At 38.6% G+C, this 72,089-nt stretch overlaps 2 protein-coding genes across 3 annotated transcripts; one reads left to right on the top strand and one right to left on the bottom strand.

Annotated features, from left to right (window-relative positions):
• Positions 1-11,636: 11,636 nt before the first annotated feature.
• Positions 11,637-24,245, bottom strand: LOC135152148 (uncharacterized). Its single transcript, XM_064091980.1, has 7 exons — positions 24,063-24,245; positions 20,916-21,005; positions 16,592-17,072; positions 15,865-16,084; positions 14,324-15,741; positions 13,730-14,107; positions 11,637-13,621 (listed from the first exon to the last, which is right to left on the bottom strand). The coding sequence occupies exons 1-7, from the start codon at positions 24,243-24,245 to the stop codon at positions 11,637-11,639; spliced, it is 4,755 nt and encodes a 1,584-aa protein (XP_063948050.1).
• Positions 24,246-30,160: 5,915 nt separating this feature from the next.
• Positions 30,161-34,425, top strand: LOC135152440 (uncharacterized). 2 transcript variants are annotated; one of them, XM_064092759.1, is made up of 5 exons: positions 30,161-30,579; positions 32,304-32,403; positions 32,483-32,585; positions 32,987-33,176; positions 34,046-34,425. In XM_064092759.1, exons 2-5 carry the CDS (start codon positions 32,326-32,328, stop codon positions 34,083-34,085), a joined length of 411 nt encoding a protein of 136 aa, XP_063948829.1. In that variant the 5' UTR covers positions 30,161-30,579; positions 32,304-32,325; the 3' UTR covers positions 34,086-34,425. The 2 variants fall into 2 exon arrangements, with proteins under 2 accessions (XP_063948829.1, XP_063948828.1); XM_064092758.1 differs by having other exon boundaries at positions 32,267-32,403; positions 34,046-34,422.
• Positions 34,426-72,089: the final 37,664 nt, after the last annotated feature.

The following is a 72,089-nucleotide window of genomic DNA, read 5'->3' on the forward strand; positions in this document are numbered from 1 at the left end:
ACAACTTGAGCCTTGTCAGAGGTTGTAGGCTTCTTCTTATTCAATCCTTTCTCAAGGTGTTCATCTACTTTGCTTTTTCCCTTGGATGTGTACTCATCTTCAGAGTATACCTTTTTGACTGGTAAACTCTGATCAGCAACAGTAGCTTCCTTGATCAATATCTCTTTTTCTTTTGGTTTGGTAGTTGATTTTGCAGGTTTTTGGATCTTTCCAGAGTTTATAGCTTCAACATGTTCTTTCTTCAGCTCAGCTTCCTCTGCAGCAATCAACTCCAAATCCAATTTGGCTTCTGGATTTTCTTGTTCAAAAATCAATCTGGCAAGCTCTTCATCAGTCAATGGTTTATCTGCTCCAGCCACTGGTCTTTGCTTTGACCCAGATGTGACATTATGTGTTGGCACTGGAACAGACGTTTGCTTAGATTTTGAACTGTCAGAGTTTGAAACTCTTCCACCAGTTCCTGCTTGAAATCTCTTGTGCTTTGTGAAGTCATCCACATCATCATCATAATCCTTCTTCTTTCTCTTCAGAGTTTGAGAAGTAGTCTTGCATTTGACTTTAGCTACTCTCTCCCCCTTTTTGACATCATCCTCATCAGGAATCAGAATTGATGTGATCAGAGAAAGTGAAGATTGGATGGCTTCCAGCTGCTTGGACATTTTCTCTTGAGTAGACTCAATGGTAGTCATCCTCTTTTCCAGAGATTCATTGGCAGACACCAGCTTCTTAACATCATCTTTCAGAGGTAGTAGTGTCCTTTTCTTCTCCATAGTCTGAGTTTCCTTGAGACTGGCTACCTCTGTTCTAAGACCATCTATAGACTTAGATGTCTGAGCTTGAGCAGGATGAAATGTATTTAGATAAAGAACTGTAGCCTTGAGGCTTGACATGACATCAGAGTTTGAGATTTTATTCTCTGCCATAGATAAGAATTCTTCAGCTTTAGTTGGCTCCAGAGAATGTTGATGGCTCAGCCAGAGTTTATCTCATACCTCATTTGGTGGATCAACTTGAAGATCCCTGGGAAGTGGCTCAGAGTTTGTGTCCAGAGTTTGCAGCCTGGCATTATATTGGCTGGTAGACTCCCACTTTTGTTGTAGATGTGACAGAAGGACTTCATCATCATTTTTATCATTGTCATCATCTGAACTGTCATCATCCTCATCATTATCAGATGCAGGATTAGCAACTTTCTCAACAGGATCTTGAACAGATTTTTCTTGAGCTTCAGAGTTTGTTTTACTGGGCTCTGCACCAGCCTTAGCAAGAGACTGTAGTGCTTCCACTGCTACCTTATCAGGTTCTTCAACTACAACATCTGACTTGTAGTTTTCTGGAGCTGTATCATGAACAATGGCACCCTCAGGAATTTTCATTGGAGAAAGAGGAATTGGAGTGGAAGGTCCATGATCAGATACTGGGATTTGAGAATCAGACACAGTAGTCTCAGCTTCAGCTGTAGCTTGCTCCTTGCATATAATCTCCTCATCTACTTCAGATGAAGTAGAAGATGCTGTAGCAGTTGAGAGTGGAACAGCCTGAAGAGGATGCACCATCAGAGCTTGAGAAGATTCTGGAAGTGTAGTAGATGGTGCTTGCTCTTCCTCAAGAGTAAAATCTGTGATCTCTTTTATGGGTACCTTTGCCCTCGCAGGCTTTTTAGCCCTTCTTTTGAATCTAGCTGGCTTTTGTTGAGGACTGGTCTGAACAGGTTCAGAGTTTGTTGTAGGAGAAGGTTCAGAGTTTACAGCATGTGCAGGTTCAAGATCATCATAATCATAGGCTGCAACCAGTCTCCTTCTTTTCTGCTTTTGAGGAAAAGCAGCTTCAGAGTTTAAAGGATCAGTGTTTACAGCATCAGAGTTTACTGGTCTATCAGACTTTGTCTTCAGAACTTGTGTAGCAACAGAGGTTCTGGTCTGCTTAGTAGAAGGGTTTTCATCAGACTTTGTAGCCTTTTTAGATCTGGATGCAGAAGTTCTGGGTTGTTTGGGGATTGTAGGAGAGACTGGAGGTTGAGGCTGTTGTGGTTGTGGTTGTTGTTGTTGTTGTTGTACTGGGGGCATATCCATCCTAGCTCTAACTTGAGCTGGAATTAGAAGAGGTCTCTGAATTGGATACTTCTCATCCTTGGAGATGAGGTCCTTAAACACTCTTTTATGAAGCCTGAATGGCTTGATGTCATCATCAACATCAAAATCTACCTCACCAACAGTAGTATTACACAATAATTGACAGAATCTTGAGAAATATATGACTTGTCTATTCTCATGCATTCTTTCACCAATATTTCTAAGAACTAATCTACCAAAATCAAAATTAGTAGAGTAGATCAGAGAATACCCAATCTGCAGCATGTCCATTGGTATTGCATCCCAGTTTGTAGACTTCTTTTGAAAGGCCCTGGTGATGCAGTCGAAGAAGAAACTCCATTCCCTTCTGAGCCCTGGACGCTTCAGTTGTCCCAATTTTTCAAGTGATTCACTGTAGCCCAAATCAGTCATCATTGTTCTCAGATTTGCATCTCCATTAGTGATATAAGCAATATGCTCTGGCAGGTTGAACGCCTGACGAACTGTGGCTGGAGTAACAGAATACTCCTCCCCCTCATATGAAAACACAATTGATGGTGATCCATCTGCACCACCATTGTCATATTTACCCGTCCTCCAGAAATTGATGATTTGGCTTCCTGAGAGTCTGGCAGGAGCGGTAAGGGCGTTAGCAAGGGCACTCTGTGCCAAAAATTGCTGGATGGGATAATAATCCCTTGGAGCGTCGGCAGTGTTGAGAATGGCAGCATGGTTGTTTGGAACGAATTCCACACCTGCAAAGGTAAAAGCTGTAGTGGCCATTAGAACAGAGTTTGTGAATGAAGGTGTTTGAGAAGGTGTGTAGGAGAAGATTTGAATTTCAGAGAGAAGAGCGTAAGAGTTTGTTGAGAGAGTGTGTGTAAAGATTAAGTGTATAAGTGAAGAATAAGCAATAAAATCTGATGATAAACTCTTCAGATTTTGTTTAGCTGTACACGCTTGGGCTCTTTTGTTCACTTGGACACCTGTCAGATTTTAACTGGTAGATGAATGTTAGTGGCATGGAGAAAAGAAAGTAATAATCATGAGCGCAGTAAAACATGTGCAGTTATAAATGCTGATTACACGTTCTCCTATTAAAATGTTTTTCATGTAAACCCACTAATAATACATCCGTTTGGAATACTCTCTTCACATTCTCTGAATATTTGAACTCCTGAAATGTACAAGATTTAAAAAAATCAAGATCAAATCTCTCGAATTTTAAACTCTGAGATTTAAATCAAAGAAAATTAATTCTTAATACCTCAGAATAAAGACATAATTTATAGAAAATTCATCGAAAAATCAGAGTTTGTCATAAAATCCATAGCTCAATAATGTGCTTGTGAAATAATGTGTGTGATTTAACATATTAAATCAGAGACTAGATAATTTCACAATTTCGTAATTATAAGGTAGACAAAAGTAATTTATTTAAACTCTCAAGACATAGACAACAGACATACTCTGATGGAGAAATATATAAAATAAACTAACCCCCCCCCCCCCTTTTTTTTCAAGGACGCTTTTCAGTGTAAATGAATCACGACCTTTAAATAAATTTTTGCAACAGTATTTCTCCAGTAATCAGAGATTGTGACTGGTCACCATAGATTATAAAATCTTGGCAATTACTTAATACCAGTAAATGTTTGGGTCTTCCCAGTCACTGTCATATAGACATCTAAGATCTCAAAGGAGTACCATGCTTATTTGCAGGGGTGTGTATAGGTAACAAAAACATCAGAGTTTATAATTACTGTCTAATTGATGAGAGAAAATTCAAATTAATCAGTCTCACTTATAATTAAGATATGTGAAGTAATAGAGTCTCAATGACATTAACATGCATATAGTGTCAAATTGTAGCACAAAATTGAGATCAGGATTAAGGAACTTAACTAAGATTCATGATTACTAATTCAGATCATGCTTCATAGTATCTTCACAGGTTGTTTGTCTCAGAGAAAAAAATGAGATCATTTATCAAGATTCAGAGTTTACAAACATCAGAGAATATCGTCAGAAAATGACGTCAGAGTATGTCAATCAGAGTATAGCAAACAGAGTATATCATCAGAGAATGTCATCAGAGTTTAATAATCAGAGTATATCATAGCAGATGTGTGAGCAATACATATGGTAATTTGACAATTTAAATTTGAAAGATCTGACCATTATGTTTACTCAGTTCCTGATATCATTCCTAGCTCATTTACCAGCCTAGTGAAGGTTGCTTCACTTAATGGTTTGGTGAAAATGTCTGCTAGCTGCTGTTCAGTAGGGACAAAGTGAAGTTCAATGGTTCCTTCCTCCACATGCTCCCTTATAAAATGATATCGTATACTGATGTGCTTTGTCAGAGAATGTTGAACTGGGTTTCCTGTCATAGCAATAGCACTTTGGTTATCACAATAAATAGGAATTTTAGAAAAGGATAACCCATAGTCCAACAGTTGATTCTTCATCCAAAGAATTTGAGCACAGCAGCTGCCTGCAGCTATATACTCTGACTCTGCTGTTGATGTGGAAATGGACTTCTGCTTCTTGCTGTACCAAGAAACAAGTCTTCCACCCAGAAATTGACAACTCCCACTTGTGCTTTTCCTGTCAATTTTGCAACCTGCAAAATCTGCATCAGAGTATCCAATTAGACTAAAATCTGATTCTCTAGGATACCATAATCCCAATGATGTGGTTCCCTTGAGATATCTGAATATCCTCTTTACTGCAATCAGATGAGGCTCTCTTGGATCTGCCTGAAATCTTGCACATAGACATGTGGCATACATGATGTCTGGTCTACTTGCAGTCAGATAAAGCAAAGATCCAATCATTCCTCTATACTTTGTGATATCCACTGATGCACCAGTATCTTTGTCTAGTTTGGTTGCTGTTGCCATAGGAGTAGTTGCAGCTGAACTGTCTTGCATACCAAATTTCTTCAAAAGATTTCTGGTATACTTGGCTTGATTTATAAAAATCCCATCTTCAGTCTGTTTAACTTGTAAACCCAGAAAATAACTGAGTTCCCCCATCATGCTCATTTGGTACCTAGACTGCATGAGCTTGGCAAATCTTTGACAGAGTTTAGCATTAGTGGAGCCAAAAATAATGTCATCAACATAGATTTGGACTAAAAGCAGATCATTACCATGATTCAAATAGAACAGGGTTTTATCTATGGTACCTCTAGTAAATCCACTTTCAAGAAGAAATTGAGCCAGAGTTTCATACCATGCCCTTGGAGCCTGCTTTAGTCCATAAAGTGCCTTGTCCAATCTATAGACATAGTCTGGATGCTTTGGATCCACAAAGCCTGGAGGTTGTTCAACATATACCTCCTCATCCAGTTTCCCATTTAGAAAAGCACTTTTGACATCCATCTGAAATACCTTGAATTTCTTTTGAGCAGCATAGGCCAGAAAGATTCTAATTGCCTCCAATCTTGCAACTGGAGCAAATGTCTCATCATAATCAATACCTTCCTGTTGTGAATACCCTTTTGCCACAAGTCTTGCTTTATTCCTTGTTATGACACCCTCACTGTCAGTTTTGTTTCTGAAAACCCATTTTGTACCAACTATGGATCTATCTTTAGGTCTTGGTACTAGGGTCCACACTTTGTTTCTCTCAAACTCATTTAGCTCCTCTTGCATTGCTTGAATCCAGTCAGCATCTTGAAGAGCTTCCTCCACCTTTTTAGGTTCTGTTTGTGACAGAAAGCAATGATGTAAACACTCATTTGCTGTAGCTGTCCTTGTTTGCACACCTGCTTCTGGATTTCCAATTATTAAATCAGGTGTGTGTGATTTTGTCCACTTCCTAGCATGTGGAAGTTGACTATTTTCATCATTGGATCCTCCCCCTTGATCCATGCTCTCCTGATTCTGTTGATTATTCTCTGTAGCTCCCCCTGCATTTGTGCTATCAGAGTTTGAATCAGTATTCTCTGATGAGTTTGAGTTAGCATTCTCTGATGAGTCTTGGGTAGAGTCTGAAACATTCTGATGCTCCCCCTCAGCAAGTGCTTCATCATCATGAACTTGTAAATTTTCATCAGAGTTTGCTGTATTTTGTTCACAGTCAGAGTTTGACTGTTCACCAGAGTTTGTCGAATCAGAGAATATTTCTTCATTTTCAAAATGCAGTTCTTCATGATCATCCATATCTGCTAAGCCCATAATTCTTTTGTCATCAAATGACACATGTATGGATTCCATGATCACCTTGGTTCTTAGATTGTAGACTCTGAAGGCCTTTGTTATCAGAGGATAACCTACAAAGATGCCTTCATCAGCTTTTAAATCAAACTTGGTAAGCTGTTCTGGATGAGTCTTCAATACAAAGCATTTGCACCCAAATATATGAAAGTACTTCAGATTTGGCTTCTTTTTCTTCACCATCTCATATGGGGTCTTGCCATGCTTATTAATTAGTGTTGCATTTTGAGTGAAACAAGCTGTTTGAACAGCTTCTGCCCAGAAATAAGTAGGCAATTTAGCCTCATCAAGCATAGTTCTGGCAGCTTCTATAAGAGTCCTGTTTTTCCTCTCAACTACACCATTTTGCTGTGGTGTACCAGGTGCAGAAAATTGTTGCACTACACCTCTTTCTTTGCAGAACTCTTCCATTGTTGAATTTCTGAACTCAGTTCCATTATCACTTCTAATGATTTTCACTTTGTCTTCAGATCCATGATCCAGTTGCTTCACATGATCCATCAGATGCAAGGCTGTTTCATCTTTAGAGTGAAGAAAATATACCCAAGTGTGTTATGGATCAAAAATCGAGGGGTGAGCTTCGTGCTTTTTGACTGATCTCGCGAGTCGGAACTCAGACGGGTCCTCACGAGGTGCCTACGTATCTTCAGCGGGGTGAAGAATCAAGTCAAAAAACGTAGTTCTATTTTGGAGGGGTAGAGCCCTTTATATAGATGTCTCAGGGTTAGAGACTGATTAGAAGTAGGATCCCTGGTGTTAGAGTCCTTGTAGAAATAGGTATTTGAGTCAGAGATAGGATAGGACTGATCTCTGATCCTTATCTTGAGCTACTGGAGGTTATCTAGGACTCTAGATAGTTATCCACGAAACTCAGAGTTCTTGTAGGACTCTCGGAGTCCTGGACTCGTTAGTCAGACTCCTAGTAGGACTAGGATTCGAGTTCTGGGCCCTAACCGGGCTGGGGGCTCGTGCCTTGAGTTTGGGCAGCCCATGTTTCTCAAACATGGATGCCCAACGGGCTTTTTATAACCTCAATCTGCTAGCCACGAATTTTGGGTGATAAACCCAGAATCCGGGCCTTATATTCTGGCCTATAATCAAACCAGGGCTCAAAATAACCCAATAATTTTTAGGGCCAATTTCAGACCCATATCATTTGCCCCCCAACTTTGGATAAGTTTCGTAGAAACTTTTCTAAAGTTTTAGAGCATTTTCAATCACTTCTCGAGCCTATTCTGAGTAAGGTCAGCCATCTAGGCCGATTCTGGACTTCCCTTGGTCGATCCGAGGCATTTTGGGGGTACATCAAGTGTTCTGGGGCGCTTTTCGAGCGTTTTCCGGGCGCTTCCAGGGCGCTAGACCTCGCCCAGGTCGATTTAGGGCGCTCAGGGCGTCCAGGTTGACGCTGGCGCGCAACTCGGGCGCTCCTCGGGCGCTCAGGGGCGCTCGACCTCGCCCAGGTCGATTTAGGGCGGATTGGACGCCCAGGTCGATGCTGGCGCGCAGCTCGGGCGCTCATGGGCGCTCATGGGCGCCCAGGTCGACGCTCGCGCGCACCGTGGGCGCACCTTGGGCGCTTATGGGCGCTCACGGGCGTTAGGTGTTTTTTGTCACCCAAGTCAGTTGTCGACCTCACCCAGGTCGATTTAGGGCATCCTTGGTGCCCAGGTCGACGCTGGTGAGGTCCTCAGGCGCACCTCGGGCGCTTTGGCGCTCCTGGGGCGCTCATAGGGCGCTCCCAGGGCGCTTCTCGGGCGCTATCGGGCGTTAGGTGTTTTTTACACCTAAGTCGATTGTCGACCTCACCCAGGTCGATTTAGGGCATTTTAGGTGCCCAGGTCGACGGTGGTGAGGTCCTCAGGCGCACCTCGGGCGCTCAGGCGCACCTCGGGCGCTCTTGGCGCTACTAGGGCGCTCATAGGGCGCTTCCAGGGCGCTTCTTGGGCGCTCTCGGGCGTTAGGTGTTCTTTAACACCTAAGTCGATTGTCGACCTCACCCAGGTCGATTTAGGGCATTTTAGGTGCCCAGGTCGACGGTGGTGAGGTCCTCAGGCGCACCTCGGGCGCTCAGGCGCACCTCGGGCGCTCTTGGCGCTACTGGGGCGCTCATAGGGCGCTTCCAGGGCGCTTCTTGGGCGCTCTCGGGCGTTAGGTGTTCTTTAACACCTAAGTCGATTGTCGACCTCACCCAGGTCGATTTAGGGCATTTTAGGTGCCCAGGTCGACGGTGGTGAGGTCCTCAGGCGCACCTCGGGCGCTCAGGCGCACCTCGGGCGCTCTTGGCGCTACTGGGGCGCTCATAGGGCGCTTCCAGGGCGCTTCTTGGGCGCTCTCGGGCGTTAGGTGTTTTTTAACACCTAAGTCGATTGTCGACCTCACCCAGGTCGATTTAGGGCATTTTAGGTGCCCAGGTCGACGGTGGTGAGGTCCTCAAGCGCACCTCGGGCGCTCTTGGCGCTACTGGGGCGTTCATAGGGCGCTTCCAGGGCGCTTCTCGGGCGCTCTCGGGCGTTAGGTGTTTTTTAACACCTAAGTCGATTGTCGACCTCACCCAGGTCGATTTAGGGCATTTTAGGTGCCCAGGTCGACGGTGGTGAGGTCCTCAAGCGCACCTCGGGCGCTCTTGGCGCTCCTAGGGCGCTCATAGGGCGCTCCTGGGGCGCTTCATGGGCGCTCTCGAGCGTTTCGGGACTATACATAGTTTAAGCATGGATTATGCAACCATTAAGTGTAATCTTGCTTGATCATGACTTGTTAATGATATAAGATAAGATTAGGCCTTAATCAAGGTTTTAGGGGCCTTTTCTAGGCTAATCCCTTGATTAGGATTTTATAAGGTTTTATACATATTTTTTTTACATGAAAATATGTATAAATATTGTATTTTCATTTATTTTTAGGCTCTAGGAAAATCTAGATCCTTCCAAAACCTTCTAGATTATGGGCTTTTTCTTGGGCTTGGGCTAGTTGACCTGTAATAGCAGGTCACTTGGCCTGTTGACCTGTTAGATGACCTGTTGGCCATCCTATAAATAAGTGAGCATCCTCATTTCCCACTTCTCACTTCTCACTCTACAAGTTTACAACAGCTCTCTAGAATTCTCTCAAGCTTCAAGCTTTCACCACCAAGGTTCTTTCGAGCTCAAATGGCTGATCGGGAAGCATCACGCTTGGCCAAGATTTCCAAGGCCATGGGCACCTCCTCCAAGTCCAAGAGAGGTACTCCTATAATCATAAACTCTTCTTGTTCATCTTTACTTGATTTGATCAATATTATGCGGGATGAATACCCCTCCCTAGCTGAGCTAGGTTCTTATGGCTATGCTGCCGATTGTTCGCCTTCGTTGGCCAAGGCCTATCATAGATTGCTTAACTTTCCCAAGGCTTATTCCCTGGTCCGTGCCGAACCCGGGGATAGGACCTGTCATTGGGATCCTCAGCACTTGTTTGTATACAAGCATGCTCTACTAGCCGGACTTAGGTTTCCCCTGCATCCCCTCATCCCTAAGCTCTTAGCTGATGTGGGACTCAATCCCTGTCAATTGACGCCCAATGCTTGGCGCATAATCCATTGTTTCATGGTTCAGTGCCTATCTAAAGGCCTTTCCATGTCTGTCTCATTGTTTCGTAAGATTTTCCAATTCAAGAACTACCCGGCGGGCTCCACGGGTTGGGTTCTCATTAGTCATCGGCCTGACCAGCCTCATATTTTCAACAATTCCTCTATTCCGGATAACAACCCTCGTTGGAAGAAAGAGTTCTTCAAGCTACACTGGGAAGGGGGAGATTGGGGAACTCTATTCAGATCCAAGTTTTGTAAGGTCGTTGATGGGAGTGTCGACTCCATCCACCTATCGGATGTCGAGAAGGCAGCCTATGCTGAATTGGTCAAAGACAATGGCCAATCCAAATGCTGGGATCTCCTTGATGAATTCAATCTTAGAAAGCTTGGTCTTTCAAGGGTTAGTGATGAAGGTATAAACCTTTTTTTACACCTAGGACCTTCCTCGGGTCTACCCCATTATTCGCGACTTAACTTATTTCTCGTTTTTGTTTTGCAGCTGCTACAAAAATCAATGAGGAGAACGTGCCTCTGCAAGAGGAGACGGGTCGGATGAAGCGGCATAGGTTGGCTAAAGACCCTCGGGTCCCTCGAGAGTTGCCCGCCTTCCTTCAACCCCATTCGGCAGAGGGAGGATCATCTAGTCAGCCTCGGGCTTCCAAGTCTCAAGCCTTTAAACCGGCCTGGGGTTTTCGAAGGACTGACTCGGTGCTGGGATCGACTGTTCATGCTTCTGATTGGTCCCTTCACTCTATTACCCCTGCCGACTACCAGGATGTGGTGCTACAGTCGGAGATCGAGGGGATTGATGGCTTTGGCTCTCAAGCCCTTGCTAGTGTGAGTGTTCTTACAAACTTATTGTTTAGGTTCTCCGAGTCTTCCTTAACCCGTTTATCTACTTGTCTCAGGCCAATGCTCAATTCCAGGCTGCCCTCCATCAGGCTAAAGCTTGGAAAAAACAAGCTGAGAGCCACAAGAAGGCTAAGGAATCCTTGGAGGAGGGCATGGAGGCCCTTCGAATCAAGGATGCGGAAAAAGACGAGATTGTGGCTAAGACTCAATCGGAGCTAGTGGAAGCTCGAAGCGAGCTAGTCGAGGCTAGAAAGGGAAAGGATGCTATCATCGACGACTATTTGGACTCTGATGAGTACAAGAATCTGCTGGAGAAGCACAACGAGACCACCTCTGCAGAGGATTACAGTAACGGGTGGAATGAGGCTGTTCATTTCATTCATGAGGATCATCCAGACCTATTCCATCCTAAATGGGATTACCTCTGTCCCATGAGGATTGTTCTTGACTCTCCTAGTCCTATTGAAGAGGAAGTCGAGGATTTGGATGTCATTGAAAAGCATCCGGCTGGGGAGTCCGGGTCTGCAGATAGCTCGGAGGCTGATTCCGAGTCTGATGAGTAGGATTTATTAAGGACCCTGCGTGGTCTACTTATTTAGACTTATCTAGCCTTAACTTGTAGTATTAGACTCGTTTAGCCTTAACTCGTAGTATCGGACTTATCAAGCCTTAGCTTGTAATTTTCACTCAATCAATGTTAATCGTAACTTATTTATGGTTGAATTCATGTTCCGGGTTGATCCGTTCACGGTAAGTAAACAAAAGCTCAATGAAAACATTAGAAACATGAGATATGGAGCAATCCATAAGAAATTTTATTGAAACTATAGTAGAAGAGATAAACAACTAAAATCAACTAAGTTATAAACTAACTGGCAGTGGTCTATCTGACCTTATTCAATGGTCATCTACTTGCTAAGATAATCAAATATAATAAATCTTCAAGTTGGTGGCATGCCAACTCCTTGGAAACTCAACTCCATCCAGGGTCTGAAGCTTGTACGAGCCGCGACCAATAACATCCTTCACCTGATACGGACCTTCCCAGTTTGGGGCCATCTTTCCCTTGGGACCAACTCCTGAGGCCTCAGCTTTCCTTAGGACTAAATCCCCTTTTCTGAAGAATCGTTCCTTGACTCGGAGATTATAGTAATAGGAAGCTCGTTTTTGGCTCTCAACGATCCTGGCGTTAGCCTCATCACGGACCTCATCGATCATGTCGAGTGCGAGTCTCATTCCTTCCTCATTGGCTTCGGGCTCATACTGCTGGACCCTGGGGGAGGTATGAGTTATCTCAAGTGGCACTACGGCTTCAGCCCCGTAAGCTAACTGGAACGGGGTTGCTCCTGTGGAGACCTTGCAGGTTGTTCGATATGCCCATAGTATAGGGAGAATCTCTTCAGCCCAAGACCCATGCGCTTTCTCGACTCTTTTCTTTAGCCCATCAAGGATTATCCTGTTGGCTACTTCAGCTTGCCCATTGGCTTGAGGATGGGCAACCGAAGTGAATCGTAGCTCAATGCTATAGTCGTCACAGTATCCCACAAACTCTGGATTGTTGAACTGAGCTCCATTGTCAGTAACCAAGACTCGGGGTATGCCATACCTGCATATGACGTTTTCCCAAAAGAACTGAGCAACTTGCTTGGTGGTTATCTTGGCCAGGGGTTTGGCCTCAATCCACTTGGTAAAGTAGTCAATAGCCACTATCAGAAACTTCCTTTGAGCACTGGCGAGTGGAAACGGCCCTAGGATGTCCATCCCCCACATAGCAAAGGGAATCGGGGAGTTAATGGATGTCAACATCTCTGGGGGCTGGCGCACAACAGGTGCAAATCTCTGACAACGATCGCATCTCTTAACATAATCCTTCGCATCCTTCAGCATATTTGGCCAAAAGAACCCAAGGCGAGTAATTTTGTGAGCCAAGGCTCTCCCGCCTAGGTGCTGGCCACAGATTCCTTCATGGACCTCTTTCAGGGCTTCCCGGGCCTCATCCGGCCTTAAACACTTCAAATAAGGTATAACAAAAGATTTCTTATAGAGAATCCCTTCAATGAGTGCATACTTTAAAGCTCTCACTTGTAGTTTTCGTGCTTCCCCAGCATCAGGTGGTAGATGTCCGGTTTCGAGATACGTTTTGACCTCATCGATCCAAGTGGCCCCCGTGTCAATTGGGGCTACCAGCTTGGCATTGATACTTGGGGTTTTCAAAACCTGATAGTAAACACTTCCCGAGCACACCTCATTCTCTGAGGATGCAAACTGGGATAAGGCATCAGCCTTTGCATTCTCTTCCCTAGGTATATGTTCTACCAAACATTCTTTAAATTGCGTCATCTGGGCTTTCACAATCCTTAAGTATTTCAGCATTGTTTCTTCTCGTGCCTCAAATTCTCCATTAACCTGTGAAACCACAAGTCTTGAGTCCCCACATACTTTCAGGTTTTTAACCCTCAGGGTTCTCGCCAATCCCAATCCAGCTATAAGGGCCTCATACTCAGCTTCATTATTGGTAGTTGGAAAGTCTAACTTGATTGCGTACTCGACCGTGAAGCCATCCGGGCTTCGGAGCACCAGCCCTGCCCCACTATTTTTTGTTTTTGAAGCTCCGTCAAAAAATAGTAACCAATACTCTTTAGGTTTCTCCTCTTCTTTGGGTTCCTCTACCATACTCTCCTGCCCCCCGACTTCCTTGTTGTCAATGGTGCATTCAACGAGGAAGTCAGCTAGAGCTTGAGCCTTGATTGTCACCCGTGGTTTGTATCGAATTTCAAATTCCCCAAGCTCTACTGCCCATTTGATTAATCTCCCACTAGCCTTCGGGCTATGCATTATGTTCCTAAGGGGCTGGTCTGTCAAGACTTCAATTTTGTGAGCCTGGAAGTAAGGCCTCAGCTTTCTTGAAGCTGTAATCATGGCTAAGGCAAACTTCTCAATCACAGAATAGTTGAGCTCCGCTCCATGCAAAATTTTACTAACATAGTAGACGGGTTTCTGGATTTTTCGATCCTCACGAACCAAGACCGCACTCAGTGCTTTCTCAGAGACAGCCAAGTAGACATATAATGTTTCTCCATCCACGGGCTTTGATAAGAGTGGTGGCTCTGCCATATACTTCTTCAACTGCTCAAAGGCCTCTTGGCTCTCACTTGTCCATTCAAAATCTTTAACTTTCTTCAAAGCCTTAAAGAAGGGCAAGCACTTATCCCCGGACTTCGAGATGAAACGTCCTAGTGCCGCGATTCTTCCTGTTAGCTTTTGAACATCTTTTATAGACTTAGGCGGCTCCATATCAAGGATGGCCTTTATCTTGTCGGGGTTGGCCTCAATTCCACGTTTTGAGACCATCAGACCCAAAAATTTTCCAGACCCAACTCCAAAGGCACACTTGGCTGGATTCAACATCATCTTATGTGTCCTCAGGACTTCAAAAGCCTCTCTCAGGTGTTCAAGGTGATCAGCTTTGTTCAAGCTCTTCACTAGCATATCATCAACATAGACCTCCATGGTTTTTCCAATCAGATGTTTGAACATCTTATTTGCCAGGCGTTGATATGTGGCTCCTGCATTCTTTAAACCAAACGCCATAACCAAATAACAAAAGATACCAAAATCAGTGATGAATGATACCTTAGGAATGTCGTCCTTATTCATTCGGATCTGGTTGTATCCACTAAAGCCATCCATAAAGCTCAACATCTCGTGCCCAGCTGTAGCATCGATCAGAGTATCTATTCTTGGGAGAGGAAAACAGTCCTTAGGACAAGCATCATTCAAATCTGTGAAGTCTACACACATCCTCCACTTTCCATTAGCTTTCTTGACCATGACTGGGTTAGCTAGCCATTCTGAGAATTGGATTTCCTCTATAAAACCTGCTTCCAAAAGCTTATCGACCTCCTGTTTTATGGCTTCCTGCCTCTCAGGGGCAAAACTTCTCTTCTTTTGTTTCACGGGTTTTCTATCTGGGCTTACGTTAAGCGTGTGTGTCATAAAGAGGGGATCAATCCCTGGCATATCGGCTGCGGTCCAAGCAAACACATCCCGGTTGTTCCTCAAGAACTTCACAAATTCGGATTTCATATCCTCGGGGAGCGACGCCCCTACATAGGTCACCTTCTCGGGCTCATCTGGATATAGGGAGAAGGGAACCAAGTCCTCAGCTGGCTTTCCTCTCCTTTCCTCTTCCTCTCGGACATCCAAGTCCTCAATTGGGAGAACTTGCCCCCCGGTCCCTCCAGATTTCAGAGCCCCCACATAACAACTTCTAGCCATTTTTTGATCTCCTATCTCTTCTCCCACCCCATTCTTGGTAGGGAATTTGATCTTCAAGTGGTAGGTGGATGGGATTGCTTTAAAAGCATGTATCCCAGTCCTCCCAAGGATAGCATTGTAGGTTGATGAAGCCTTAATGACCAAAAAATTCAGCATACATGTGGCCTGTCTAGGCTCGGTGCCCATTGTCACGGGTAGTTGGATCATACCTTCAATCTTTGTCTCCACGTTATTAAAGCCGTATATAGGCATATCTGAAGGTGTCAATTGCGAATCTGAATATCCCATCTTCTCATATGCATCATGAAATAAGATATCTACTGAGGCTCCACCGTCAACGAGTACCCTTTTTACAGAAGAGTTTCCAATCACCGGGGTGATTACCAAAGGATCATCATGGGGAAATTTAACTCTGTCAAGATCTAAATTGTCGAATGCTAAAGCAAACTCAATTTTTGCCCTCTTCGGGGGCTCTCCAACAATGTACATCACTTCACGAGCATAAGCTTTTCGTGAGTTACTAGATAGGCCTGCTGCGGTCGGTCCTCCAGAGATTACATTGATCACAGGCCCTCTAGGCTGGTTTCTCTTATTCCTATCATCGTTGTCTCTTCCACGGTTGTCATTGTCACGGGGATTCTTGTCCGTATCCCTAGTATACTTGGACAGCTTGCCTTTTCGGATCAAAAACTCGATCTCATCCTTCAACTGCCGACAATCATCGGTCTTATGTCCTGTATCCTTATGAAACCTGCAGTACAAGTCCTTGTTTCTCTTTTCGGGGTCAGTCCTGATAGGCTTCGGCCATCGAACACTTTCATCTTTCTCAATTTCCATCAGGATCTGACTCCTAGGGGCATTCAGCCTTGCATACTCAGTGAACCTCGGTCCTGCTTTCTTTTTGGTGGGGGACTTATCACCATCCCCTGTCTTTGAATACTTACTATCCGCGTTGTACTCGGTGTCGTTTCCACGTTTCTTTGGGTTCGGGGTCGGTCCCTGGTTATTCTGAGATTTCTTCAGGCTTTCCTCAGCCTTGATATACTTCCCGGCCCTCTCCTGGAGCTCATTCATATTTTCAGGGGCCCTCTTGGCTAGTGATCGGCGGAAATTATCATCCGTGGTTCCTTGCTGTAGGGCAATCATGGCTACTTTCTGGTCTAAATCCGGGACCTTGAGCGCCTCCTTAGTGAACCTATTCATATAGTCTCTGAGGGATTCGTTCCTGCCTTGATGAAGGTTCATCAACGAGGCTGAACTCTTAGCGTGGGTCTTGCTTCCAATAAACTGGCCTATGAAAGCTCGGCTCAAATCTCCAAACGAGGATATAGAGTTAGGGGGTAGTCGACTATACCAGTGTTGTGCCATCCCACTCAAAGTTTGGGGGAAGGCTCGACACTTAATGGCCTCCGTGACTGGTTGCAACAGCAATGCATTCATGAAAGTTCGTACATGATTCGCGGGGTCACCCGTTCCATCATACGCCTTAATTGTGGGCAACTTGAACTTTCGAGAAATCCTTGCTACCATGATCTCCTCGGTGAATGGGGGGATCGGGTTATCTGGATCACCTGCAGCCAACAAGTGAATTCTATTCATACCTGCGTTCTGAGGGTTTTCAGTTTGTTGCCGAGGTTCGGGTGGTGGCTGCCTGGTCTGGTGTGCCGCCCTGTCTCTTCTCAACTGAGCTATCTCCTGTTCATAAGCTCGAATCCTGGCTTCGTACTCCTGGTCCGTGGGTCGACGGGACTCGGAGTTATTCGGCCTGGTGTTGTGCTGGGAGCCTCGGCTCTGGTTTCCGTCTCTCCTCCTTCGTGGGGGAATATCATAGTCCCTCTCCGAATCTTCAGAAGAGTCGTCCGTATAAACTACATACTCATTTGTTGGTCCTCTTGTGGTTGTCACAACGGTAGAGTAATGAGTCCCATGATCAGTGGCTGTGGCCACAACATTAGTCAGAGGGGGCAGCGTGCCAAAAATCATAGGAATCGAGGTTTGAGCAGCGGTGGTTGTGCCACTGCTAGCAAGGGTCAACGTGACTGGTGGCGTGGTGGTGATGGGATTTGAGGTTCCAGCGGTGACCTGAGACAAGGGTGGATCCTGGGTTGCGGTGTTGTCTCCGTTTGAAGGTGCATGAATTTCTGAGCGTAATCTGGTGGACACCATGGTTGTTGTCTTCTTCCCACAGACGGCGCCAAATGTTATGGATCAAAAATCGAGGGGTGAGCTTCGTGCTTTTTGACTGATCTCACGAGTCGGAACTCAGACGGGTCCTCACGAGGTGCCTACGTATCTTCAGCGGGGTGAAGAATCAAGTCAAAAAACGTAGTTCTATTTTGGAGGGGTAGAGCCCTTTATATAGATGTCTCAGGGTTAGAGACTGATTAGAAGTAGGATCCCTGGTGTTAGAGTCCTTGTAGAAATAGGTATTTGAGTCAGAGATAGGATAGGACTGATCTCTGATCCTTATCTTGAGCTACTGGAGGTTATCTAGGACTCTAGATAGTTATCCACGAAACTCAGAGTTCTTGTAGGACTCTCGGAGTCCTGGACTCGTTAGTCAGACTCCTAGTAGGACTAGGATTCGAGTTCTGGGCCCTAACCGGGCTGGGGGCTCGTGCCTTGAGTTTGGGCAGCCCATGTTTCTCAAACATGGATGCCCAACGGGCTTTTTATAACCTCAATCTGCTAGCCACGAATTTTGGGTGATAAACCCAGAATCCGGGCCTTATATTCTGACCTATAATCAAACCAGGGCTCAAAATAACCCAATAATTTTTAGGGCCAATTTCAGACCCATATCAAAGTGTATCTAGTATACTCATCAACAATGACAAGAGCATATTTCTTCCTTGCAATGGATGGTACATTAACTGGTCCAAATAGATCAACATGTAGAAGATGATATGGTTTCTTTATTGAGAATTCAGTCTTACTCTTGAAGGATGTCTTTCTCTGCTTGGCCTTTTGACATGAATCACATAATCCATCAGATGTGAGTAGTGATTCAGGGAGTCCTCTCACAAGCTTTTTCTTTATAAGCTCATTTATAGAGTTGAAATTTAGATGTGAGAGCTTCTTATGCCACTTCCAACTTTCTTCTGCAGAGATTCTTGTAGATAAGCAAATTGCTTTTCCTTCAGAGTTTGTAGGCAGGTGGATTTCATAAATATTTCCATGTCTGTGAGCAATCACTGCCACCTTGCCTGTTGACTTGCTTACTATCTCACTGTGTTCTTCATAGAAATCAACATGATATCCTCTGTCACAGATCTGACTGACAGAGAGTAAATTGTGCTTTAGCCCTTGAACAAGAGCTACATTTGATATGATGAAATTTCCAAGATTGATGTTGCCATATCCCAGAGTCCTTCCTATGTTGCCATCTCCATAAGAAACACTTGGGCCAGCTTTCTCCACAAACTCTGACAGCAGGGCCTTATTTCCAGTCATGTGTCCTGAACATCCACTGTCCAAGACTAGAATATTCTTCCTGTTGCCCTGCAATCACAAAGACCACTAATTGTTAGTTTTAAGGACCCAGACTTGCTTGGATCCTTTGGCCTTATTAAGTTTGTTAGCTTTTGCAGCGGAATTATTTTTATCAGAGTTTGAGCTAACAGACTTTGGATCAGAGTTTGTACTTGAAACAGATTTTGTACTTGCAGAGCTTTTATTAATCTTCTTCAAAGAAGGTTTCAATTGATAATAATCATAATACAAACTATGATATTCTTTGCAAGTATAAATAGAATGCCATAAACTACCACAATGAAAACATGGATCTTGTGGTTTATATCTAATACTACTTTTTCTAACTCCAGACTTTGTAGGTAAGGAATTAATGTCTTTGTTCTTCCTGCAAAAATTAGCAAGATGATTAGTATTTCCACAGTTATGGCATGTCTTCCTAGGTGCATTTGGAACAGGCATGTAGTTATTACTCTTGTCTATTCCAACCTTGCCATTTCTATTTTTCCTAGGCTCCTTGTCTTTGCTATCAGACTTTACCTCTTTAAGCTTATGCTTAAGCTGTTTCTGAGTCATCAGTCCTATGTTAACCTGTTTGGGCTTAACAGTTTTTAAATTGTTGTTAATCTCTGATTCTGGTCTACTCTGTTTAGACTTAGAGGATTCAGCAACAAATTTAACAGGTTTAACCTTAGGTTTTTGAGTTTTAACAAACTCTGTTTTTGATGACTCAGCTTCTGAGTTATCAGTGTAACCTAGTCCCTTCTTCCAGTTTCCACTACCTAAGATATCCTGAGTAGTTTTGCCTGAATTAGTCCATGTCTTAATGATCTCCCTTTCCTTAGCAAGTTCTGATTGAAGAGATGCATACCTCTTTAATAATTCATCTTTGACAATGACAGCATCATCTCTTTCTTTCTGAACTTCCAACATCTGAACTAATTCTTTTTCTAGATAATCATTTCTTTTCTTTACACTTAGAGATTCAGATTTTAATCTTTCATTTTCTAAAGTCTGATCTCTAAAGCTGATATGCAAAGTTTTAAGAAACAATCTTAACTCAGTTATATCTTCAGTATCAAAGGCAAGAGTAGAATGAGGTACCTTTGCAGTAGATTCAGAGTTGTTGTCAGTGTTTGCCATCAGAGCATAATTGACTTCTTCTTCTGAATCAGATGTATCTGTCCAGTTTCCTTTCTTGGTGATAAAGGCTTTTTCTTTTTCCTTCTTGGCTTTCTTGCATTCAGATGCAAAGTGACCCTTTTCACCACAGTTGAAACAGGTATACTTGTCAGCTTTTCCAGCTTTCCCTTCCTTGCCCTCATTCTTCTTGAAGTTCTTCTTATCATAAACTCTGTCAGAGTTTCTGTCTTTCCTTGAAAAACTTTTGCCTTTGTTGAACTTTTTATAGGCCAACTTCTTGAAGCTTTTCACCATCAATGCTGCTAACTGCATCATTTCACCATCACTGTCATCAGAGTCTGAGACATCAGAGTTTGAGTCATCAGAGTTTGATGACTCAATGTCAGTCTTTATGACATGAGCTTTTCCCTTGCTTTTAGCAGCTTCCTCTTGAACTTTCAAAGCAACAGACTTTGATTTGCCTCCATGACGTTTGCTTCTTTGCTCCATCTCAAGTTCATGGGTCTTCAGTCTTCCAAAAACATCATCAAGAGACATTTCTCCAAGATCAAGATTGTCTCTTATTGTGGTGACTTTCAAATCCCACTTTTCAGGAAGAGCCAGAAGGAATTTGAGGTTTGAGTCTTCAAGATCATATTCCTTGTTCACCAGAGATAAGTCATTCAGCAGTTTGACAAATCTGTCATACAGATCTGTCAAGGACTCACCAGACTTTGAGTCAAAGTGCTCATACTCCTGTGTAAGGATTGTTTTTCTATTTTTCTTTATGGCCTGAGTTCCCTGACATCTGGTTTCCAGGGCATCCCAGATTTGTTTAGCAGTTTTGCACCCAATCACCCTATTAGACATTGCATTATCAAGGGCACTGTGCAGAAGGTGTTTCACCTTGGAGTCTTTACCAATTGACAGGATGTCCTCAGGGGTATAATCTTTCTTTTCTTTTGGAATCATCTTCTGAGGTTCATCAGCAAGCCCAACAGAGAGCTTGGTGGGCATATGTTGTGACATCCCCAAAATCCGGGGGTCTGGATTTGGTGCCACTAAAACAAAATCATTTAAAAACCTGTATTTGCAGAAAAAGATAAAACAGATATTTGAAAATCTGAAAATTTTAAAAGAGATTTAAATCAAAATCACTTTGACCCCCTAAAACAGGATCGCTAATAGGTTAAAGCACTGAAATCAGAAACCAAAATCTCAAATCTTATTACAACTTAAACTACATTATCAATTAAACCTCGATAAGAAGAGTAACTGATAACCAAATAAATAAATCTATTTACAACTGAATTGAAATAGAACAATTCTAACCATAACTAGCCTCGTAAACATCTCACTGGCAATCTCGCCTAGCATCAATCTTACGCGCAGCTTACACTGGTCAATCATCTTACCCCCTAGCTGAAAGGGTTAGAAATAATAGCAAGAGTGAGCGAAAATGCTCAGCAAGATAATATAAAAGGCAAGAGCCACAACATATAATTTCTTTTGAATTAAATAAGAGTACTTGAAATAAAACAACTTTTGAAGTAAATCATAACAGTTGTAACTCAAAATTTTATCAAACATATAAATCAATATGTTTGAAAATTCACAAAATATATTTGACAGTAACATAAGCTATCACAAGCTTAAACAATAATGACCAGGTTTTAAACAACGGCGTACTATCACAGTTGATCAACCCATGTGATAATACCGTGCATGTTTCGTGGAAACATGCCTCAAAATAGGTACCAATACAAGGCAACACATTGGCCTTTGGCAGAAAAGTATTATAATATTTCAATAATACCCAAATAGCCCTCCGCTGGACCGCCGTCTCGGTCTCTTACGCAAAAACAAAGAAATCTTCCGATTTCTTCCAGAAGCAGATGACTAATCATCTCTTTTTAAAACAATATTTTGCTGGTCTATCTGGCTGGAGTATTAAATAGCCCCTGATGCCATATAATCATTTCTTTCAAAACCTTCTGAAAACTCTTTTGTTCTCAATTTCAAAATACTGTCAAAAATCAAATTTTATCAAAGTCTGAGTACAATTTAAAAATCCACCGTAATACGCCTCAAAAGAAAAACAAAGCTATTTAGTTATTTAAAATCCAGGGTTTATGTCTGGGACAGAAGACCAGACATATATTGTAGTATCGATATATGACTGCTATAGAGTCATCAATAGTTCCAAACTGTAAGTAACTCAGACAATAATCTTTCAGAAAACTGATTAAAATAAGCAGATTACTTTTCAATTAAAGCTTTCACTGTTCATTCCACAGTAAAAAGTACCGAACTAATATATTTGATAATTTAAATCACAGCATAAAGGTATGAATGCTTGCGGGAAATACAAGTCATGCATAAATAGAAAACTGCATTATCAAAAGAGAGATTTAAAATACTTGCTCTTTAAATAAAAGAGAAGGGTAGGAATACTTGCCTCTGATAAGAAATTAGGTGAAAACTCGATCACACTACTCGAGGTTCTAGACTGGCCTCAATTGCTAATCTCTGCAATCACTATACTCTACTGGATTATCTTACGGCACAATATCGCCTTATCAAACTATTTCTGACTTGACTTGTAACGGCATTCACTTGTCTCCGAAAGTCGTTGATGCACGTGTCTTGGTTGACTATATATCAAAGCAGTATAATATTTCAGTCGAGAGCAATCCAGAAAGTCGTCAATTCGCATAATCGAAAAATTATATTACTACCCTTCGTCATATAAATATATTGTATACAAATAATATATATACACATTATGTCAAACAGTAAAACAAGTCGTCATATCAGCACATAGCAGATAAGGTGCATGCTTTAATAATTATATTGATATATAATCCAATGATACTTATATATAATCTCATGTCTGATTAAATATTCAAATAACTACCACGTCGATAATACACTCCTGGATATAATCCAAATCCAAATATAAACCAAATCTCTGTCCAAAATAATAGACATTACTTGTCCAAATGTCAGATCATTAAAAGCATTTGGTTCAAATAATAATCAGATCCAACAATATCAATAATTTCCGGAAATTTTAATAAAACTTATAGCAATCTTCATAAGATATTAATAAAATAAAGTCCGGAATTTTGATTACAATAATCACGTATTATCTTAATAATAATAATACAATATGAAGTTTCAGTCGCCATTCAACTATTCGAATTTAAATTCTAAATGCAAGACCTTAGAACATTGCACATACTCAAATTCATCACTACATAAAACACGTAACACTTATTCCCCATGATATCAAAACCAGATATAATTAGAAATCCAATATAACTCAAACTCAAGAATAACCTTTCTGTCAATAATCAGAATAATCAGAAGTGAAATGAAATCTAAATTAATCGATGATCGATTATTAATATTACTAAAATTATTAATTATCATTATTATTATCAAAAGAATTGAAAATAATAATGATAATAATAATGATAATAATTAAATAACAAATATCAATCAATTATTCCATTCTAGTTCTGAAAGAGCTTGACTGGCCCCACCCGAACTCGGGTCTCGCGAACAACACTTGAACAAGTACCCCTCTTCCTTAAGCTTTCTTCTACTATTCCCTTAAACAATACTCGAAACCCGGCTATCACATTGTTATCTAACCAACCCGACCTCCAGATTCCATTAAATATGTACATAGCGACTCCCCCGGCTCAACCAAACTTTTGACCGCTACAAGGTACATGCACCTTGACATATATATAACTCACCCTTCAACCTTCCTTTATCTCACAACCAACTCCATAAAACAACCATCTCTTGTTAATAATCTTTCAACACCTAATATGCTATATCACTGTTGCCCTTTGCAACACCACTATAACAGCCCCTTCATTTATAAACACCCCAGTGCCGCTTCCTCATCAAACCACTAAGCACCAGTCTTTAATTCTTTCCATTCCAATCGCCCTCACCACGGACTATCCCTCACTTACCAACAGCCGTCAAGCACCCCTGCAACAACTCCTCTCACCAGCCCCGACTACCAACCTCTGTCCACCACTAACGCCCACAATCGCTGCTCAGCCCCCGGAAACACCTTCAACCACATCTCCTCTTCGATTGCAAACTAATCCAACACAAAACTTCCACCACCAGATACAAGCACACACATATCTACACATAGACATAGCTACGTAACACACGGATTAATACCTGCAACTCGAGTAAATCACAACCACGTACACAACACAATATTGACCCCCCACAGCCTCCAATTCGTCACCGACAACCTATTGACTTCCGCTGCTAGACATCAGCCGTCAGCCTCTGCACGCGGCTGCGCCGCCTGTTCTCCGACGCCGCTATCGGAACCCTGCAACATCATCTCGCTGCTGTGCCACCTGTTGTCCTCCGACCGACGACATCGTAGCCCAATACTCCACCACCCAGTCATCCCCGGTGCTGCAACTCGACTCCGACCAAACCACCACTATCCAAACCCAGCCACCTCTGTTCACCTTGAGCCAGCGCCTCGACAACCAACCCACCACCATCCGACACTCTACAACTCTGTCCCTTGCCCCTTGCGTCGCCTTCTCTGATCAGACCCGGCGGCAACGCCGCCGTGAAATCATAACCCCCAGCTCCTTCGACTATAAACATCACCCAACAATCAATTCCCTGATTTGCAAGTCTCACATCCAGTTATATTCATATACGCAGATGATTACCTGATGAAACTTGAAGCAATCGATTTGATTGAGAAAATAACAAACCGAGAGAAACCTTAAATCCCCAAATCAATTTTTCTCTTCCCCTGCGGCTGCGTGCTCTGTTTTTACAAAGAAGAGATGTCTATAAAACCTAAACCACCCCCACCGACTATACACATTATACCCACGTAAAAGCCACGTACCAACTCTTTCAAATTTCTAATTAAAATCGATTTATATGTCTTAGAAATCAAACCCCAATTCTATTAAAAGGCTGAATGTTTTTTAACAATAATATAAATTTGGGGCCCAAAAATGTTTTCGAAATATCTAACTAAAAAGATCCAAAAATTCTAATTTTTCTAAATAGAATAAATCCGTGAAAAGTTTTGTTTTTAAATCCTTTTAAAATTTTAATTTAAATTGTCCAATTAAATCTTTAAAGTCCAAATAATTAAAAATAATTATTCGCTAGATTTATAAATATTTCTAAATCCGTTAAAACATAAAAATACCAAAATCGGAATAATCTGGTAATTTTAATTGGACAACATTTTGTAATATAATTAAACACGGACTTTAATATATTTTAAATCAAAGAACAACTTTGATTTATAAAAATTCTAATAGACCCAACTTCTAAACTACTCACTCGGACAGATAATAAACAAATAAAATTGCTCATTTAACATGTACCAAAATTAAATCAAATAAGCACATAATTGCAGCAACTCACAAAATTATTTTTGAAAATCCAACAATTTGAAATAAAATATAAATTTTATTCCTGCTCTTTTAGAAAATGAATAACAAATAATTAAATAATTATAGAAAATTACGAGTCGTTACATATGTGGTCCATCATAGATCCTGTCAAGGTATTCTGGATCAACAGAGTCTAAGAATATGATCATTCTCTCTTTCCAGACTGGATATTCAGATGCCTTAAGGATTGGAACTCTAAAGGATGAAGCTTGTGATTTTTCAGACATGATTGTGATTAAGATCTCACTGTAGTAATCTTAACAGAGCTGGCTCTGATACCACTTGTTAGGTCCTATTAACTCACTATATAATATGATATAGTGATCACAATCTGTAACACAGTATGACAATATAAGAGATTTAAAACAATAAACTCTTATTCACAAAGCTTGAATGGTTACAAAAACTCTCTCAGTGATTTATATTGTATCACTAAGAGCTGCTAGGGTTCTTAACAATGTACTCGATAACTCAACTCATATAGAGTAACCCTATTCTGTGTTTATATAGACACAGTTACAAAATCAATCTCTGATTTGATATCCTATAAATCAGCTATGTATTCTATCAATCAAAGATTGCTACAGTTTTCTGTTTAGTTTCCATAGTCAGCAAATCACTCCTCCGCTTCTATCCTTCCTTGAAGTATATCCGCTTCTGAGCTCTTTCCACGTGTAAACTCTGACGAGTCTTGACTATGTAAACTCTGATCAGACTTTATCAAACTCTGGTCAGACTTTACTAAACTCTGATCAGCTTCATCAAACTCTGATCAGCTTCCAGCTTAAACTCTGATCACTCCTGTTCTAAAACAAACTTTAAGAACATTAGTAATCATCAATTATATCTAACAAGAAGCTTTACCTAAGTATCCTGCTAAGCAACTGGCTCTAGCATCCACTCTACTTCGAACCAAGGGCTTCGCTTCTAAAGCCAAGTCTGATGCTGATGATGTGATCTTGTCTTACTGCACCCGAAGGAACATTTCTCAATACTTTCGAAGGATGAAGGGTGTTACTAAATCTCAGCCATCAGACTTCCAGGAAGACCCTGTGGAGATGGAAGTGTTACATCAACTGGCTCTGGCAAGGGAACTTAAGAAGCGTGGTGAGTCCACTACATCAGAAGTGCCAACCAGAGAAGAACCGTCAACTCCTATTCTTCACGATTCTGATATCGAAGAAGGAGAAGTTGATCTTTAGATTTGATAAGGAATTTGTAATATATGTTCAGTAAGAACATCCTTATGTAATCTAATGTACTTGTTTGAATTCTGGCCAATGTTTAATGAAATACAAGAAACTTTTTGCTATTTACAATTCATGTTTAATCCTTTGTCTTATCAGTTAGTTGAGTTATCCTCTCGATAATTTGCATGTTATGTTAACAAACAAATAGGGGGAGATTGAAAGGCACATGTTTAGCCTATTTGTATTTAAGAGTATCAAATCAACTCTGATAAGAAAGACAGTAAAATAGCAAGTTCTATTGAAGGAATCCGTACGAAGAACGTCAAGTGATTTATTAAAATCATATGTCTGAAGAATTTTAGGATGCTGCTGCACACCACTGAAAGAAGTTCATTAATATTTTCAAGCCTCAGTGTACAAATAATATTTTGTAGCACGTTCAGAAGTCCAGAAGGTATAAAGTTTTAATACTTTATTTATTCAGAAGATTCCAATCTATTTCTACTTATGAAGAAGAACTACGAAGACAAAGACTCGACGAACAAGTCACTTCTCAAATGTTTAATTGATAAAGAATATTTGATTCAGCTAGATACAGATGAACCAGACAGTACATTTGTGTGTCAGCTACTCCGATTAAATATTCTGCATCAACAATAGGTGGTCGTTCAATCAAGACAAAGAATCAGAAATTTTAAAAGAAGTCAGAAGACCTGCTGCTGAAGAATATGCTCAATATAATTATTCTTTTAATTTATTCACATCTCAAAATAATTATATAAGTTATGAAATTTATTTATTAAATTGATTCACACTTGAATTAATTTAATTTATGAATTTATATGATTAATATAATTAAGTGAATAATTATTGGATTAATTATATAAAAGAAAATTCAATTTATATTGATTTTGGGCACGGTATGACAATCTTATAGATTGTCATACCGCACCTGGTTGGTTCCATTTATCAGTTGGCATGACAATGTTCTCATTGTCATACCGTTTCAGTTGGCATGACAAATTCTATGATTGTCATACCGAATTGGAACTGGTATGACAATTCTATACATTGTCATACCGAATATAAGTGGCATGACAATCTTATAGATTGTCATACCGCTTCATACCTTAGTCACCAAGTCACATGTCATACCAGTTTGTCATACCGAAATTTGTATGGTAGGACAATGCTTCTGATTGTCATACCGATCCAATTGTAGCATGACAATAGCTTAGATTGTCATACTGATCCATGTAATTGTCATAGCACTTTGTAGCATTGTCATGCCTACCTTTGTCATACTAGTTCAATGGTTTGCCTATAAATATGGCCATAACCTCTTCATTTGATTGTTGTTCATTGCCTTGTAAACTTTCAAGTTGCTTGTAACTTGCTATCTTTATATCCACAGTTTTCTGTGTTTTGATCACTCGGTTGTTTTAATCACTAAACTAGAATACATCCTGTCGAATTTATACTACGAACTTTAGTGGACATTAAAACGAACCATATTAATTATATAACGACTTAAAAATTGTTATATTAATTAATTTAAATCTGATTAACAAGTTATGCTCCTATCATATTATTCCGCCGCGATTATTTTGTGACGATTGTATTCAACCCCCCTTCTACAATTGTATCTGGACCTAACAATGTGTGAGAAAATTAATTATAAACAAATAATGGGCGGGCAATATAAATATATCGGTTCTTCTATGATGTGTCCATAAACACACAATAAACACAAAATCAATATACTTATATAAAGGAGAAGCGAGGGGCATGTAGGTGGCGACTCTCACATCGCTCCGTTCTATTATTCTAATTTTCTGAAAATTTTGGATAAAAAATATCAAAAATTAAAACTACCTTTTTTACTTTCGGCTATATTAGAAGCAAGTTTCAGAATCTAATTTTGTTTCAGATTATTTATGGAATATAGTAGCTTGAAAGTTTTAATCTGATATTGTTTCAGATTATTTAATTATGGGGAAGAATAGCACACAAGTCTCTCTGCACATATAAATACCCTTATAGATTGTAGGGTTTTGGATCATCTAAACACAACCTCCTCTCTCTCAATACCAGAACCCTACCTCACTCTGGTGATAGTTTCTTGCTCGATTTCTAACTCGGTGGTGCCGTTCTTCTGCAACCATAAGTGAAGGCTGTTTATACAGTATTAAAAAATAAAGGTTGTTGCAAGCAAATGTAGTTATAGACCGCTATATTCGAGTCGACAAATCCAAACACGGGAAAAGAATATAGTCTTGACATGATATTGATGGATGATATCAATAAATTAACTATTAGTGATGTATGTTTGTTGGTTATTCTTTTATAATATTTGTTTTATTCATCGGACATGTTTGTTGTTGTTAATTTTTATATGATTTACTTTGTATACAGGAAAAAATTATTCATGCATTATATGTTTCGCCGTTCAAGCAACTTTTAAGTGAAGGCTGTTTATACAATATTAAAAAGTAAAGGTTGTTTACGAGCAAGGGTAATTATAGACCGTTATCTCAAGGATTTAAGTTAGATGTTTTTGTGCACAATCAATCCAGAAAAATTGAGGGATGGTGACAATGTAAGAACATGATTACTTTTCAAAAAAAAACACAAATAAAATTAAGATTCGTCGTGCTTTAAATTGTTAATTACGTGTATAAATTTATTTTCATTTTTTCACCATGAATTATAGTCCACTTTTGCAATTTTATATATTAGTATTGGGATTACATCAAGATTTTTATATCATAAAATTTATTTTATCCCATAAATATTAATTTTGAAACATTAATATACTTTTTATAGACAACTACAAAATTATTTTGTTCTGCAAATATTAATATTGAATCATTAATATAATTTTTATAGGCCGCCGCAACGCGCGGCTTCTCAACTAGTTTGATAAATTTCTCTTGTTTTGATATTTTTTTTTGTAAGGTCTACATACATGTAGATGAATTGTATCGAAATACAAGAAACCGCATCCGGGATATCTTTCTTTCAAGAAAGTTTATCATCTAACCGAAAGTCATGCAAGCACAACTACGGACGTTTAGACAATAAAACTTAAATGAATGAGAAAAGAATACCAATGAAGAAAGTCACGTAAACCTTGCTTCCAAAATATCCTGAAAAAAGAAACAAACCAAACAAAACATAAATCAATATACAAGAAAATAATATATATATATAAATTTAATTAATGTAAAAATGATAGTAAATCTAATAAAAGAAAAAAAACGAAAGAATATATATATCAAAAATAGAGAGAAATAAAATAATGTAGAAATATTAGTTAATATCTAACCAGAGGAAAATCCTTTGGTTAGACACATAAAAATTTAATAATATAATTAAGGAATAAAAATAGAGTTTAAAAAATAATTAAATATGTTATATACTATGACCATCAAAATGGTAACACAAGCCATAGAAACGGCACTGAAAGCCATAAACGGCACAATAAAGTCATCAATAATGACCTCCCATAAATGGTACTAAATATATTTATTCAATTACAATCACAAAATAAAATAGGTAACATATAATAAAATAATATATACAGAGAATTTAACTCCAAAATTATATATGAAGATCATCAAATAGGTTACTCAAGCCATCAATTGCAGCAACCAAATAGGTAACAATTGCCATCAAAGGCACAATTGCCGTTAAAGGCATAACAAAATCATCCTTTATTAATCAACATAATTGACACTAAATGATATCATAAATAATATTTATACTAAAATTTAAAACATCAAATCAAGTAAAAAATTAGCATCGAGATTTAAAACATCATAATTTACGGTTTATAAACATGCCAAATTTGCTCAAGATGTTTTTCAAAAAAAAAAAACCGACGTATTTAAAGTCTACTTTTAAAAAAAAAATCGTTGCACATTAACAAATATATTATATGAATACGATACCAAAATTAATAAAATCAAAAATATTAAAATCATAACAAAATTGAATATCCATTGGTGCAAGTATCTAAAAAAACATTTTAACAACTAACATTTTCAATTCAAAAGATTAAAACAACATTTCACACACTTACACATTCGAAAGATACCAAAAATAAGAAAAATAAAATAAAAAATCATTAGCACGTGTCCACCACACTCACCGAGACAAACCCTAAATATATATATCAAAAAGTCCCCTTCGAACAATCGACAACCAGGCAACCAGCATTCCTGTTTGAGACCGGAAGTCATTACGACAACATATGATAGAAATAGACTGCACGACAAATATTTGACACTCTTGTTTGCATGCTTAGTAGTAGCTCAGAACTATCAGGTATCTTTTACTTTATTCTTTTTCATCTTATTGTGCTGCCTTAATTTTTTATTTTTTTTGAGTCGATTGATTTGTAGATTCTTTATGTTTGTTAAATCACTTAAAATTAACGGTGCCCACGTATTAGTATGCGTTAATTAGTTCAAACTGAGCCATTTATAATGGGTTTTTATCGAAATTTTGAGCAATGCTGTAATGCTGTTAGATGTTTGATAAAGGTTCCCTGAGAAGAATTATATTGTATTTTAAAGGAAATTGATGGTATGTTATTAGACTATAAATGGGTGAATGGTTTGTTAAAATTAGTTAAGAGTAGCGGCCGTGTAGGCTAGTAGCAAATACCACAATGTGCGCTGTTCTTGTGGTGGATGATGTTACTAGTAGAATTGAATGTGTAGCTTCGATAAATTGTGTGGAATTGAACCGAATGGGGCGAAAAAATGTAAAGCATCTAATTCCTTAGTTTGCGATTCATCCCCACTTCATACAGTTCGTCCATATGGTTATAAACAGCACAACATTGGATTGAAAGTTGCTCAAATTAATCTTTTGGTAATTGGAAAATATCAAAACAATGAATTGAGAAAGTATGTGATCCAATGGGTATATGTGAACCAGCTATATACTAGACTCTAGGATATGTTTGACTAATAATTATTTGATAGGCTATTTTTTACCTTCTTTTTTTTCAGTTTACTGAGTTTTTTTTAGAAATGATTATTGAGAAATATATGTGTTTGATATTTTAAAAGAGTAAATTAATTTTCTTAACATTAAATTACAATTATCCAACAATCGTATAATAGATATAATTACATTGATTTCTTTGACCTTAAATATATCACTCCCCTCGTAATTAAAACACACACACACTACTTATTGGTTGATAAGTAATCTATACTAAACTATAATAAACGAACATCGGAATAATTTGTAGGTTGGTTAGATGTTTTTGGTCATCCTGAATTACCCTTCTCTCTCCTTATTTAAAAAAAAAGGAAAATAAAAAAGCTACATAAACAATGAGAGTTAGACTAACGTGCGTCTTCATAACTCTAACGTTAACTACTTCTACTTCGGACATGTTCTACTCCAAGACAAGCACGAAGTTGTCACGTGTTTTACTCCAAGACAAATAGGAAAACATCATGTAACGGACAAGATAAATAATATCCAATTTCCTATAAATGGAAATAAGAAATATGAAAAATATGATTTAAAATTAGTTAAAAAGACAAAATAAGTACAACTACACATCGTTAACACGTATTATATTAATAAAAAAATAAAGATAGATGATAAAAATGTATATTGTTTCTATTACCCATCTAAAATAAAAACTAAATCTTTAAGAGAAAATATAATCAATCGGTTAACAACTTATAATCAAATTTCAATACATTATTATAAAATTTCTTATGCAAATAAAATGTGGGTATCTACCAATACTAAACCTGAAACCACTAATAAAAAGATGTAAAAAATTAAATTATAAACAACAAAATCTTGAATTATAAACTCGCCCGTGCTTCGCACGGGTTTAATTCTAGCTAGATTGTTCAAGAACACATAAGGTTGTTCACGTGGTCATGTCAATGTCTGCTCAGTGTATTGACTCGAATATGTTTGTATGTTTTATGTACTCTGTACAATTTGACAACTTAACTAAATTGTTTTTCTCTGATAGATAACTAGATACCTAAATATTGGGACTGTTACTATAGTTAAGCTGACAAATCACAGCAGATGGATAAAAAGGATATGTTAGGGCGCAATAGAGTCGAAGATGTTAATTGGCTCTGCTGCCTGAGTGAACCTGAGCTTGTAAGTGCTTTATGTACTGAACAATTGATTTAGAAATCCTGCTCAAAAGCTCTTATTAAAATTTCCATCTTCATGCCAGGATCTCCTGATTGATTTAAAGATGATGGTCCTTCAACGTGCCAAAACAATTGATTGTAAATCTTTGGTGGCGAAGTTTGACTTGAAGATCCTCCGAGCGCTGGGTATGTTGTCAATTCCTTTGTGCTAAACACGCGGTGGAAATTTTTAAAAGGGTTTTAATTCCCAATATATTGGACTTCTAATAGAATTAATTAGTTCCTTTGTAAAATTTAATATCACACATGCGCTAATTTAGAATTATGTTTTTCATCTTTGTGTATCTATAATTGAAAACTTAGAATTGCAAGTTAAAGGGAAAGTATCGATCAATTGCACAGGAAATTAAATGAATTTATCTAAGCCTCAGTGTTGGCTTCATATTGTCGGCTGTATTTTATGCATAGACTTTGTAAACATACAAGTTTATACATAATTGAAGTTAGTGGAACTTAGTTCAATTGATCAGTTAGCATACATATTTATGATTGTGTTTACATTTTCTTGCTTGCATGTTCTTATGCAGGATTCATTTTGATGGAGCACTTTAAAGAGAACATCAAAAATATTACAGACATCCCCGACTTGGCAGACATATGTGCTTCTTTAGACAGATGTAATTTACTGAAACTGGACGACAAGGATGGTTCTGGTTCGGCAAGTACAGAAGAACTAAAAAAATTAACTGCGAATAGAAAAAGGAGAGCTGTGGAATTGTAAGTTATAGCAGGGACACTAAAGCATTTTTTTTTCCTGATCGTATATACATTTGTATGCTTGTGTACAAGTGTGTGTCTTTGGCAAATAGGTGCTGAAATCAGGTTAACTGAAATGCTAAATTGTGTATTGACAAAGGTCATGTATCTAATGACTACTACTTCATCATCATTACTAGATAGAAATTTTTTTTATAACCCTAGCAGAAGCTTGCATAGGTGCATTCCCCCCGCCCCTTAAAACAAACACACACACGTCAGATAGAACTGTGGTACTCAGGAGTCAGGACTAGAAGTTTCTTATGACTAATATCCTTTTTGGTTTTCACTAGGACAATAATTGACCCCGAACCTTGCTCCAAAATATGGTTTATACTATTCGATGTATAACTTTAAAACTTGGTTTTCTTGTGTTTTATCTTGAATAACATTTTTTTATGATTTCGTGGCTCATATTTAAAGTAGAAATTGGTATTTTAAACCAGAAGTAGTGGTGATTGGAGAGTTTTATACTTTGTTCAAAGCAGATTTTTGATGGAATCAAAGGAAAAACAATAGTAATATATGAGAACTAAGAAGCCAAAATACCATGAGTGTTTTGCATCAAATTTTAGTTTAAACGTTAGTATGTATGATCTTCAACAACAATCATATTGTGTAATCTATTATGTTTCGGTTTTTCATTTAGTACAAAAGATGAATGCTATCCCGTGAACCATTGTGAATTTCCTCTTTACTTCTTTAGCATGCTCATAGTTTTTCATTTCACTGTGTATGTGCTAAATAGATAGTTGCAGTCACGATACTTATATAGTGTTGAGACTTTCTTGTACTGCTAACTTGAACAAGCTTTTATATATGTATGCCAGATATAACGAGGAGGTGCTTGAAGATCCCAGAGGATGCTAATGGACTGTGATTAGCATATGCTATTTGCACATGTGACTCTTTGTTCTAAGTGACATCGTTTTAGTTATGTTCCTTGCTTCTAGTTTTGGGTACCATCTGTCTATGACCTATATAGATTTTCATATCCAAATTTCAAGTTGATAGAGTAAAATGGACATTCCTAGTTCTTCAAGATGATTTACTTGTATTATCAGCCCGAAATGACCGGCATTTATATGAAGTTATGAACAATCAACCAATGATCTAAGTGATTTCGGTTTAGTACTATGCATTCTCCCCAGCCACTGATAGATTTGCATCACACTGTATATATGTACATACCCCACCTTGCTATACTTCCAGACATGCTAGCGTGTTTCTCTGACTTGCAGAGAAAGCGGAAGAGAATAAAGTTACCGTATAATCTTCATGTAGGCATGCTTGATGCTTGCTTCTTACTTTTTGTTATATTCATCAAAGCTGTAACATCTGGGATTATCCGTGTAATTATTTGGATAATTAATGAATATTATATGAATTTTATGTGAATTTCTGTGAATTAATTGGTTCCTGTTCCATTAATTTAGTTGCGTATTTCTGATTAAATTTGAGGAATACCAATTTTTATATGTTCAGTACAAAATATAGTTTATTTAGAAATTTTCATATCGATTTATGTATTGTCGTATGATTTTATATTGTATTTACGGATTTAATTACGTATACTATATTTAATTATTTTAATTTCTCGAAAACTGTCAACCTGTAACGGTACCGAGATTTTACTTCCCGAAAATTTCAACAAAATTCACCTTTAGCTCAATTTGAATATTCCGGACACTTTTCATGTTTTGACTTTTTCGATCCGGAGTACGGTTTGTTCCGGAGCCGGTCCGGCGGAGTTTTTCGGTATTCGATAATTATCTGTTTGTCTCGATAAACGTGAAACTAGATATTTTTAATTCATCCTTATCTTGTAATAATTGCAGTGGGACCCGCATACTAATGACTGATTAAAAAGCCCCGTTTTGATAGTTATCTCGAAAACCGGTACCGATTGGACCTGTTTTATTATATAAAGCTATTAAACATTGTATTTTCGTGTCATATATGATCCAAAGAGGTACTAATTATTCATAACTATAAATAGCCTTAACCGCACTTTAATTCATCGGGGAAATCATAATCTCAGTTAAACACGGGTTTATCGAGAGAGTGTTCTTCGTGTTCTTGAGATTCAAACGAAGATTTGGAAGCGTTATCGGACTCAGATTTCAGCGTTCAAGTATCCAAATCAAAGGTTTCGAGGTGTAGAATCTGATTCTAGCATCAAAAACATCAAGAGATTTACAGGTGAGGAGGGATTTAAGGTTTTTAATTCGAAGCCATTTAATTTAAATTAGGGATTTTTGATTTTGAAGTTGTTTATGTGTTTTGATGATTGTATGTTGTAGATAATGTTCTCCTGATCATTTTGGTATATCATATGCTTGATTTGGAGTTCAATAAAATGTAGAAAAGTCAGTTTAATTATCGAAACTGTGTTCTTGGTGTTCTTGAGTGGGTTGCCGGAAAAGTTTGAATTTTGGCCGGATTTTTCGATCTGTTAAACCTGGGTTGATGTGGATAGTACCATTAGGAAGAGCATGGGAAGAGGAAGCTAGTCATGTCTTTAAATCGTGTGTTGGAGCTCAAAATCGAGCTAATCGGAGAATTAAAGTATTCGCCACCGGCGAACTTTGGAAAGATTTTCCGGCCACCACACGCATCCACCATAAAAACTGAAGCCACCAACGTGTTCCTCGTGTAGTGAGCTTCAAATCTGCACCTTGGTGTTGAGTTTGGAGCTCCGTAGCAGTTTTCCGGCGGAAATCCGGCGATTCAAGGGTGGCCGGCGGCATTTTTGCAGTTTGGTCACCCATCATTTGAAGATGGTGAAGTCTTCACACCCTAGTTTCATTTCTGACGTTTCAAACCCTGTAGTTTTAAAACTCGCGATCCAAACCCTCAAGTTTTGAAAACTTGCAGTTTGAACCTTGAAGTTTCAAAAACTTTTAAAAACACTTTTATTTCAATTATTTTATTTCGAAAATTGTTTATTTAATTTCAAAAATAGTTTTTAGTTATTTTTTTTTATTCAAAAATAATTCTGATCTAATTTATTAATTAATTTTAATTAGTAATTAATTATTATAATTAGTCAATTAATTTAAATATTAATTGATTAATTGTTTTAATTAATTATTAATTAATTTTAATTGATTTTTTTAATTAGATTTAATTATTTTAAATAATTTTAAAATTCCGAAAAATAGTTTCGAGCTTTGAAATATTATTCTAAAATATGTGTGAAGCTCATTAATTGTTTCCAAATGATTTCGGACTTGATTTCGAGTATCCAAAATTGATTATTTATTTATAAAATGATTCTTTGACCCGTTTTAATTCCGAAAAATGTTCGAAAATTCATATTAAATGCCAGAAAAATCCTTTTGACTTCAAACCTTCTTTGAAAAATAAATTTCATTGAATATCTTATGTGATACGTGTTATGGCATATCTGATTGCTGTGTTACGTGTCTACATGAACATTATAGGATTGTTTTAACATATCTTTTGATCCGTAAGGCGGATTTAAATGAAACGAAGGGTAGTTAGGAACTCGTTGCGAAGGTGTGATAATAAGAATAGTATGAAATCATATATTGATAGATGATTGTTGTGATTAGCAGAGAAGCGAGACTTAAAAAGGGAAAGCCAGTGGTGATAGAGTTGTATAGCGAGCTAGCGTAACTGAAATTTGAGATCAGCTATATAAGGCAAGTGCTCTGAAACTTTCCTTCAATTATATATTGTATCTATTGTGATTATTTAGTGAACCTTCTGATTAAGCTCTGTGACCTATTGAATTATAGTATGGATTATCATCCTATTGATTCTTGAACCTTCCACCAGATTCCTTGAATGGTAATATGGATTATTTACTTATTGATTCTTGAACCTTTGACCCAATTCTTTAATACTTGCTATGAAACCTACTTCAATTGTAATCCTTCAATCTTTAAAACTTCTAAATGATTACCATAAGAACCTAATTTCATTTCAAGAACATACCCTTGATACCTCAACCAGTTATCAATCACACATCTTTCAGACCTTAATCAGTTGATCAACCCCAAATAACATTTGTTATGGCTTATACCCTACAGTTGATTGATTCTTTCCATAAACTCCAGTTTCTTGATCTCAAACGCATTCATTTATACTTGGATTCTTTTGTGAACCTAGAACCCCTTTTCAGATAAACCTTAAACTTTGATATGCTTTGCCATCTTATGAGGCAATGTTTGATTCTTTGCTAAACCATGAAGTTATGTATCATTCCTCCTTTGAGATACCTCTGAGACACTTTGAATAGTCGTCTGCTTCTGCTTTAAAATTTATTTATGATGTTGGTGTTTCTATTTTATTGAATAATATTGTTGATCCTTTTAATTGTGATAGAATTGGATAGTTTTCTAAACTTGGACCAAATGAATGGTCAGACCAGATGAGCGGTCGCTTTAGGCCAATGTGTGCCTTGGATCCAGTAAACGAGCATGGTGGGACCTGCTCGGGGTTAGTGTCTGACTGATCAGCAGCCTAACCTTTGATTTTAAAAACAAATTTAATATCCAATTCTAATAGATACCCTAATAACAAATCTTGATATTGAGTTTGATTCCATCAGACACTGGTTTCCTTCAGTTTATGATTAATATTTTATATTGATATGGTTATACTTGCTGAGCTTGTTAGCTCACTCTTGCGGTACTTTATGTTCTTTCCAGTGAAGGCAGAGAAAGTTGGTAGCGAGGACCCTCAGGCTAGTAGTAAGGCCAGGATTCCAGGCTGAGAGATGGAGAGAGCTGTCAGCAGCACTTGGTTTTTATATATGTACTAGTTTGAATAACGAGACACAAATGATGTGTAAGCTTGTAAGAATTAAGTTTATATTTTGGGATTTGGGTTTGTAATAATTAAAGTTATGTTGTGGCTTGTTTTATACTTTAACCTGTTGCGATTCATGGACAGTTAAGGGTCACTGCATATATTATATTAACTACAGGTTTATGTTATGGTGTGGACCCCAAACTTCTGACCCGGGTTTGGAGGGCGCCACAGGTTGGTATCAGAGCGACAGGTTTTAAGTCAATGAAACAAGCCTAGATGGTTAGGTTGGGTAGAGGTTTAGGATTAGAAATGAGTGATAGGTAGATAGAACGTTGAGAGGTTGAGGAATTCGTAATAGATTTAGGGTTGATTCTGGTAGTGGATACAGATTCTTATGCGTGTTTGTTCTGTTGATTCTCAGACTATCAGGCATGTCAGGCCCCAGTACCCCGGTTCATTCTGATCATTCAGAGTCGACGGTTGAAGGACTTCCACCCCGTCCTGGAGTTGTACCTATATCTCCACTCAGGGCACTTACACCCCCACCGGTAGCTTGACCTTCACGTCCACCTGGATACCCTCGTAGTGGACAGACCCCTATTGCACCTATACCACTTAGGGCTATACCCCCGCCCGCACCTGAGATGCCCCCACCTGCTCCCCTTATACGACCTCCTATCCGTGGACCTCCACCAGAGCATGAGTCTTCTGGATTTTCAGGTGTTGGACCCTCTTATCCGTGTTCCCCTTTTTCGGTACCCTATCACTACTATCAGGCACTCTTGATGGAGAGAGAGGAGTTGTTGGGCCAGATTGGAGAGTTGACACAGGCGATGCAGAATTTAGATCCTAACAGGGGAGAGCGACAGTTGAGAGAGAATATCTTTGTCTTCCGGAGGATTGCAGCAGCGAGACTACATGGAGCCACTTCGGAGTTTGGTACCCCTGGGGATATTATAGATTGGGCTCGTTGGGTCCCAAGACAGCTGGAGGTTATCGGAGGGCCAGACTTTCCATAGGTCTGGAGTATATCATGTGTTGGAGATGGTCAGTGTGGTAGTGAGTAGTGTGTATGATGCAGTGTGTAGTGAGTGGTATGTATTAGGTCAGCAGATTTTGTCATGTATATATAGACTAGCGGAGCTGACTAGATGATATGTATGTTGTTGTGGTTGTCAGCAGATTTTGACATGTATATATAGACTAGCCGAGCTGACTAGATGATAGCCTTGTTGTTGCTGTTGTTGTACTTTACTTTTGATGAAGCGCTTGACGCTTGTATCTCCAGCACTGACTTATATATATCAGCATCTTTACTTTTCAGTCTTGTCCTTTACTTTATCGCACTTGCTTTACTTTACTTTACTTTCAGTACCGATCATAAACTCTTGTGATAATACTGCACCCTTTCTTTTATTGTTTTACATTCTGTAAAGAAGCATGCAATTTATTTAGTTAAACAATCTCAAAAAAAAAAAAAAAAAAAATGTTTTCAAAAATGTATAACTCTGTTTTCTTAAAAACCTTTATTAAAAGGAGAATTTGATTTAAAACGACTAAGTGAATTGTTTCTTCTTTACAGAATGCCTCCAACAAGACATACTCGTGCCAACAGTGATCTTGAAGGCACCAATAGCATCAATGATAACAATGATAATCAGAATGTCAACATAGGCCCAGTAGATCCTGCTGTGGCCCAACTAATTCAAATTTTGGCTCAACAAACTGCTCATCTTACCCGACAACAGCAACATCAAGAAAGTTCTAGGGTAACTTTTAAAACTTTTCAGGCAGTTAATCCTCCAGAATTTAAGGGCTCAGCAGATCCTGTTGCAGCCCAAACATGGTTAAAAGAAATGGAAAAGTGTTTTGAATTAGTTCCAGCAAGTGAGGATCAGAAAACAAAGTTTGCTAGTCATTACTTAAAGAATGAAGCAACGTATTGGTGGGAATCTGTGAAGAATATGGAAGGTACAGTTGAGATTACTTGGGAGAGGTTTAAGGAATTGTTTTTAGAAAAGTATTTTCCTAGGTTTCTTCAGGACCAAATGGAGTTGAACTTTTTAGAGCTGAAACAAGGAAATATGTCCGTGGTTGAATATGAGAATAAGTTTGCGAAATTGGCTAGGTTTGTGCCAACTTATGTAGAGACAGATAGGCAGAAAGCAAAAAGATTCCAACAAGGTCTGAAGCCTTGGATTAGAAGCAAGTTAGCTATTTTGCAATTAGAGACTTATGCGGCAGTGGTTGAGAAGGCAATGATTGCGGAGGCTGAGAATGAGTTGTTTCAGAAGTCTAAAGAGGATAAGAAGAGAAAGCCAGACAATAAAGGAGGATCATCTCATCAAGGGAGGTTCCAGAAGAAAGGGAAGTTTCAAGCAGGAGGAAATCCTAATTTTAAGAGAATAGGCAGTGGTGGACAAGGAGGACGTTTTCTTACGGGAAGTCAGGCCAATCAGCAAAGGCCTTCAATGCCAGAATGTCAAACGTGTGGCAAGAGACATGGAGGAGTATGTAAAAACTGAATGTGGTATGTTTTAAATGCAACCAGAAAGGACACTACTCTAGAGAATGTCAGAACCAGCCAGCGATAAAGGATCAGACCAATAGAGGCTCAACAAGTAAGACTCCAGCCATAGGATATACATGTTTTAAATGTGGAAAGCCAGGACACATGGCTAAAGAATGCAAGACACCAGCCCCTGTTAGCAATGCACTTAGAATCATGGGAACTGTTCCAGAAGTGAATGAGCCTCCTAGGGCGAGAGTCTTTGATATGTCAGTGAAGGATGCTATTCAGGATGCCGATGTCGTGGCAGGTACGCTTAACGTAAACTCTTTAAATGCCAAGGTGTTAATTGATTCAGGAGCCACTAGATCATTTATTTCTCAAGCTTTTGTTGATAAGTTGAATTGTCCGGTTGAATTGTTGAATGAGGTTATGAATGTAGAGCTAGCTAATCAGGATCGTATTCCCGTTAATCAAGTTTGTCCTGATTGTGAAGTTGAGATTTTAGGAAGTAAGTTTTGCGCCGACTTGATACCTTTCAAGTTGAGGGAATTTGATGTAATCTTAGGGATGGATTGGTTGTCTAAACATAGTGCGCAGATAGATTGTAAAAATAAGAAGGTAATATTAAAGGCACCAGATGATAAGATAATAACGTTTAAAAGACAAAAGCAAGTAAAGAAGTTCTTAACTATGATTCAAGCAAAGAGGATGTTACGTCAAGGATGCGAAGCCTATATTGCTTATGTAATTGATAAAAGTCAGGAACCCGTAAAACTTGAAAATATTCCTGTAGTGAATGAATTTCCAGACGTGTTTCCGGATGAGTTACCAGGACTTCCTCCAGATAGAGAGATAGAATTTGCAATTGACTTAGCACCTGGAACGGAGCCGATATCCAAAGCCCCGTATAGGATGGCACCAGTAGAGATGAAAGAATTGGCAAAACAATTACAAGAGTTATTGGAAAAAGGAGTGATTAGACCAAGTGTATCCCCATGGGGAGCACCAGTGTTATTTGTAAAGAAGAAAGATGGAAGTATGAGGTTATGTATAGATTACAGAGAGCTTAATAAGCTTACTATCAAGAATAAATATCCTTTACCCCGTATTGACGACTTGTTTGACCAGTTGAAAGGAGAAGAATATTTTTCTAAGATTGACCTTAGGTCAGGATACCATCAGCTCAAAATCAAATCTGAGGATATACCTAAGACAGCTTTTAGAACAAGGTACGGTCATTATGAATTTTTAGTGATGGCTTTTGGGTTAACGAATGCACCAGCAGCTTTTATGGATTTAATGAATAGAGTCTTTAAGAAGTATTTGGACAAGTTTGTGATTGTTTTTATAGATGATATTCTGATATATTCTAAGACAGCTGAGGAGCATGCAGAACATTTAAGAACAGCTTTAGAGATACTAAGAAAGGAGAAGTTGTATGCAAAGTTTTCTAAATGTGAATTTTGGTTACAAGAAGTTCAATTTCTAGGACATATAGTGAGTCGGGAGGGAATCAAGGTAGATCCAGAAAAGATTGAAGCTATAATGAATTGGGAAAGACCAAAGACCCCCACAGAGATCAGGAGTTTCTTGGGGTTAGCAGGTTACTATAGAAGGTTTGTACAGGATTTCTCAAGAATTGCAACCCCATTGACTAAGTTAACTAGGAAGAATGAAAAGTTCATATGGAATGAGAAGTGTGAGGAAAGTTTTCAGGAGTTGAAGAAGAGATTAGTGTCAGCACCAGTATTGTCCCTTCCAGATGATCAAGGGAATTTTGTGATTTATAGTGATGCCTCTTATAAGGGAGTAGGATGTGTATTGATGCAACATGATAAAGTTATTGCGTATGCGTCTAGACAACTGAAACCTCATGAACAGAAATACCCTACTCATGACTTGGAGTTAGCAGCTATTGTATTTGCATTGAAAATATGGAGACACTATCTGTACGGAGAAAAATGTGAGATTTATACAGATCATAAAAGTTTGAAGTACATCTTTACCCAGAAGGAGCTTAACATGAGACAAAGGAGATGGCTAGAGTTGATTAAGGATTATGATTGTACGATTAAGTATCATCCAGGAAAAGCCAACGTTGTAGCGGATGCTTTAAGTAGAAAGGAGAGGTTAAACGTATTGGCTGTGCCAGAGGAATTATATAAGGAGTTCCAAAAGTTGGAAATCGAGGTAAGAATTCATGAACCATCAGAGATAGCGGTGTATACCATGATCTTCCAACCAGAGCTATTAGAGAAGATTAAGAAGTGTCAGGAAGAGGTAATAGATCAGGATGTAAACAAGTTAGTAGGAGAAGAGTTATGTACACAGAAAGATGATCAAGGGATTTTTAGATTTTCTTCCAGGATATGGATTCCACCGGTGACAGAGTTAAAGAATGACATATTGCAGGAAGCACACAATTCCAAATATTCAATTCATCCAGGCAGCACTAAGATGTATAGAGATTTAAAGAAGAACTATTGGTGGCCAGACATGAAAAGAGAGATTGCAGAATGGGTGAGTAAATGCTATACGTGTCAAAGAGTGAAAGCAGAACACCAAAGACCAAGTGGATTATTGCAACCTTTAGAGATTCCAGAATGGAAGTGGGAACATATTGCTATGGATTTTATTGTAGGATTACCAAGGACCAAAGCAAACCATGATGCCATTTGGGTGATAGTGGACAGACTAACCAAGTCAGCTCATTTTCTTCCGATCAATGAGAGATTCTCTTTGGATAAATTAGTCCATATGTACTTGAAAGAGATTGTAGTTCGCCATGGAGTCCCCGTATCCATTGTGTCAGATAGAGATCCACGATTTAATTCAAGATTTTGGAAAAGTTTTCAAGAATGCTTGGGCACCAAATTGAATATGAGTACGGCATATCATCCACAAACAGACGGCCAAAGTGAGAGAACTATTCAGACGATCGAGGACATGTTACGTGTTTGCGCAATCGATTTCAAAGGCAGTTGGGACGAACATCTACCTTTAGTGGAGTTTGCATACAATAATAGTTATCACGCAAGTATTGGGATGCCTCCTTATGAAGCTCTTTACGGACGCAAATGTCGATCGCCAGTATATTGGGATGAAGTCGGAGAACGCAAGATACTTGGACCGGAATTAGTACAACAAACAAAGGAAGTCGTTGAAATTATTCAGAAACGCCTAATTGCAGCACAGAGTCGTCAACGAAATTATGCAGATCAATTCCGGAAGAACGTAGAATTTGAAGACGGAGAAGCAGTGTTACTGAAAGTGTCACCATGGAAAGGACTATCCAGATTCGGAAAGAAAGGCAAGTTAAGTCCCCGATATGTCGGGCCATTTGAAATCTTGAGACGTGTAGGCAAAGTAGCGTATGAATTGGCGTTACCCCCACAAATGGAGCACATTTATAACGTCTTTCATGTATCGATGCTTAAGAAGTATAATCCAGATTCGAAACATGTGATAGAGTACGAACCGGTAGAACTCGAGGCAGATTTATCGTATGTAGAAATGCCAGTGGAAATCCTAGATAGAAAAGAGAAGGTGTTAAGAAACAAGGTAGTAAAATTAGTAAGAGTACTGTGGAGAAACCCAAAGGTTGAAGAGTCAACTTGGGAATTAGAAAGTGATATGCGTGAAAAGTACCCTCATTTGTTCACCTAAGCGATTCTGAGGACAGAATCCTTTTAAGGGGGGAAGGATGTAACATCTGGGATTATCCGTGTAATTATTTGGATAATTAATGAATATTATATGAATTTTATGTGAATTTCTGTGAATTAATTGGTTCCTGTTCCATTAATTTAGTTGCGTATTTCTGATTAAATTTGAGGAATACCAATTTTTATATGTTCAGTACAAAATATAGTTTATTTAGAAATTTTCATATCGATTCATGTATTGTCGTATGATTTTATATTGTATTTACGGATTTAATTACGTATACTATATTTAATTATTTTAATTTCTCGAAAACTGTCAACCTGTAACGGTACCGAGATTTTACTTCCCGAAAATTTCAACAAAATTCACCTTTAGCTCAATTTGAATATTCCGGACACTTTTCATGTTTTGACTTTTTCGATCCGGAGTACGGTTTGTTCCGGAGCCAGTCCGGCGGAGTTTTTCGGTATTCGATAATTATCTGTTTGTCTCGATAAACGTGAAACTAGATATTTTTAATTCATCCTTATCTTGTAATAATTGCAGTGGGACCCGCATACTAATGACTGATTAAAAAGCCCCGTTTTGATAGTTATCTCGAAAACCGGTACCGATTGGACCTGTTTTATTATATAAAGCTATTAAACATTGTATTTTCGTGTCATATATGATCCAAAGAGGTACTAATTATTCATAACTATAAATAGCCTTAACCGCACTTTAATTCATCGGGGAAATCATAATCTCAGTTAAACACGGGTTTATCGAGAGAGTGTTCTTCGTGTTCTTGAGATTCAAACGAAGATTTGGAAGCGTTATCGGACTCAGATTTCAGCGTTCAAGTATCCAAATCGAAGGTTTCGAGGTGTAGAATCTGATTCTAGCATCAAAAACATCAAGAGATTTACAGGTGAGGAGGGATTTAAGGTTTTTAATTCGAAGCCATTTAATTTAAATTAGGGATTTTTGATTTTGAAGTTGTTTATGTGTTTTGATGATTGTATGTTGTAGATAATGTTCTCCTGATCATTTTGGTATATCATATGCTTGATTTGGAGTTCAATAACATGTAGAAAAGTCAGTTTAATTATCGAAACTGTGTTCTTGGTGTTCTTGAGTGGGTTGCCGGAAAAGTTTGAATTTTGGCCGGATTTTTCGATCTGTTAAACCTGGGTTGATGTGGATAGTACTGTTGATAGAGGAATTTGGTAATCAACAAAGATGAGGTTCATGGCCGGAATCAAGATCTGTGACGGTGGTTTTGGTCGCCGGAGAGTGGTGGTTGTTTGTTTTAGGGGGTGGCTGAGATTAGGGTTTTGAGTTGGTCTCACGTGCTCTCAACTCATCATCCCCCAATGTGCCTACGTACCCCTATATTTATAGGGGATCAAGCCATACGTAGTTCTATGGAACCAGGAGTCCTAGTTTGATCAGGACTAGGCCTCTTGGCAATAAGGTCGGAGATAGGCCGAAGGCCCATCTTGGAGAATCCTACTCCTGTTAGAATTAGTCTTGAGTATGACTACCTCAGACTCCTAATCCAAATAGATCACGGATTCAACGATATCTCCACTACGAGAGATAGCATCTACCACGAGTCCACGACTCTTATGGAGAAGTTATCTGGGGGAGCCATGACTAACCCCTCGAGGTGCAGGGACACGTCCTCACCTCTCGGTGAGGTCTTCATCTTCAAACAAGGTAGACAAGGAGCCGAATTACACGATCGTCTCAATCCCCCGATGAGGGCTAACTCACCAGAATACAGGATCCAGACATATGATCGGCCTTCGTGTTACCCCGGAGGGCCTTCAAGAGCCATGATCACCTCAAGCCCCCACACGAGGGTTAACTCGGCAGATAGCAGGATTGAGGATTGTAGATCATGCCCGGATGAGCCCGGGAACTATCAGATGAGCCTGATAACTACCAAATGAGCTTGGTAACTACCAAATGAGCTTGGTAACTAGTCTTCATATCCCTCGGAAGGGTCGTCACGGAGACTCACTCATCCTCTCTCTCTCATCATGTATTTCATAACTATGCCTCGTCTGAGTCAAAGGACGCGCCCTGATAGGGAGGACGTGTCCTTCCCAATTCCCGTCTTCATCCCTGTTTACTGGACAAGAGACCGCACTCCCCGGGTTATGTCCGGAGGAGGGCGCGTCCTCCCCTCTACATGGTGTACAAAAACGGCTACAACACCTCGGAAGAGTCGTCGTATCCCCCGGAGGGGTCGTCATATCCCCCGGAGGGGTAGGTCTTCCTATCCCCGGAGGGGCGGTCTTCGTCTCCCTCGGAAGGGTTGTCTCAGCGAATGTACACTCTCCCATAAGAAGAGCCTTCTTACAACACATCAGACAGGTCCTTCTTTAACATGAGGTCGCGCCCCCGGGGAGGCGAGGACACCCCGTTAAAGGCACGCCCTTGGTCTTCATCTCATGGTCAACTTCTTACAAGGGACGCGCCCCCTCGGTCACCTCCGAAGAGGGCGCGCCCTCCTCCATAGATTACACGACGTGGGTGGACGGAGGTCGGTCGCGTCTCTCCATCAACACTCTCAAGTAAGGCGTCCCTCCTTGTGACTCGGAGGACGCGTCCTTTTCAAGCAACACCAAGGGTCGGTCGCATCCTCCCTTTATAAGCAGGAGGACGCCTCCTCTTCACGCAACACCAAGGGTCGATCGCATCCTCCCCTTATAAGCAGGAGGACGCGTCCTCTTCATGGGACACGTGTGACCTGGAGGACACATCCCTCCTTCCGACGCGGAGGACGCGTCCTCTTCATTAAGATACGCAACATCGGCGGATCAGTCGCGTCACGGAGGGCTGCGCCCTTCCGTTCAGACTAGTCTCTTCAAGGGTCGGTCGCGTCCTCCCTTTATAAGCAGGAGGACGCGTCCTTCCTTTATATAGAACTCTTAGCCCAATTCATGTCTTACTTAGTTAAACTAAGTACATACTTGGCCCAACAAGGACCTAGCCAAATTTGGCTATAACAAGTACTCCCCAAATTTTCTTGATATTGGAGATATCAGGGAAATTTTTACTCCATACCACACATCCTCTTCCGAGAGCGCGTCCGCGCATAGAGGCGTGACGTAAGCCACTTCTATTCCTCGACATTCCAAGATGCAGGCTGTGCACAAGCCTTGCATGTATATAATGTCGGTGTCTTTGATCATTTAGCAAAGTTGCTAAGCATGAGGCTGTCGCGTCTTCTTGATGTGTTCATAAATAATAAGCAATCTTTATGTAGACAAAAGAAAACAGGGGGCGCGGCCTATCTGTCGTTGACAGTGGCGCAGCTTCGCTTATTCCTTCCAAATGACACATTCAACCATAACATTCGCGCCAATGAACTTCAACAAAAGAAGGGCGCGCCTTCGCTGTGCGAAGGTTTGTGGCTTTTTTTTCAGCCTTCCTGTGTCCATGGTATCTGGGAATAGTAAATATAAGGCGCGACTTACAGAATGGCGCCGCCTAGTTATAACATGACCCCTTTTAATTCTTTTTGTTAAAGAATTGCCTAAGCAGAGGGCGCGGCTGATGGCGCTGCCTTGCAATATTTCTTTTCTTTCAAGGACTGTATAAGCAGAGGGCGCAGCCTTACTTGTAAGGCTCTTTTGATCTTTTCCAAGGATTAAGTAGAGGGCGCGGCCTTTGGCGCAGCTTTACTTTTTCACGCGTGAATCACTTGCTTAAGAAATTCAAAAGGACCACTCCCCAGTCCATACATCATCCCATACGAGGCATCACGAATCTTATCGTGGTTTAAAAAAGCTCCGGTGCATCGCACGGGTCCCAGAGCTAATAGCTCAATGGGGAATTAATAGTATAAACTGTTATCCAGAGCATATCATGAATATGTAAGATCCAGAGCGTATCATGGATGCGCAAGTATAATGTCCAGAGCGTATTATGGATGCGCAAATATAGTATCCAAAGCTTATCATGGACACGTAAATAATCATAGCATCCAGAGTAAATCGTGGATGACATCCAGAGCGTATCATGGATGGTTAAAATTCATAGTACCCAGAGCTAGTCATGGATAATTTGGTAACCTTTGAAAGGCCTTAAGTGTACCTTAATCAAAGACCTTGCAGGTATCATGCTACGTTCCCGTAGAACGGAGGGCGCGCCCTCATCAAGATGGACAGCTCCTTTAGCATGTTAGACTTGCCCTGCGCTTTATCATGTATATGACTTAATACTGATGGTCAGTGTTACCTCATGACGTGCCCTGTTAGGGGAAGGCGCGTCCTCCCAAATTATCAACCCTGGAAACATGACTTTGGAACTCGGGGTGCGTCCAACTAGGAGGAGGCGCGTCTTTGAAGCATCTCCCTTCTCAACCTTATTATCCTGGGGGGGGCGCCCTCATGCGCTTTCTCAAGTGATGAGTACTTCCGAGAGGGCGCGCCCTAGGGAGGGACGTGACCTCTTCAAGACTAGTGAGCTCCTTCCTGAGTATGTTTGTCTTCACAAAATATCATATGAAGCAATTAATGCGTCATACATACCAGAGGGCGCGCCCTGTCAGAAGGAGGCGTGCAATTCGTTCTTTGATAGAATACTGGTTGGATATGGCGTACCCCTTTAGGAGGGCGCGCCTTGTTGGAGGAAAGTGCGACTACTCCTCACGGCGAAGAGGTGTATTCCTCATAAAGGTAACACCATATTACCTGTGAATTTACACATGTAGTAGTCTTAGGGAACCAAATACTGGGGGAGTTTAGTATTTACCTGAGGGCGCGCCTGGTCAGGGGAAGGCGCGCACCCTTACGACTTTTCGAGCTAGGTTCCATCTCAGTAGCTCGCCCTTCGTAACTTTCCCGTTCATATCATCACATGTGGTCAGGCCTTCAACATACGCCTCTCGCGGACCTCAAATTACTTGCTCTAGGGAGGGCGCGCCCCTTCAGAAAACCGTTGAGGCTTCCAGGGAGGCGATCTCCTTCTCGTAAAGACTCAAACCACAACAGACTTGTTAGCAATAACATGCGAAAGCATTGTGAGAATCTTACCCGGTGGTGCGCCTTCTTCGGAGGTGTTAGGGAATTCGTTCCTCACGGTGGTAGTCGAGCACTACATCACTTGGAGGCGTACCCTGTCCAGGGGAGGTGTACTCTATCCGGGGGAGGTGTACCCTGTCCGGGGGAGGTGTACTCTGTCCGGGGGAGGTGTACCCTGTCCGGGGGAGGTGTACTCTGTCCGGGGGAGGTGTACTCTCTTCGTAGGTGTTAGGTCTCTGAAAATCGCATCCTTCGCTGACTCCCCGGTCCAGAATACCTTGTTCGCATATTAGGTTACCTCCTAGAATTTCGTTGATGATCGTCCTCCTTCAAACTCCCGATGGAGATATCGTCCTTTTCTGGAGAAGTAGATGAAGGTCTCCTCTCCTTTTGTGCTCTAGCCATCGCCTTGCCGAAAGACGCTCCTCCTCTCCGTGCGAATCTCCATCGTGTGACATCTCTTCCTCTTAAGATGAAGATCTTGAATAGCCCCTCCTTCTAGCGCCAATTTGTTGATAGAGGAATTTGGTAATCAACAAAGATGAGGTTCATGGCCGGAATCAAGATCTGTGACGGTGGTTTTGGTCGCCGGAGAGTGGTGGTTGTTTGTTTTAGGGGGTGGCTGAGATTAGGGTTTTGAGTTGGTCTCACGTGCTCTCAACTCATCATCCCCCAATGTGCCTACGTACCCCTATATTTATAGGGGATCAAGCCATACGTAGTTCTATGGAACCAGGAGTCCTAGTTTGATCAGGACTAGGCCTCTTGGCAATAAGGTCGGAGATAGGCCGAAGGCCCATCTTGGAGAATCCTACTCCTGTTTGAATTAGTCTTGAGTATGACTACCTCAGACTCCTAATCCAAATAGATCACGGATTCAACGATATCTCCACTACGAGAGATAGCATCTACCACGAGTCCACGACTCTTATGGAGAAGTTATCTGGGGGAGCCATGACTAACCCCTCGAGGTGCAGGGACACGTCCTCACCTCTCGGTGAGGTCTTCATCTTCAAACAAGGTAGACAAGGAGCCGAATTACACGATCGTCTCAATCCCCCGATGAGGGCTAACTCACCAGAATACAGGATCCAGACATATGATCGGCCTTCGTGTTACCCCGGAGGGCCTTCAAGAGCCATGATCACCTCAAGCCCCCACACGAGGGTTAACTCGGCAGATAGCAGGATTGAGGATTGTAGATCATGCCCGGATGAGCCCGGGAACTATCAGATGAGCCTGATAACTACCAAATGAGCTTGGTAACTACCAAATGAGCTTGGTAACTAGTCTTCATATCCCTCGGAAGGGTCGTCACGGAGACTCACTCATCCTCTCTCTCTCATCATGTATTTCATAACTATGCCTCGTCTGAGTCAAAGGACGCGCCCTGATAGGGAGGACGTGTCCTTCCCAATTCCCGTCTTCATCCCTGTTTACTGGACAAGAGACCGCACTCCCCGGGTTATGTCCGGAGGAGGGCGCGTCCTCCCCTCTACATGGTGTACAAAAACGGCTACAACACCTCGGAAGAGTCGTCGTATCCCCCGGAGGGGTCGTCATATCCCCCGGAGGGGTAGGTCTTCCTATCCCCGGAGGGGCGGTCTTCGTCTCCCTCGGAAGGGTTGTCTCAGCGAATGTACACTCTCCCATAAGAAGAGCCTTCTTACAACACATCAGACAGGTCCTTCTTTAACATGAGGTCGCGCCCCCGGGGAGGCGAGGACACCCCGTTAAAGGCACGCCCTTGGTCTTCATCTCATGGTCAACTTCTTACAAGGGACGCGCCCCCTCGGTCACCTCCGAAGAGGGCGCGCCCTCCTCCATAGATTACACGACGTGGGTGGACGGAGGTCGGTCGCGTCTCTCCATCAACACTCTCAAGTAAGGCGTCCCTCCTTGTGACTCGGAGGACGCGTCCTTTTCAAGCAACACCAAGGGTCGGTCGCATCCTCCCTTTATAAGCAGGAGGACGCCTCCTCTTCACGCAACACCAAGGGTCGATCGCATCCTCCCCTTATAAGCAGGAGGACGCGTCCTCTTCATGGGACACGTGTGACCTGGAGGACACATCCCTCCTTCCGACGCGGAGGACGCGTCCTCTTCATTAAGATACGCAACATCGGCGGATCAGTCGCGTCACGGAGGGCTGCGCCCTTCCGTTCAGACTAGTCTCTTCAAGGGTCGGTCGCGTCCTCCCTTTATAAGCAGGAGGACGCGTCCTTCCTTTATATAGAACTCTTAGCCCAATTCATGTCTTACTTAGTTAAACTAAGTACATACTTGGCCCAACAAGGACCTAGCCAAATTTGGCTATAACAAGTACCATTAGGAAGAGCATGGGAAGAGGAAGCTAGTCATGTCTTTAAATCGTGTGTTGGAGCTCAAAATCGAGCTAATCGGAGAATTAAAGTATTCGCCACCGGCGAACTTTGGAAAGATTTTCCGGCCACCACACGCATCCACCATAAAAACTGAAGCCACCAACGTGTTCCTCGTGTAGTGAGCTTCAAATCTGCACCTTGGTGTTGAGTTTGGAGCTCCGTAGCAGTTTTCCGGCGGAAATCCGGCGATTCAAGGGTGGCCGGCGGCATTTTTGCAGTTTGGTCACCCATCATTTGAAGATGGTGAAGTCTTCACACCCTAGTTTCATTTCTGACGTTTCAAACCCTGTAGTTTTAAAACTCGCGATCCAAACCCTCAAGTTTTGAAAACTTGCAGTTTGAACCTTGAAGTTTCAAAAACTTTTAAAAACAGTTTTATTTCAATTATTTTATTTCGAAAATTGTTTATTTAATTTCAAAAATAGTTTTTAATTATTTTTTTTAATTCAAAAATAATTCTGATCTAATTTATTAATTAATTTTAATTAGTAATTAATTATTATAATTAGTCAATTAATTTAAATATTAATTGATTAATTGTTTTAATTAATTATTAATTAATTTTAATTGATTTTTTTAATTAGATTTAATTATTTTAAATGATTTTAAAATTCCGAAAAATAGTTTCGAGCTTTGAAATATTATTCTAAAATATGTGTGAAGCTCATTAATTGTTTTCAAATGATTTCGGACTTGATTTCGAGTATCCAAAATTGATTATTTATTTATAAAATGATTCTTTGACCCGTTTTAATTCCGAAAAATGTTCGAAAATTCATATTAAATGCCAGAAAAATCCTTTTGACTTCAAACCTTCTTTGAAAAATAAATTTCATTGAATATCTTATGTGATACGTGTTATGGCATATCTGATTGCTGTGTTACGTGTCTACATGAACATTATAGGATTGTTTTAACATATCTTTTGATCCGTAAGGCGGATTTAAATGAAACGAAGGGTAGTTAGGAACTCGTTGCGAAGGTGTGATAATAAGAATAGTATGAAATCATATATTGATAGATGATTGTTGTGATTAGCAGAGAAGCGAGACTTAAAAAGGGAAAGCCAGTGGTGATAGAGTTGTATAGCGAGCTAGCATAACTGAAATTTGAGATCAGCTATATAAGGCAAGTGCTCTGAAACTTTCCTTCAATTATATATTGTATCTATTGTGATTATTTAGTGAACCTTCTGATTAAGCTCTGTGACCTATTGAATTATAGTATGGATTATCATCCTATTGATTCTTGAACCTTCCACCAGATTCCTTGAATGGTAATATGGATTATTTACTTATTGATTCTTGAACCTTTGACCCAATTCTTTAATACTTGCTATGAAACCTACTTCAATTGTAATCCTTCAATCTTTAAAACTTCTAAATGATTACCATAAGAACCTAATTTCATTTCAAGAACATACCCTTGATACCTCAACCACTTATCAATCACACATCTTTCAGACCTTAATCAGTTGATCAACCCCAAATAACATTTGTTATGGCTTATACCCTACAGTTGATTGATTCTTTCCATAAACTCCAGTTTCTTGATCTCAAACGCATTCATTTATACTTGGATTCTTTTGTGAACCTAGAACCCCTTTTCAGATAAACCCTAAACTTTGATATGCTTTGCCATCTTATGAGGCAATGTTTGATTCTTTGCTAAACCATGAAGTTATGTATCATTCCTCCTTTGAGATACCTCTGAGACACTTTGAATAGTCGTCTGCTTCTGCTTTAAAATTTATTTATGATGTTGGTGTTTCTATTTTATTGAATAATATTGTTGATCCTTTTAATTGTGATAGAATTGGATAGTTTTCTAAACTTGGACCAAATGAATGGTCAGACCAGATGAGCGGTCGCTTTAGGCCAATGTGTGCCTTGGATCCAGTAAACGAGCATGGTGGGACCTGCTCGGGGTTAGTGTCTGACTGATCAGCAGCCTAACCTTTGATTTTAAAAATAAATTTAATATCCAATTCTAATTGATACCCTAATAACAAATCTTGATATTGAGTTTGATTCCATCAGACACTGGTTTCCTTCAGTTTATGATTAATATTTTATATTGATATGGTTATACTTGCTGAGCTTGTTAGCTCACTCTTGCGGTACTTTATGTTCTTTCCAGTGAAGGCAGAGAAAGTTGGTAGCGAGGACCCTCAGGCTAGTAGTAAGGCCAGGATTCCAGGCTGAGAGATGGAGAGAGCTGTCAGCAGCACTTGGTTTTTATATATGTACTAGTTTGAATAACGAGACACAAATGATGTGTAAGCTTGTAAGAATTAAGTTTATATTTTGGGATTTGGGTTTGTAATAATTAAAGTTATGTTGTGGCTTGTTTTATACTTTAACCTGTTGCGATTCATGGACAGTTAAGGGTCACTGCATATATTATATTAACTACAGGTTTATGTTATGGTGTGGACCCCAAACTTCTGACCCGGGTTTGGAGGGCGCCACAAAAGCCATGAAAATGAAGTGTTTTAGGGAACTCCATTTTCTAAAAAAGCTTGTTCCTTGTGGTCTCTTCTTTCTCATCTTATTTCCTGTATAGTTAACTCCTTTTGATACCAAAAACTTGAGGTGATGGGCACTTGAAATTTCTTGTTACAGAAAAAGGGAAATTATGAGCCGCGAGGTTACATGCTTTGCTTCACATGTAATCTATTGTGGAAGAAATTGTATCCCGCCCGAGTTGAGCTTATCATGCTAATCAATACCATAACATACTGTAATAAACCATCTATCTATACAATATATTCTAATATTTGTACTGTCTCTAATATTTGTACTATGAATAGAAGTTTGTGTACAATCTCTTACTCTTACATCATTAAACACTTTTATATAAGATTAAGTTACAAATACCTTAATGTATTACAAGATAAAAATTCCACCATTATTCTTTTAACTATAATTTATAATTAGTTTAAAAATAGAAAAATAAATTTCTATTATTAACTTATATTAATATTATAAAATAATTATGAATAGATGTATAACATATAAAGACAATTAGTCTTAATATCTTCTTAATGTCTCTTAATGTCTTCTACTCCAAATAATAATATTCTTTTTAATAAAAATAAAAAATATGACAAATATAATTTATACTTACTTAAAAAAACCAAAAAAATAAAGATACTATTTAGTTACAATATTAATATTTATAAAAAAATGATAATACTTTTTGTAACTCTATGTATTTCTTTACAAATCAAGATATATGAAATACGGAAAATATAATTTAAAATTAATCAAAAAACACATTATCACATATCAATATTACAGAAATATATACAAATAGATTATAAAAATATTTATTATTTATATTACCGGTTTATAATATAAAAAATATCATAAGAGCTAATTTTTTAAGAGAAATATATCGTTGGATTAATATAATTTAATCAAATTTCAATTTATTAATATTAAAATTTTAATAAAATAATATTAAAATTAAAATAAGAAATTTTAAATTATATATTAGTCCGTGCTTTGCATGGGTTTAAGGCTAGTTATTGTCGTAAAATTCCAATGTTTTGTAACCTCTACCTAAAGCATATTGTTACGTAAAATACTAATGTGCAAGTGTACACAATCGCAAACAACCAATATAGTACTCCCTCCGTCCCTCTGATTTCTATACACTTTTCTTTTCGGGATGTCCCATTCAATTCTATATATTTCAAAACTTTCCTAAAATAGTAAATTTTTATAATATAAAAATCTCACTCATCCACTAACTTCATCTACTTTTCTAAATCTATCACTTAAATATTAATGGGTCCCACCACTTTACCTACTTTTCTTTCTCTTTCTTATTACTTTACATTACTTTATACACTTTTCTTAGTCTCCGTGCCCAATACAAATGTATACTTCTAAATGGGACGGAGGGAGTAGTGAATACCAGATATTGTTTCTGAAGGACTGTGTATTTGTATAAATTGCAAATTACTATCAAACAATTCAATTAGAACACAAGAATTTGGTTTTGGTTTTTCTAATTAAACTAATTATTTAGCAACTAAATTAACTAACTAATAAAATACTAGCAAAGAGATCTGGATGAGCTTAGATACTAAAAGTTAAGCGAGGATAATTACTTCCCCCTAATATGTTCATGTTGGCAACAAAGCAGGGTAATATTATAGCAACTCACAATTTACTAACCTGAAATTTAATGGTCATAGGTTTCTCTCGAAATCATTATGGTTTAGATTCTGTAATTAAACTAACATATGTCTATGCCAGATTTAACTTCCAGAATACAAATTAAGCACCAATTTCACACGGCTATGCAAGGCAACAATATATGTCTATATTGTCACAAAATTAATATCTATTAATTTAATCATGCACCATTCAAGTATTGTGTCAATTAACTATAACCTTCTAATTAACTCAACAATTTACTAGAATTGGCCAAACAATAGCAAATATTAAACATGAAATCCACTTGAATGAATAAACTGCAAAGTGCATATAATAGTTAGTTCATAATAACCAACACATAAAAGTTAGTTCATAATCAAAGTATCAAAACAATCCCAAGATAACCAACACATGTTCATAAGAAGAGATAAATAAAAGATAAGAGAAAACTAAGCTAATTGAATGTCTTCAATGGCTGAAATCTTCTTCGTTAATGGCTTCTCCTCCTCTCTTGTGCGGCTTCTTGTCTCTTTCTTCGTATCTCTCTCTCTAATTAGGTCTGAATACTCCACCCTAATATCTATATTAAAAGTATTTTTAATGAATTAATGAATATACAAGGAGATTTCCGAATTTGAATAGAATTCGAAAAGAGGTAATTCGTAGTTGACTTTTTGACCCTGATTATGGGCTGATTAGACTGGGATAAAAATGCAAGTCCACCGCTGAATTAAATGCCTTGTTCTAAGCTTCGCGTGGGCTCTTGAATAACCTGATTTGGACTTCTAGAACTCCAGATATGGCCCAAAAAGTGAATACTGCACAGCTAGCTTCAAAATCCTAATTTAATTCAAATTAATCACAACTCCTTGCTATTTAAACTCCAATCCATATATAATTGCATCCTACAATAAAACATTAATATTTATTAAATAAAAATCCAATTAAGTACAAAATAACTGAAATACAGGACAATATTAAGATAAAATGCTTATCACATATCATCCCCTCCAAGAGAAGAAAATATTTATAATGTTAACGAATTATCATCATTCGAATCCAAGTTAGAAGATGTTAACGAATTATCATCATTCGAATCCAAGTTCAGAGTTTTAGTTAGTCGAAAAACACCAGAAAGCTATTCAGTTTTTTAAACTTCAATAATAAAATGTATCGTTTTTTGCATAAACGGTTATATAAACTTCAAATAAAAATATGTATCGATTCTTCGTAGAAGCGGTTCAGAATCAGTCCATCTGTCCATCTAATACCTAAGGTGTTATGAAAATGCACACTCAAGACCTCAATTTTTCAGTTGAAGAGTGGATTACAGGCGCTCATCTTCGGAGGCAATTAGTGTTTTCGTGTCCATATTATAGTGTGAGAATATTGTAAAACTTGAGCTTTGACAACAGGTCGAAAACCTGTCTATCTAAAATCTAAAAGTGTTAGAGAAAGGCGTCCTAAATCGATTTGTACTATATTTTAACATAAGCACGATAATTAGTGTTTGACTTAATTAAAAATTCTCGATTAATTTCCAATTATTTTTAAAAAATATTTTATTGATTTGTCGATTACACTCGGTTTGACCAAAACTCTTTGATTTATCAAAAAATCTCCGGAAAATTCCTAATAAATTTTGAATAGATAGTTCGACTATGTAGGGGGGTGTATTGGATTGTGGTTTTAATAGATTATTTTTAATCCATGGATTTTGTGGGATTGTAAGTGTTTTTTTATTTTATGCGGATTCTTGATAGAATGTCGCAGAGTTGATATAGATTCTTCAGGGTTTAAGCATAATACTTCAAAATCTTATCTATTTTGGTGAGATTTCAAAAAACTTAAAATACACTGAGAAATCCCACAAAATCCATCATTTTATCAAATCCAAAAAAATCCATCACTATTTGAATACCATTAGATTTTAATGGATTTTAAACAATCCCAATTGAATACCATCAGATTTTGAAGCATAATTTAAAATCTCAAACCAACAGATTTTGTAGCATAATTTAAAAACCCAATTGAATACCCACAATATTTTAATGGATTTCAGACAATCCCAATCGAATATCCTCAGATTTCATGTTATGAAATGAAAAAAATCCTTTAAAATCTCAATCGAAAACACCCCCTTAGTTTTGATTTTTGATCAATGTAATCATGATCATAAGTATTATTAGGTTTTATTTTACTTAAAAGTATTATAAGTATGGAGGTAGTTATATAAAATATTTAACAAACTAAGGGAAAACCCAATGTTAACGAAACAAAATATGAAGGTATATAGCATGCATGTCGGTGATTGAATTAACAAATATAAGACAGAAGACACACTGTTCACCATAGATATAACCGTGTACAGAACAAAAGAAAAAAAAGCTGAGTCGTCAAGCCTTGCACGAAGTCGTGACTGTTCTTGAAGAGATAATTTCCCCCACTTACACTATGTTGGGATGCCTGCAATTTCCCTTCAAGGATAAAACATCTCTTAGCTTGGTGTTCACATCAACAACAAACTTAACTTTGACTAGTACCTCAGTCGCCGGAGAAAGCAAACAAACTATATAGAATGAGGGATGACAGTGAGTTTAGAGAGAAGTGTGTTTTCCGTGTCTTTGGTATTTCAATTCTACCGTCAGGCTCAATATTTATAATAAGGCCGAGCTGTAACTAACGCCACACCATTAAACATTGAGAATAATAAATTGATGATTTTTAATCTAATAAAAGATTCAAAACGTGTGTAATGTTAGAATCATATTCAAAACATTCATATAACATCTGACTTATAATTAAAGTAAAATCGTACCTATTATCTCATATTTATCCACCAATATATTGTTTTAATTCAAATGTTTCTCTCAGAGTTACTGTCCTGATTCAATGAATCTGTTAGACAGTACATACTGCCCACAAAACAAGCTGCCACATAGCAACTTTGTAGTATACTGTCAGATGACAACAACTTTCAATGATACCGTCAGACAGTAAATGAACATGCTTTCAGACAGTAACTTTCAAGTATACTGTCACGTGACAGCAACTTTGAAATATACTGTCACCTGACAGCAACTTGAATTCTAGAGCTACCGTCCAGATTCGACAGTACATTCTATGTGCCATGACAACAACCTTATATTATACTGTCACCTTACAACAAGCTCAAGAATAACTGATAAATTAATTCATTAAAACAACAATATGTTCTTCACACATAGAGAATAAAATTTCTCGCTAGGTCGCCTCGCGTACGCGAGACGGCGAGACATTCGCCCAAATCGCGCGGCGGGGGCGCACCAATGTGTGTGCGCGTGAAACACATAACAACACCATGCACTATCACACACCTTAGTAGTTGTACATTACCCATGTGTGTAATACTGTATAAAGCCACCAACCCCTTTTATTCTATTAGATGTGGAACAAACAACAGATTCTCATTTCAAGCTCTTTCAAGTCAGTAACCTCAACTCTATTTCTCTATGGATTTGATTAAGAAAATTCTTAAACACATATATGTAAAATTAAGTTCCTATATCAAGGAACCACTTCCAATCATTAGATTTTGGAATTCATATCAAGAATATAATAAATTATATCATTAAAAACTCCAATTTTTCCAACAATATATGTTCCCTGTCGATCAGAGGCTTTGGTGGTTTTGACAATATACAAACATACATTATTCAAAACACTCCAAAGTTTAAGTGTTTGGAAGGTGAGAGTAGTTAATTTTTGGTTCAAAGAACATATATTATTTCTCTTTGACTTTTTTATGCCTGCTTTTTCTTGTCTCTAGATTTTGAAATTATACAGTCTTCTGCCCTTTTCTTGTCACCAACCGAAATTCTTTTTACATTTTCTCGACGATCGAAAGGGCAGTTCAAACCAGTGCTGGGTGCTTGAATCGACTCCCGCAAAGAGTTTGTCTATAATTTTAACTTTTAAAAAATGTTACATTGAATAAGTTATCTATCTTTATAACATCCTACATCGATTAAACGAAGGGTATTTCGAGATTTTATAAGAAAAGACCAAGGTTGTAAAAATCAGATTTCAAATAGACTCGGTTTAGTTCTAAAAAAAACGAGTACCCAGAAATCGGATAGTACCCGGAATGAGTGATGTGCAAAAGTGGTAGGCTTTAATTTGAATCAATGGACTTAAACGGAATTCTATCTATTGATCAATCGAATGTCAAATAAGCTTGAATTGACAACAAACAAGTTTCAATTTAACTCAGCTCTTATTGATCACTATAAGAACTGTTACAGTACTCTCTCAAGAAAAACAACATTTTCAAGAGCTTCTAGGTTACACAAAAATATACTCGTGTTGTGCTTCTTACTCATCGTAAGACCTAATAATCTATGTTTATATAGTACATAGCTTCTCCAATTACCAACTTGATTTACTCAACCAGAAGTATATACCTATAAATAAGCTATATCGTATCAATCTTCATTCTTTCCTTCTCACACTCAATCTCCAGATACTGATGATACTCAATACTGATCAAGTATCCGCTTACTAATGCGGTTCCATCAGTTTCCGATGCGGTCATAAGTTTCTGTCAACTGCATTGTTCATTGTCGCTTCATTGTGATGATCTCCATATGCATAAATGAATCTTCCTACGTAACAATGTCCCCCAATTTATACTTTGTGAAATAAAGCATAAATTCAACTGATCCATTGATGCCAAAACTTCTTCAAAATTTTCTGAAGTAAGTCATATCATCATCATGAGTTTGAATTCTTTGTACCTATGTGCTTCAAGATCGATTTTTGTCTTTGTTCTCCAATAGCTTATTTAAAGCTTCTGAATTCTTCTGTTTCTGTTAGTAATTTTCTGCTTTCTTCTGTACTTCTCTGAAAAGTTGGTTTTATTCTGATCTGAGTAATAACCACTTGAATTTACTTTCCCAATAGCTTCCACTCAAACTTATCGAACTCTATAACTTGTTCTGCATAACTGTTTTCAGCTTCATTCTCTGAATTTTCAGCTTCACTCTCTGAATTTTCAGCTTCATTTTCTGAATTTTCAGCTTCGTTCTCTGAATTTTCAGCTTCACATGACTTTCACTTGAGAAGAATAACCACTTGAAACCTCTTGATGTTTCATAACAATCAAATATCAGCTTTGTTTTCCAAGATAGATTCTTTTGACTCTATCAGCTTTAGATAATTATCAACTCCTGCTCCCCCGTTTTGGCAATCATGAACCAGAGTGAGTGTTCAATCTATCAATAAAAATAAGAATCTGTATCTGCAAAATTTGTTATAAAATCCTAAATCTCTCTATTCTTTTCAAGTGATCTCATCACTTCTCACAATCATACTTATTATTACTGTAAAGAGTAATATCTAACTCTTATATTCATAAGCAATTCTCAGATTCACACAACTACCTCACCTTTTGCCAGTTCAGGAGACTGCTTCACTCTTGAATCTTTTCACTAAATGTATTTCACACAACTCACATGAAAAGGTTCAGTCTCTCAGAAAAATCAAAGAAAGAAGAGGTGGTTAAGAAGGTGTGTGTTCAGTCATATAAACAGGGGTTCCTTTGATAACAAAGATCTATATATAATCATATTGAGAGTTTAGTAATGTACATTGACATAATAATTCTAGAAGTGTGCGATATCATCAGTGTTTGAATTTTGTTCATCAACTGTCTTTGTCCAGTCCATACATGTTCAAGCTTGCTGATTCACTTTAGAATTAGGTTCTTGTGTGCCTCTAGAGTTTGATAATAAGCTTTTATTTCACTTTGAGAAACAGGTTCTTGTGTGCTTCTCCAGCTTCAGCTTGATCTGCTGATAAGTGCATATTTTTGTATATTTTAAATGCCTAATTATTGCTTGTTCTCACTTATTTATTTGTTTATTTGTAGAAAAATTGCAAAAGTTTGAAGAAATAAAAGAATAAAGCAAAAAGGAGAAAAAGATGGAAGAAAAGGATCATAGGGGAATATTTTTAAGGAAGCATCTAGATGGCACACCTACACCCCCCTCTACCCTAATTTCCCCCTATAAATACACATCTCCCCATCATGTTTCAACCTACCTAGGATTTTCTCTTTTTAGTAGCCTCTCTTTTATAGTCTAGATCTAGTTTTAATTTGTATGCTCTCTCCTCCTTTTGTAAACACATTTTAATATTTTAATGTAAGATTTCATATTTGTTCTTACATTCTTGTTCTTTATGTTTCCTTTGGCTATGAAATCTTCCTCTAACTACTAAAACTTCAAAGTTGTTTGTAGATTGGAAGGAGCCATTAAATAGTTGTAGATCTCTTTATGTTTAGATTTAATTTTTAGAAGATTAAAACTCTAGCACAAAAATCATTTGTGTGGGGATTGAATACATTTAGATTTAAAGGCTATAGTATAGTTTTAGTTCGACATTTTTACTTTTAAACCATCAGTAGCCATTTTTGTTAAATCTATTTAAACTATAGTTTGAAAATTGTTTTATAATGAAAGGAAACTCTCCCCTGCTTTTAGTTTAAAACCAAAACCCAGTTCTTTGTCCTCTGTTCTGTTAACGACCCCTCCCCCTTTCCTGTTAATTTCTTTTCAGCTCTGTTCACCTTCGTTGTCCGAGTTTTGTTTGCACTGAGTTGGTTGTTCTTTGTTTTTGTTTTGGGTCGAGTTAGTGTAGTTTGCCGAGTTGCGTCCTGAGTTTGCGTTTCTTGTTTACCGAGTTTAGTCATAATGTCTGATTTTGTTGGTCTCTAGCTGCTGTTAATTTACCTGGGTTCTGCGTCGAGTTGCTGGGTTTTGAACTTCGGTGTTGCTGTGCGAGTTTGGGATTTGTGTTCGATTCTGTTGCTGCGTTTTATCGGTTTGCCAAGTTCTAGTTTAGTTATAGTCTGGTTTCGAGTTGTTTTCATATTATAGTTTCGAGTCATTTGCCGAGTTGCTGCGTTTGTTGAGTTCAGCTCCGAGTCTTCCTGCTTTTCTTTACATTTAGTGCTGTTTCTTTGCGAGTTTTTAGTTCCCGTTCGCTGAGTTTTCACCTGTGTTTGCTGCGTTTTTCTGAGTTAACTGCTGCCGCGTTGTTTCGTTTTGTTGAGTTCCCGAGTTTGTGAATCGAGTCGGTGTTCTGCTAGCTGTTTTCTTTGTTAAACAGAGTCGTAGTTGATTAGTGTATTTGTCCGAGTAGCAGCTGAGTATGAGTTCGAGTAGCAGCACGGCCCCTGTTCCGATTTGCAGCTTGTCTTTAGTTTATTGTTGAGTTTTGTATTCGTTTGGCTTTCTTTTAACTAAGTCATTTCGCTGAGTCAGTATAGCAAGTCGTGGGTCGAGTTCTCTGGCTCTGTTTCGAGTTTACTGAGTCGCGAGTTTGTATATGTTTTTACCAAAGTCTGAGTCTATTCACAGCAGAGTCAAGTTTTGAGTTGTTGCATATCGAGTCGGTTAACTTTGTTTTTATTTGATTTAGTGAGAGGCTAGTTTAGTTTTTTTTTTAAAAAAGTGTTTGTTAGATTTGTTAGATTTGTCCACGTTGCTGTGCTGTTTTCCCGAGTCGTGCCTGGTTTATGTATGTTCAAGTTAGTCGAGTCACTAGTTCAGGTTTAATGGATGAGTAAACTTGGTTTATTAACGTGATGATTTAAATTGTTTTATATCGTCGGTTGGCTAGCTTTATTTTCAATTAAATCATGTCAAGATTTCCGTTAATCTAGTTTAATTTATTAGTTTAATAGAGAATTTAGAATAATTAATTAGATAAATTTTTAAAGTGGTGATTAATTAGCTTTGTTAATCGGGAAATTTTAGATTTAATTTAGAAAAACCCTGTTAGGTCCAATCAGACGTAGAAGGGGGGGGTTGAATACGTCTTACCAATTTCTTCGATTTAATTTAATTGCGGATAATTCTGTTTCAGTCCATGTTAAATCAATCGTAAATAAATAACTCCAGCAAGTCGGGGAATATTCTTGTATTAGAAATAATCCTCGGGTGCTACAAATTCCAACACAAGTGTCGGCTGCAGAGACTACAATCACTCTATTACAAACTCTCGATAAAAACGATATTCTAATTTAACTCTCGAGAATGTGTACAGTGTGTGCACTTACAAAGTGTGTAGTTGTTTTCAAATGAAAACATCACGCTCTATTTATAGGCTTTCCAACAACTAACCATGGTTAACGAGTTGGTCCCGGACGACTTGAGTTCGTCCTGGACGGATTCAATTTATAAAAATAAATCTAACTCAGAATGTATAAGGGGTGGCGCCACTTTCATATACATATATGCAAATGTATATATATATATATGAAAGTTGCGCCCCAAATACATACATTCTCCACTGTGGTCAAACTTGGCGCCTCAGTCAAAGTTGGCGCCCTAACAGTGTATCCTAGTGAAGTGTACTTAGAAAGAATTCCAAGTTGTAATGGTTGCGCCAAGGGAGATGACAGGAGGCGCAACATTTGACTTTTTGGTCAAATGTTGCGCTCCTTTCTTCATTGTACTGTTATCCTTACTTAGCCGTTTCCCCAATGAGTAACCAAGCGCAAGTTTTGACTTTTAGTCAAACTTGGCGCCTGATTCATTTACCTCACAGTGTATGTACTGTTTGTACACTTAGGAGATTTTGCCTTGGACTCCAATTTCCACCATCATATATGTATATATATGTATATTATTAATTGTGTTAATTGTTAGGTCCTACAAACTCACTATATAAGTTAATATAGTGAACACAATCAATAACACAGTATGACAATATAAGAGATTGAAAGCAGTAAACTCTTATTCACAAAGCTTAATCGGTTACAAAAACTCTCTCAGTGATTTATATATTATCACTAAGAGCTGCTAGGGTTCCATGAACAATATACTCGATCACTTAACTCATATAGAGTAACCCTAATCTGTGTCTATATATACACAGTTACAAAATCAATCTCTGATTTGATATCCTATAAATCAGCTATGTATTCTATCAATCAAAGATTGCTACTGTTTTCTGTTTGGTTTCCATAGTCAGCAAATCACTCCTCCGCTTCTATCCTTCCTTGAAGTATATCCGCTTCTGAGCTCTTTCCACGTGTAAACTCTGACGAATCTTGACTATGTAAACTCTGATCAGACTTTATTAAACTCTGATCAGCTTCCAGCTTAAACTCTGATCACTCATGTTCTAAAACAAACTTTAAGAACATTAGTAATCATCAATTATATCTAACAATCTCCCCCAACTTGTGCATAAATATGTTATGTGCAAGTTAACAGATAATTGATGATGTCAAAACAAATAAGTCAAATGCAACAGAGTTTAGCTATATAACAGAAAACTTTTAAAACTTACAGATACTTTTACTCCTTAGCTTCATAGACACCATTGGCTGTCTTTAAGTATTCTCTGAGGAGTTCCTTTTCAACTTCTGCAAGTGCTGCAGTCATCTGTCTTTTGATCTCTCTTAGTTCTGGATCTGAAACTCCAGTTTGATAGATTGCAGCTCTAAGATCATAGATCTTGTTTCTTCTCATGTCTTTATCTAGCCTAATGTAGTAACCTTTGTCAGACTCTTCATTGAAACTAAGAGCTCTGATCCCAGCTACTGTCTCCAATTGTGCTGAATTTTTCTTCATCTCAACTAGCTGTCCTTGGTAATTGAAGTACTTTGGAACAAAAGGTCCAGCATTCTTGTTTCCAGTTATACCCATCTTTCTCCTGATTTGATCTTTGATCAGATTTGAGATGTGTTGACATGGCTTGTTCTTCACTTGAAATATGTACAAAACATATCTCAATTCCTCCCAGTGTTTAGCATAGAGATCAGCTTCAATAACTCTAAACACTGTTCCATCAGACATAAAGTAGATAAGAATGTTATCACCTCTGTCATTCTTTACCAGTTGGACTGAATCAAGTTTGTCCATTCTTTCTTGCAATGCTCCAGTCTTGGGTGCACAGAGAGATGAGGGGTCTGTTGACATTGATCCTATACTCTGATCAAATTTTTCATATTTAGATCCTAATCCTCCTTTATCTCTTCCTGCTTTTCGATGAGAGATTGGTTGAATTGAGCCCTTGTCGAAATTTATCTCAGTCATCAGACTTGGCTTTGCAAATCCTGGCAATGGGGTTGTTGTTGGTTTAAACACTACTTGAGCCTTGTCAGAGGTTGTGTCTTTCTTAGCTGCTTCATTAACTTGAGCTATGTCAGAGGTTAATATTTCTTTCTGTATTTCTGCAATGTGAGCTCTGTCAGAGATTGCAGCTTCTTTTTGTTTTTCTTCTACAACTTGATCTCTGTCAGAGGTTGTATACTTCTTTTGAACCCAACCTTTCTCTAGGTGTTCATCTACTTTGCTTTTTCCCTTGGTTGTATACTCATCTTCAGAGTATACCTTTTTGATTGGTAAACTCTGATCAGCAATAGTAGTTTCCTTGATCATTATTCCTTTTTCCTTTGGTCTGGCAGTTGATTTTGCAGGTTTCTGAATTTGTCCTGAGTTTATAGCTTCAACATATTCTTTTTTTAGTTCAGCTTCCTCTGCAGCAATCAACTCCAAATCCAATTTAGCTTCTGGATTTTCTTGTTCAAATATCAGTCTAGCATATTCTTCATCAGTCATTGGTTTATCTGATCCAGCCACTGGTCTTTGCTTTGACCCAGATGTGACATTGTGTGTTGGAGCTGGAGCAGACTTTGAGCTCTGCTTAGACTGTTTTGCACTGTCAGAGTTTGAAACTCTTCCACCAGTTGCAGCTTGAAATCTCTTGTTCTTTGTGAAGTCATCCACATCATCATCATCATCATTTTTCTTTCTTTTCAGAGTTTGAGAAGTAGACTTGCATTTGACTTTTGCTACTCCCTCGCCCTTTTTGACATCATCCTCATCAGGAATCAGTACTGAGGTTATCAGAGAAAGTGAAGATTGGATGGCTTCAAGCTGTTTAGACATTGTGGATTGAGTAGCCTCAACTGAAGTCATCCTTTGCTCCAGAGTTTGTTGAGCAGACACCAGCTTTTTCATATCTTCCTTCAGAGGTAGTAAGTTTCTTTTCTTGTCCATGTTTTGAGTTTCAGCCAAATTTGCTACCTCAGTTCTAAGACTATTTACAGACTTAGATGTTTGAGCATGAGCTGTATGGAATGTCTTCAGATACAGGACTGTGGCTTTGAGACTAGACATTACATCAGAGTTTGTAATTTTGGCCTCTGCTAGAGATAAGAATTCTTCAGCTTTTGGAGGCTCCAGAGAATGCTGGTGACTCAGCCAGAGTTTATCCCATACTTCATTAGGTGGATCAACCTGAAGATCCCTGGGAAGAGGCTCAGAGTTTGTCTTCAGAGTCTGCAGTCTGGCATTGTATTGACTGGTAGACTCCCACTTCTGTTGTTGAAGAGACATGGGGACTTCATCCTCATTTTCATCATCTTCATTTTCATCATCCTCATCATCATCAGATGCAGGATCAACATCATCTTCAACAGGATCTGGAACAACATTCTCTTGATCTGCAGATTTTGATTTGTTGGGCTCTTCACTAGCCTTAGCAAGTGACTGCAATGCTTCCAATACTACCTTGTCAGAGTCTGCAATTACAGCATCTGACTTGTAATTTTCTGGAGCTGTATCATGAATTATGGCACCCTCAGGAAATTTCAATGGAGATTGAGGAATTGGAGTGGAGGTTCCATGATCAGAGATTGGAGTGTGAGGATCAGACAATGTTGTCCCAGCTTCAGTTGTAACTGGTTCCTTGCAGATTATTTCCTCATCTACTTCAGATGAAGTAGAAGATGCTGTAGCAGTAGAGAGTGGAACAGCTTGAAGAGGATGCACCATCAGAGCTTGAGAAGAATCAGGAAGTGTAGTAGATGGTGCTTGCTCTTCATCAATAGTGAAATCAGTGATCTCAGTAATGGGTACCTTTGCCTTCTTAGGCTTGTTTGCCCTTGCTTTAAATCTAACTTTTCTTGACTGAGGGCTAGCCTGAGGAGGTTCAGAGTTTGTTGCATGAGAGGGTTCCAGATCATCATAGTCATAAGCTGCAACAAGTCTCCTTCTTTTCTCTGAATATTTAAACTCCTGAGATGGACAAGATTTAAAAAAAAATGAAGATCAACTCCCTTGAATTTTAAACTCTGAGATTTAAAACAAAGAAAATAAATTTCTAAGTACCTCAGAATAAGACATAATGTTAAGAAAATTCATCAAAAATCAGAGTTTGTCATAAAATCCATAGCTCAATAATGTGCTTGTGAAATAATGTGTGTGATTTAACATATTAAATCAGAGACTAAAGAATTTCATAATTTCCTAAGAATAAGGAAGACAAATATAATCTGTTCAAACTCTCAAGACATAGAGAAGTGACATACTCTGATGAAGAATTATGCAGTTAAATACCCCCTATATATATATATATAATTTTTTTTATAAGGACGCTTCTCAGTGCAAATGAGGCACGACCTTTAAATATAATATTGCATCAGTATTTCTCCAGTAATCAGAGATTGTGAATGGTCACCATAGATTATAAAATCTTAGCAATTACTTAATACCAGCAAATGTTTGGGTCTTCCCAGTCACTGTCATATAGACATCTAAGATCTCAAAGGAGTACCATGCTTATCATCTGGGGTGTATTGGCTTAGATATAAAGTCATCAGAGTTTATAACCACTGTGCATCTCTAATTTAATGAGAGAAAATTCAAATTATTCAGTCTCACTTATAATTAAGATATGTGAAGTAAAAGAGTCTCAATGATATTAACATGCTTCTTGTGTAATACAGTTGCACAAAATTGAGATCAAGATTGAAGAACTTAACTGAGATTCATGATTACTAATTCAGATCATGCTTCATAGTATCTTCACAGGTTATTTGTCTCAAAGAAATAAAATGAGATCATTTATCAAGATTCAGAGTTTACAAACATCAGAGAATATCGTCAGAGAATGACAATCAGAGTATAACAAACAGAGTATTTCATCAGAGAATGTCATCAGAGTTTAACAATCAGAGTATATCATGGCAAATTTGTGAGCAATACATATGGTAATTTGACAATTTAAACTTGAAAGATCTGACCATTATGTTTACTCAGTTCCTGATATCATTTCTAGCTCATTCACCAGCCTAGTAAAGGTTGCTTCACATAGTGGTTTGGTGAATATGTCTGCTAGCTGCTGTTCAGTGGGAACAAAGTGAAGTTCAATGGTTCCTTCCAGCACATGCTCCCTTATAAAATGATATCTTATACTGATGTGCTTTGTCAGAGAATGTTGAACTGGGTTTCCTGTCATAGCAATAGCACTTTCGTTATCACAATAAATAGGAATTTTAGAAAAGGATAACCCATAGTCCAACAATTGATTCTTCATCCAAAGAATTTGAGCACAGCAGCTGCCTGCAGCTATATACTCTGACTCTGCTGTTGATGTTGATATTGACTTTTGCTTCTTGCTGTACCAAGAAACAAGTCTTCCACCCAGAAATTGACAACTCCCACTTGTGCTTTTCCTGTCAATTTTGCAACCTGCAAAATCTGCATCAGAGTATCCAATTAGACTAAAATCTGATTCTCTAGGATACCATAATCCCAATGATGTGGTTCCCTTGAGATATCTGAATATCCTCTTTACTGCAATCAGATGAGGCTCTCTTGGATCTGCCTGAAATCTTGCACATAGACATGTGGCATACATTATGTCTAGTCTACTTGCAGTCAGATAAAGCAAAGATCCAATCATTCCTCTATAGTTTGTGATATCCACTGATGCACCAGTATCTTTGTCTAGCTTGGTTGTTGTTGCCATAGGAGTAGTTGCAGCTGAACTGTCTTGCATACCAAATTTCTTCAAGAGATTTCTGGTATACTTGGCTTGATTGATAAAAATCCCATCTTCAGTCTGTTTAACTTGTAAACCCAGAAAATAACTGAGTTCCCCCATCATGCTCATTTGGTACCTAGACTGCATGAGCTTGGCAAATCTTTGACAGAGTTTAGCATTATTCGAACCAAAAATGATATCATCAACATAGATTTGAACTAAAAGCAGATCATTACCATGATTCAAATAAAACAAGGTTTTGTCTATGGTACCTCTAGTGAATCCACTTTCAATAAGAAATTGAGCTAGAGTTTCATACCATGCCCTTGGAGCCTGCTTTAGTCCATAGAGAGCTTTGTCCAATCTGTAGACATAGTCTGGATGCTTTGGATCCACAAATCCTGGAGGTTGTTCAACATATACCTCTTCATCCAGTTTCCCATTAAGAAAAGCACTCTTGACATCCATCTGGAATACCTTGAATTTCTTGTGCGCAGCATAGGCCAGAAAGATTCTAATTGCCTCCAATCTTGCAACTGGAGCAAATGTCTCATCATAATCAATACCTTCCTGTTGTGAATACCCTTTTGCCACAAGTCTTGCTTTATTCCTTGTAATGACACCTTCACTATCAGTTTTGTTTCTGAAAACCCATTTTGTACCAACTATGGATCTATCTTTAGGTCTTGGTACTAGGGTCCAGACTTTATTTCTCTCAAACTCATTTAGCTCTTCTTGCATTGCTTAAATCCAGTCAGCATCTTGAAGAGCTTCCTCCACCTTTTTAGGTTCTGTTTGTGACAGAAAGCAATGATGTAAACACTCATTTGCTGTAGCTGTCCTTGTTTGCACACCTGCTTCTGGATTTCCAATTATCAAATCAGGTGTATGAGATTTTGTCCACTTCCTAGCATGTGGAAGTTGGCTACTTTCATCATTGGATCCTCCCCCCTGATCCATGCTCTCTTGATTCTGTTGATCTTTCTCCGTAGCTCCCCCTGAATTTGTGCTATCAGAGTTTGAATCAGTATTCTCTGATGAGTTTGAGTCAGCATTCTCTGATGAGTTTGAGTCTTGGGTAGAGTCTGAAACATTCTGATGCTCCCCCTCAACATATGCTTCATCATCATGAACTTGTAAATTTTCACCAGAGTTTGCTGTATTTTGCTCACAGTCATAGTTTGACTGTTCATCAGAGTTTGTCGAATCAGAGAATATTTCTTCATTTTCAAAATGCAGTTCTTCATGATCATCCATATCTGCTAAACCCATAATTCTCTTGTCATCAAATGACACATGTATGGATTCCATGATCACCTTGGTTCTTAGATTATAGACTCTGAAGGCCTTTATTGTCAGAGGATAACCTACAAAAATGCCTTCATCAGCTTTTAAATCAAACTTGGTAAGCTGTTCTGGATGAGTCTTCAATACAAAGCATTTGCACCCAAATACATGAAAGTACTTCAGATTTGGCTTCTTTTTCTTCACCATCTCATATGGGGTCTTGCCATGCTTATTAATCAGTGTTGCATTTTGAGTGAAACAAGCTGTTTGAACAGCTTCTGCCCAGAAATAAGTAGGTAATTTAGCCTCATCAAGCATAGTTCTGGCAGCTTCTATTAAAGTCCTGTTTTTCCTTTCAACTACACCATTTTGCTGTGGTGTTCCAGGTGCAGAAAATTGTTGCACTACACCTCTTTCTTTGCAGAACTCTTCCATTGTTGAATTTCTGAACTCAGTTCCATTATCACTTCTAATGATCTTTACTTTGTCTTCAGATCCATGGTCCAGTTGCTTCACATGATCCATCAGATGCAAAGCTGTTTCATCTTTAGAGTGAAGAAAATATACCCAAGTGTATCTAGTATACTCATCAACAATGACAAGAGCATATTTCTTCCTTGCAATGGATGGTACATTAACTGGTCTAAATAGATCAACATGTAGAAGATGATATGGCTTCTTTATTGAGAATTCAGTCTTACTCTTGAAGGATGTCTTTCTCTGCTTGGCCTTTTGACATGAATCACATAGACCATCTGAAGTGAGTAGTGATTCAGGGAGTCCTCTCACAAGCTTTTTCTTTATAAGCTCATTTATGGAGTTGAAATTGAGATGTGAGAGCTTCTTATGCCACTTCCAACTTTCTTCTGCAGAGATTCTTGTAGATAAGCAAATTGTTTTTCCTTCAGAGTTTGTAGGCAAGTTGATTTCATAAATATTTCCATGTCTGTGAGCAATCACTGCCACCTTGCCTGTTGACTTGCTTACTATCTCACTGTGTTCTTCATAGAAATCAACATGATATCCTCTGTCACAGATCTGACTGACAGAGAGTAAATTGTGTTTTAGCCCTTGAACAAGAGCTACATTTGAGATGATGACATTTCCAAGATTGATGTTGCCATATCCCAGAGTCCTTCCTATGTTGCCATCTCCATAAGAAACACTTGGGCCAGCTTTCTCCACAAACTCTGACAGCAGGGCCTTATTTCCAGTCATGTGTCCTGAACATC

This window comes from Daucus carota, chromosome 4 (genome assembly GCF_001625215.2).
Source record: "Daucus carota subsp. sativus chromosome 4, DH1 v3.0, whole genome shotgun sequence".
In the NCBI taxonomy this organism is placed as follows: domain Eukaryota; kingdom Viridiplantae; phylum Streptophyta; class Magnoliopsida; order Apiales; family Apiaceae; genus Daucus; species Daucus carota.

Coding starts and splice junctions, on each gene's coding strand:
- LOC135152440 (XM_064092759.1), top strand. CDS start 32,326: ATGGATAAAAAGGATATGTTAGGGCGCAATAGAGTCGAAGATGTTAAT. Junction 32,586..32,986: donor GAAGATCCTCCGAGCGCTGG/GTATGTTGTCAA, acceptor GTTCTTATGCAG/GATTCATTTTGATGGAGCAC. Junction 33,177..34,045: donor AAAAGGAGAGCTGTGGAATT/GTAAGTTATAGC, acceptor TATGTATGCCAG/ATATAACGAGGAGGTGCTTG.
- LOC135152148 (XM_064091980.1), bottom strand. CDS start 24,245: ATGTTTATAGTCGAAGGAGCTGGGGGTTATGATTTCACGGCGGCGTTG. Junction 16,085..16,591: donor TGAAAACCCTCAGAACGCAG/GTATGAATAGAA, acceptor GCCGATCACTAG/CCAAGAGGGCCCCTGAAAAT. Junction 15,742..15,864: donor GCAGGACCGAGGTTCACTGA/GTATGCAAGGCT, acceptor CTTGTACTGCAG/GTTTCATAAGGATACAGGAC.